The sequence below is a fragment of the Ambystoma mexicanum genome, chromosome 9, assembly GCF_040938575.1.
Source record: "Ambystoma mexicanum isolate Mex_15411 chromosome 9, UKY_AmexF1_1, whole genome shotgun sequence".
NCBI classification, from domain to species: domain Eukaryota; kingdom Metazoa; phylum Chordata; class Amphibia; order Caudata; family Ambystomatidae; genus Ambystoma; species Ambystoma mexicanum.
In genome coordinates, this window is record NC_090931.1 from 167,485,011 (window position 1) to 167,557,099 (window position 72,089).

The following is a 72,089-nucleotide window of genomic DNA, read 5'->3' on the forward strand; positions in this document are numbered from 1 at the left end:
TAAATTCAACTATCAAGAGAGGTTGTTGGGCACACCTCTAAATTTACAGAGAAGCTATTGGGGACATTTCTAAATGCAACTTTCACAGAGAGGCTATTGGGCACACTTCTAGTTCAAGTATCACAGAGAGGCTGTTGGGCAGACTTCTAAATTCATAGAGAGGCTTTCACAGAGAGGCCATTGGGCACACTTCTAATTCAACTATCATAGAGGTTGTTGGTGTACTTTTAAATTCACAGAGAGGCTATTGGGCACACTTCTAAATGCAACTTTCACAGAGAGGCTATTGGGCACACTTCTAATTCAAGTATCACAGAGAGGCTGTTGGGCAGACTTCTAAATTCATAGAGAGGCTTTCACAGAGAGGCCATTGGGCACACTTCTAATTCAACTATCATAGAGGTTGTTGGTGTACTTTTAAATTCACAGAGAGGCTATTGGGCACACTTCTAAATGCAACTTTCACAGAGAGGCTATTGGGCACACTTCTAATTCAAGTATCACAGAGAGGCTGTTGGGCACACTTCTAAATTCATAGAGAGGCTACTGGGCACACTTCTAAATGCAACTTTCAAAGAGAGGCTACTGGGCACACTTCAAAATGCACCTTTCAAAGAGAGGCTATTGGGCACACTTCTAAATGCAATTTTCAGATAGAGGCTATTGGGCGCACTTCTAAAATGCAGCTTTCAGAGAGAGGCTATTGGGAACATTTCTAATTCACAGTGAGGCTATTGGGCACACTTCCAAATGCAGCTTTCAAAGAGAGTCTAATGGGCACACTTCTAAATGTGTGACCAGTTATGTGAGAATGTGTCTCATATTACTGAAATTTAAGAGGCCATTGATGTCAGAGAATGCGTGAGGTGCCACTGAAGTATGGGAATTTGTGGGATGTTGTTGACATGTAAAAGGCCATCGATGTGGCAGAGTGTCTGAGATATTGATGAAATATAAGAGGCCAGTGATGTGGGAGAATGTGGCGGACATTGGTGAAATATAAGAGGCCAGTGATGTGGGAGAATGTGGTGGATATTGGTGAAATATAAGAGGCCAGTGATGTGGGAGAATGTGGGGGATATTGGTGAAATATAAGAGGCCAGTGCTGTGGGAGATTGTGGGGGATATTGGTGAAATATAAGAGGCCAGTGATGTGGGAGAATGTGGGAGATATTGGTGAAATATAAGAGGCCAGTGATGTGGGAGAATGTGGGGGATATTGGTGAAATATAAGAGGCCAGTGATGTGGGAGAATGTGGGGGATATTGGTGAAATATAAGAGGCCAGTGATGTGGGAGAATGTGGGGGATATTGGTGAAATATAAGAGGCCAGTGATGTGGGAGAATGTGGGGGATATTGGTGAAATATAAGAGGCCAGTGATGTGGGAGAATGTGGGGGATATTGGTGAAATATAAGAGGCCAGTGATGTGGGAGAATGTGGGGGATATTGGTGAAATATAAGAGGCCAGTGATGTGGGAGAATGTGGGGGATATTGGTGAAATATAAGAGGCCAGTGATGTGGGAGAATGTGGGGGATATTGGTGAAATATTAGAGGCCACTGATGTGGGAGAATGTGGGAGATGTTAGTGAAATGTAAGAGGGCAGACATGTCGGGCTGTGTGCGTTATTATTGAATCTGCACCAGTGTACGTGAGCCAGGGGTTGTGTTCCCATCCTGGGCACACGTTCTTGCTGCTGTTTCTAAGGAGAGCCCTTGAAGTTGCAGAAAGGAGGATTTTTTTCCAGATTAAATGAACACATATCAATCCTGGCCGTGTATTTTTCTATTCCTGCTGTAACAATTATGCTGAAGACAATGGCGAGAAATTGTCTGCTTAATTCAGTTTGATGCAAAAGGGGGGTCCCGGGGGGAACGCGAAGCGTTTCCCCCCGGGGAGTTTTTGGCGCTGCACATGGCCAGCGAGTGGCCGTGGGGCAGAGCGCCTACTGGGGGGATATTTAAGGGCTCAGGGAAGGTTCGGGAGGCAGGCGACGGTTAGGACTTGATGATTGTCAAGTCCTGTTGCCTGCTCCCGAGCCTTCCCTGTAGTGCCTGGGGCCTAGGTGCGAGTTAGAGCAGGTGAGGTAGGGGAGTTGTAGCAGGGGAGGGCGGTTAGGTTTTGATTAACTTTAAAAAAATATATATATATCGTTTACATTACGTTTAGGAGTTTTGTAGGAGGGGTGCAGTAGATAAGACACCCCTCGCGTCTTACCGTGGGTCTCCGTGCTTCTGTGTGCGCGCCAGGGGTACTCCGTGAGTGGGGGGCGTGAGGGCTCGGTGGTGTTGCGGCAGGGATTTGGGGAGGAATCCTTCCTCCGTTCGCGGGCCGGCTGTGCGTGGGGGTTTTAGGGGCAGGTTAAGGAGCATAGCGGCAGCGGCTTTTTCGCGGCTCCTCAGTGGGATTTCCCACGGATTGCGAGCGTTTGCCTCAGCGCTTGTGGGCGCGTTAGCAGCGCTCATTAGGAAGGGGGCAGGGCAGCGCCGTTAAAGGGACCGTGTCCCTCGTGTGAGGGAGAGGTGCGGTGCTGCTTGGGCACCGCTAGGTGGCAGTGTGCGCTGCCTTTAGTAAGCACTAATTTGTGCTTGTTTTCTAGTGTTTTTGGGGCTCCCTCCTCAGGGTTTTTTACTAGGTAGTAGGGAGGGGGTGGGGTCAAGGATAAAATAGTTTAATAGGGTATTTTTTTTTAAAAAAAAAAAAAAAAAGAACATTTTTTATAGATTACAAAATAGCATAAGGCAATAATAATAGTAATAATACCAGTAATAAAAGGTAATTAGGTAGGGATATTTTTGGGTTTAGTTTTTCTTTTATTAATTATCAATATTAGTGAGGTTATTTTACGGGTTATCACCCAAGGTGTGTTTTGGTTCTGTGGGCTTTTTATTTTCTTGTCAGGGTTGCTCAGGGCCAAGGGTGCTAGTCCACGGTAGGTCCCGGCTCAGGGGCTTAGAGTACATAGTTTGATTTTAAGGGGCATATTTTTGGGCACAGGCGGACTATTGTGCACAATGACAGGCCGGGGAGCAAGCAAGAAGGGGCTGGTGGATGCTGGGGCCTTGAAGAAGGCCCTGGAAATCATTAGCAGGGCAACTAAAGCCCAATTTGAAGGGGCGGTAGGGGAAGTTACGGGAGAAGAGGAGAGTAGTGGGGGCAGGCCGCAGCGTAGAGCGGCGGCAGACGGTGCGCTGGCAGCGGTGGTGGCTTGCACCCCTACGGCAGGGAGAGGGGAGGTTTGGGAATCCAGGGGTAGGAAGATGAGGAGGGAGATAGACAAGAGGGCAGATGGGGGTTTAAGGAGGTCGAGGGGGCAGCCAGGGAGGGAGGAAGGGTATGATAGCTCTAGGGAAGAGGGGAATGCTCAAGAAGGTGGGGCCCGAGGGAACATCAGTGGGGGCAGGGGTGGGGCACAGACGGGGGTGTCAGGGCAGAGGGGAAGAGGGGGTAAATACCTGCAGAAGAGCGCAGGCGGGAGAAGGAGGGAGAGGTCCCTGTCAATTGAGGAGGGTAGGGTGGGGTGCGGAACGGCCCCCCGGGTAGGAGGAGTGGGGGCGGAGGGCGCTGCGCAGCCCCCGCTGTCCAGGTGGAGGGTGAGGGTTTCGGTAAGGCCCCTCCTCGGTCAACGCAAGGAGAGCCTAGAGGGTGCAGCACAGCCCCTAGCAATGAGGATTCCAGGGTGGAGGTCGGAACGCCTCGCCCAAGAGAAGAGGACCAGGCAGAGGTTCCCACAACCCCGCCGAGAAGACGTCAAGGGAGTGGCGGGGCGGACACCCCGGGCTCGCAAGAAGATCAGCAAATCATCTCGGGCATGAGCTCGCATCCTCAATGGTATTTAAGGGGTGATGAAGTTGGTTGGGAGGAATACGGGGGGCAATGGGAATTTGAAGATTACAGGGCAGAAAGGGAAAGGGTTGAGGAGAGAAGAAGTTCAAGGTGGGATAAGGAAAGGGAAGTGCAGGGTGGTCGGGGTGAAAGGGGTCAAGGGAATTATTGGCTGGGTGATTGTGCTGACATGTTTTGTCCCCGCAGCAGGAGCCCTCTAAGAATGGAGAGGAGGAGCACCGGTGTGGACGCCAGGCCGCAGGTGGCAGGTGTGGAAAGAGGTGAGCGGGAAAGGGAATGGTCATCTGCATGGCAGAGAGGGGTTACAAATAGGTGGTTAGGGGATGAGCGGGCTGGTTTTCAAGGTGTAATGAAGGAAGTTGGTGTGCAGGCCATTGGAGCCGAGGGGGTTGAGAAGAGCATTTGCTCAGTGGAGGGCAAAAGGAAAAGGTGGTGGAGCCATTGGTGCTCGAAGTGCAAGCCGGAAAAGATAAGGAGGGTAAAGTGAAAAGAAAGGAGAAAAAATTGCCATACATGGGGATAACAAAACCATTGGGGGCGCACTTGATGGCAGCGACCAGGGAGAAGATTCAGGCGGGGGAGTTTGTGGAGGTCTTTAAATTGCTCCATAGGGAAGTGAGAGCAAAGGAGGGGTCTAAGGAGGAGGAGAGGGAACTGGCTTCACGCCCAAGGGTCCCGGTGACTATTGAGAATTGGACGTCAGCGTTTAGCATTTATGCCAGTGTGTACTGTGAAAAATTCCCAGAGCGTTGCGTGGCCCTGCTTAAATATATGGACGTAATTAGGAAGGCTTTCACGAGTTTTGGGGGTTTTGCCTGGGTACACTATGATGAGGAATTCAGAGCGAGAATGGCGGAGGACAGTCAGGCGGTCTGGGGGGAGATAGACATGGATCTTTGGCTGCAATGGATGGCTCCAACGAGGCCTGCCCCGACATTGCACACAGCAAGTGGGCTGCCTGTGCCTTACCGGCCCTTTCTTGGTCGCCCCGCCCATGAGGGGGCGGGGGGAAGAAGGCGGAGGACAGCCCTCGACAGCATGTTGGGGGTTCAATAAAGAAGGCTGCACGAGGTGGATGTGCAAATTTAAACACGAGTGCAGCAAGTGTGCGGGTCGGCATCCAGTTACAGATTGTTTTCAGGCAGGGGACAGTGGGGCAGGGCGAGGAGCGGGGCAAGGAGGTGGGGGGGAAGGACCGCATGCCAGGTAAATTGGGGTGGGCTGGTAGTTCGGGCTCAGTTTAACGGAAAAGGAGGGGGGGCACAAGGTTTGATGAAAGGTTTTTGGGGGTGACTTAAAGGGGGTAGGAGAAGGGTGAGGAGGAAGAAGCGTAGGTAGGGGAGGGCCGCAGGGGGGATATAACTGTGGAAATTGTTAAGGGGCAGTGGCCGTCGTTTGGAGGGCATGGACGACGGTGGCGAAGCTCTCACGCTTGCCGCACGACAAGGTGAGTAAGTTTCAGGCTGCATGGAGGTAGGTGCGGGAGCACCTCTGGTGCAGCTAGGGGAAGTGATGCGCTGGGTCTGCATGGACGGGGGTGCACTCGGGCTCCTGGTGCAGCTGGGGGAAAGAAGTGGAGCAACGAAGCAAGGTGCTGGAGGAGGAATTTATGTGGAATGGACTGCATGGACGGGGGAACAGGTTTGGCCCCTGGTGCAGCGGTGGAGAGGAGTAAGGAAGAAAAGGGGCCTGCATGGACGGGGGTGCACTAGGGCCCCTGGTGCAGGGGGAAACAGGTGGTAATGGACGCGAGGATCTTGGAAATGAGTGATAAGGAAGGGACTGCATGGACGGGGGTGCAGGTTTGGCCTCTGGTGCAGTGGCGGGAGGAGCAATAAAGCAAAGGGCCTGCATGGACGGGGGTGCACGTGGGCCCCCGGTGCAGGGGGGGGCAACGCAGGGCCAATACTAATAAGGTGATTGGAAGGTGGGGGGGCAAAGGGGGACCAGGGGGGTAATAGTTTAGAGGAAAGAGGGGGTCTAAGTGGGTTTAGGTGTATGGTATAAAGGTTAGGGAAAGGGGCGAAATATTGGGGGACGGTAGGAGAAGACCTGAGGTGTTTCCGGAGAAGGTTAAGGAGATGGCCAGAGGATAGGGTACTGAGGAGGTGTTACTAGTGGTGTGGGAAAGGTTAGGAGGTTGGAACTCATTCATTCAGGAGGGGTGCAGCATCTGAAAGTAGCAGGCTGGACTATTAAGAGTAGGTGAAAAGGTTGGGACGCTGGGAGTAAGAGAGATACAAAGGGTATGTCAGGGACCGGGGCTAACAGAAGGTCTTTATAGAATTTTTTCAGTAGGTAGCAAGAGTGTTGCATTTATTAGGATGTTGTTGATTTGTAAGTGATTTTGTAATTTCTTTTTCAGATGCTGCTAGGAGGTCCGGTCAGATGTCAAAAATCTGGTTTTTGGGACATTCTAGGGTTAAGTGGGCGGGGAAAGAAGCTGAGAAAAGGGTTGTTGGCAGGCAACTGGGGTGCAACTATAAAGATGTTGTGGTAAGATGTCCGGGTTTGGGGGGCTGGGCCGGGCTGGGATTAGTTGCTTCCTATGTTGGCTGGGGTGAGGGAAAGCTATGGGCCTACAGATGGGGGGGATTAGTTTTGCTGGGGAAAATGATCTGGTGAGGGATACAGGTGTGGCTCTTCTTAGGTTCTGGGCTGGGAGACTGGGTAAAAAGTTTGAGGTAGAAAAGTTTGGGGGGGTGGGGGCAGAAAGAACTCCTCGGGGGAGGGTTTTTCTGGTGCCGGGGGCATGGCCCCTTTTGATGTGGGGGGAGGGAAGCACAATGGGGGAATGACACGGGAAAGGATGGGGTGGCGCTGTTTGCACAAGCAGGTCACCCCGGGGGAACAGGTATTGAGCCTGGAGGGGCATGGCCCCTGGGAGAAAGCGGGATGCCTGGAAAAGGGGCAAGGAGACGGTAGGATCCAAGGGATCATTAGGGAGGAATTGGGTTATTTAATTATTTAATTGTTGGGGGAAAATGAAAATGTTTAATTTATTTAATTGGTGGTTAAAATATTTCTTTAGTTTGTTAGGCCATGGAGCCAGTTAAGCGTTTGATTGTAAGCTTTGGCCTGTCACATTAAAGCGACCTTTTCCACTTTTAAATGAGTCTGGGTTTTTGTGCAGTAAGCCAAAAGGGGGGCCCCGGGGGGGACGCGAAGCGTTTCCCCCCGGGGAGTTTTTGGCGCTGCACATGGCCAGCGAGTGGCCGTGGGGCAGAGCGCCTCCTGGGGGGGTATTTAAGGGCTCAGGGAAGGTTCGGGAGGCAGGCGACGTTTAGGACTTGATGATTGTCCCGCCCTCCCACCCCTTTCATTTTTGTTTAGGGTAGTGTCTGGTTATGTAATATGGGGGGGTCCATTGTTCATGGGATTATGTGGGGGGTTTTTTAGATGACATGGCGAGTTTATGAGTTTTGGGGTCTGTTAGGAGGGGAGGGTTTGGTAGTTTTGTGTGACAGGTCAGGGCATTGTGAAAGTGTGTGTAATATATGTTGCTGATGTGGCAGGTCAGGCTGGCTGCAGGTCATAGGAAGGGGGAGTTTGGTGTAGAGGGGAGTTTGAAGGGTGTTGAAGTGGGTCGGGGCGCCGGGGGCATGGCCCCTTTTGATGTGGGGGGAGGGAAGCACAATGGGGGAATGACACGGGAAAGGATGGGGTGGCGCTGTTTGCACAAGCAGGTCACCCCGGGGGAACAGGTATTGAGCCTGGAGGGGCATGGCCCCTGGGAGAAAGCGGGACGCCTGGAAAAGGGGCAAGGAGACGGTAGGATCCAAGGGATCATTAGGGAGGAATTGGGTTATTTAATTATTTAATTGTTGGGGGAAAATGAAAATGTTTAATTTATTTAATTGGCGGTTAAAATATTTCTTTAGTTTGTTAGGCCATGGAGCCAGTTAAGCGTTTGATTGTAAGCTTTGGCCTGTCACATTAAAGCGACCTTTTCCACTTTTAAATGAGTCTGGGTTTTTGTGCAGTAAGCCAAAAAGATAGTTCCTGTCAGGCTGGAGCTTACGAGACCATTGGCGGGTGTGCTCCCAAACCAAATAACGGATGAGCACGTGCACTTTACATAGGGATTAGCGCCGGTATTTTAGTGCCAGGGAAAGCTCACCGAGCTGAGGAGGTGATGCATATTTAATGGGAAATTGACGAATTTACACAGTAAGGCAAGAACTCTCCCAGGGTGCCATTCTTCAAGTGGGTGCATAATGTGGAAAATGGCCATGACATAACACGTTTAATGAGAAATGATGACATCGCAGGGCTACACTTACGATGGGGCCAATGGGAAACGTGGATATATATTCCCAGGATATGTTGATCTCAGACAGAGGATGATAAAAGGACAGTGCTGAGAAACACAACTTCAGGGAGATCTATTTAGGCGATATGCCCCGAGGTGGCGGGACCGCCTCCCAAGCCACGGGGGGGCATATCGCCATTAGCACCCCTGTAGCATGCTACGTGGGTGCTAATGTTTTTTTATTTTTTTTAAGTAGTTTCTTTCCGTGAAAGGTACACTGTGAGAGTGAAAATACTGTACAAACATGGCCACCATGGAATAGGATGGCGGGGCTCCGTATGCAGTCCCTCTTCCATTTCCAAGGCAGCCAGAGAGGGACAGGAGCAGCTGCAACAGGTAAGTGAAATTGGGGAGAGGGATGGAAAAAGAAAGTGGGGTCGGTGGGGGAAAGATGGCACTGGGGATCTCGCCATCAGGTGGCATAGAACGTGGGCTTTCACTTGTAGTGTCATGCTTCGTTTCCAGCCACCTGATTGGCTGGCTTCCCTAACCAGGGTGCCAATACAGTGTTATATGTCACTGTTGAAATGGGAATGAGCCATGCACCATTAAAGTGCACAAGGAGTGAAGTGCACAAGGACTGAAGTACACAAGGAGCATGACTGGTAGCGGGACTCAGATAAAGTGCTTGGTGGAAGAATTAGGAAATGGAGCCTGCTCAATGAAAGTGTAAGCAGTGTCTGTGGGGAACAAGTGACACTCAAACTCTATTAAAATGTGATGGACACGTACTACTGGAAATTCAAGTATATGAGTCTAGCATGGGGAAACGAGTGAGACCCCATATTAGTAAACAAGGCCAGCATCGAGAATGAGTGAGCCTCCAAAGAAGTGAATGAGGCCAGCATTGACAAAGAGTGAGCCTTCATAGAAGTGAATGAGGCCACTTCGAGAGTGAGACTCCATAGAAGTGAATGAGGCCAGCATCGGGAATAAATGAAGACTCCACAGAAGTGAAGGAGGCCAGCATTGAGAGTGAGACTCCATAGAAGTGAATAAGGTCAGCATTGAGAGTGAGTGAGACTCCATAGAGTTGAATAAGGTCAGCATCGAGAGTGAGACTCCATAGAAGTGAATAAGGTCAGCATTGAGAGTGAGTGAGACTCCATAGAGTTTAATAAGGTCAGCATCAGGAATGATTGAGATTCCATAGTAGTGATTGAGTCATGAATCAGGAATATGTGGCTATTCCATAGAAGTGAATTGGGCCATCATCGAAAATGAGTGAGACTCTATAGAAGTGGATGAGGCCAACATTGAGAAGAAATGAAGACGCCACAGAAGTGAATGAGGCCAGCATTGAGAGTGAGACTCCATAAAAGTGGATAAGTCCAGCATCAGAAAGGATTGAGACTCCATCGAAGTGAATGAAGCCTGCATCGGAAATAAGTGAAGACTTCACAAAAGTGAATAGGGCCTCCATCGAGAGTGAGTGAGACTCCACAGAAGTGAATGAGGCCAGCATCGGGAATGAGCGAGACTCCATAGAAGGGTATAATAACGTTGGTCGAAGACTGAGTAACACTTCTTCAACAAGCATGTAGGCAGTAACGTAGGAGTGAATGATACCCTAATGAAGGGAATCAGGGCTCTGATCAACGAATAAGTGTGGTGCTTTGAAGTGCATGCAGCCTGAAAGGGAGTATGAGTGACACTTTACTCTCTTGGCTCGGAGCACCCCCAAAACGTTCATATCAATCACTGATGGGGTCGGATCAATCTAATGTTCTTTATTTCCCCATTAATCGTCTGTCGCAGTCGGGTAGCAGTCACATATTGGTGTGTATCCCATTGACTCTTGCATCAAACCTACTAAAATTCAGAGTTTACCATCAAGCGTAAGACTGGAACAGCCTTGTAAAGATCAGAGGCCATCCCAGGGCTCTCTGAATACCAAGTGCACCTTGGTTCCTTTACAACCCTGCAAATCTGCCTAACTCTAAAGTGAAACCAGGGGCTCAGTGCACCCCTGTTTGCCAATGGGTAGCAAGGCTGAACAGTAAGGCTTAACTCTGCATGGGCAGGTGTTAAGGTACAACATGACAGTTTAATGTTAGCTAAATTAATCATGAATGAAATACTTTAAAATATATGCGTAAGTAACCACATAACAAAATACAGCAGATGGAGAATGTGCATACAAACCACAACTTCCTCTATGGAACCAGGAGTGTTCTCAAATTTAAGTAAGGGTGTATGAAAGCCTGTTTGTAAATAGTGCACCCACTTGCTATGGCCATCCATCCAATTTTGGGTGATAGGTATTCAGGCTCAGTCTGGTAATGGCTTGCTTACTTTCAGAGCTTGATCCTTGCGGGAACATGGGACGCAGGATATGAAATCCCTTCTCTGTATGGTTATAGACACAGGGCTTTCAAAGTGATGAAGTCCTAACACCTCTGATTTGAGGCGCTCTCACCACCATAGGAGCACTCAGGACTCAGCACTTTGCCCTCCATATGTAATGGGGCACTCGCCCACAGATTGAGCCCAGAAACAACATGGCGGGAATTGCACAAGCTCCCACCATTCCTGGAACAGGGGGCAGTGATTTCACTCTCTTGGTCTAGAAGAAGCCCTAACAGCAATGAGACAGGACACAGCCAACCAAAGGGCAGTAGATATCCGGGTACTCACATCTAGGCTAGGGAGTCACCTAGGTAGACTGAGGTGCACAGTCTCATCTGGTTGGCCACTATTCAGAAATTCCCATGTCCATGAAAGATGACACGGGTGGGGCTGAAACTCCGAAACAGAAGGGTTTTCTTTGCTGTTAAAGGGATATTTTGGGCAGAATTCTCAGAAACTGTGCCAAATCCTTGGCACCTCAGTGGTCCAAGATGGTGATATCTGTGGAACAGCTCTGCTGAGGCTATGAGCGGCAAAGCCTTTCTACTCAGATTACATCCTGAGTACACACTCAGCATCAAGGATTTCATTTTAAATGGTGCCGACAGAACCACTGTCCCTAAACCAATAAGAATGCTCAGTTCAAAACGTCCTACCAGCCCTGGATCCTAGCAACACAAGAACACTTGGAGGTGGGGGTGGCCCTTCGGTTGCTGCTCTCCATCCCCACTTCAAGACAGCTCTCCGTTTCCAGGGAAACCGTGACACCATGGAACTGGGGCAGTAAAAGTGGCCACGGAAGAGTCTGTAACGGTAAGGGCTGACATTTTCCTGGCGCGTTGGGCATAGGGAACGGTGGCGATGTCTGCTTTCATCGGCGATCGATCGCCATCCTCTGAATCCCTTTCTATGATCCTGAAATCTACAAGCCTGCCTGCAGGAGGATTAATGTGCAAGGATGCGCGCCGGACCCTGGTAGTGACTGGCTTTCTCCTTCTGCGAGAAGGACGTCAAGGTGAAACCTTTGCTACTGAGGGGAAGAAAGCTCAGTTGGATCTTTCCGTTTCGTGGGTTTACAGCACAGCTACAGCCAACAAATGTGCCTCGCTCACTGACGCTAAGCTTCTAGGTCATTCTTTAAAAGAAATGGCAAACTCCCTGAAAATGAGCAAAAGTGATGAGTTTTTTTGGCCGATTTGTTATTTTGTTTCCATGGTTTATTAATGCGGGCTCAACCCTGATACCTCTTTGCTCCCTCCCCTTATTTTCTTTGCCCCGTTTTTAAAACATGTTTTATTTTTTCCCTTTTTTGAACTTTAGTTACCGTTTCCTACGGTATATAGATGTATGGTTGGAATGGAAATTCATCATCCTAGGGTGGTCCAACTTGGATATTTCAGAATTGTTTTCATGTTTCTGTCTGAACCCCAGGGGTGTTGCTAGGTCTGCAAAAGATCAGGGGCTAAACTAATGTCAGGACTGGCGGGATTCAGGGCTAACTATAGCCATTTGGTTGTAGTCCCTGAGCTTCTATCCTTGGCTACAACTAAAAGACCCAGGGCTATGCCCCCATAAACCCCTCTAGCAACACCTCTGCTGAACCCCCATAATTCTGGAGGCCGTCTCTACATCTATTATTTGCAATACACCCTGACCTATGAATGACAAGCCCACTGGACATGAGCTAGTTACGTTCTGATAGAGCAGGAGAAAGACTGGGCCTCATTAAGAGTACGGTGGTGCGGTAAAAACAGCAATAATGTGGCAGTAATTCTGTTACTGACGCTTCACCACTGCATTACCATACTGCACGTTCCAGCAGAACGGTGGAAGGTGCACCTCCAGCAAGAAGCTTGTGGTAGATCATCCACCTTACCCAACGAGAATTCTCAGAAATATCTAAGGGGCAATATCGCTTATGGAAATTTTGAAAAATTCCCCATAGAGCCCTATTTACTACAAACCATGTCGCTACTCATACTATGGTAATTCCACCGGACCAAGTGGCGGTAACAGTCATAAAGTTTAACAGTAATTGCACAGATTTACGACCAATATATTTCAGATTCGGAATGATTCGGTTTTACGATAATTCCACAGATTTACGCCCACTATAACACAAGATTCGTAATGATCTAGTATGACGATAATTCCACAGGTTTACAACCGATATAACACAAGATTCGGAATGATTACGTTTTATGATAATTCCACAGATTTACGCCCGATATAACACCAGATTCGTAATGATCAAGTATGACGTAATTCCACAGATTTACGACCTATATATCACAAGATTCGTAATGATCATGTTGGATAATAATTCCACAGATTTACAGTGAATATATCACACGATTCGGAATGATTAGGTTTTACGATATTTACAACCGATATATCACAAGATTCGGAATGATTAGGTTTTACAATAATTCCACAGATTTACGTTCGATGTATCTATCACAAGATTCGTAATGATCAAGTATGACGATAATTCCATGGATTGACGACTGATGAATCACAAGATTTGTAATGAGGCCCATTATATGTTCCACAGGTGTGCACGTGGCACATCGGCTGGCCATCGGTTGTGCAGCAGGGTAGAGCCAGGACTGTATCGCATGTGTCTTCTGTCACAGTGTTCAGAACCGAAACAGGAAGGAGAAACCAGCTGAGGGCCACTTTCAACCTTACAGTCCTGTAGGATTTAGACAGGAAGCGAGTCCCTTTTCAAGGGTGAGAGGCTGGTGTTAGCAATGAGGCAGTGTATGGAAAGTGTATGGAAACAGATTGGGAATTAGACTAGTGACAGGTAGGGGTGAGGCTCCAATCAAATGTAGGGATCTAGAGGGTGCCATGATCGAGCGAGAGTCAATTTAAATAGTGTGTGAGGGTTGTGTAATCAAAAGGCTGATAAGTGCGAAAGACCTAATACTACAAAGTGCACAACTCCAGTGATGGGGGGCGGCCCCTAAACTGAAATGAAGGGTAAGGGGCCAGCAATGGGAGCAAGCCCCTGAAATGAAGGGTAGGGGCCAGTGATAGGCAGGCGCACGTGACTTCAGTACATGGGTGCAATCTACGGCAGCAGGAATCCTCCTGGCCCACCTTGGTTCATTGTGCCCTCTGCCGCGGCTGCAGTACACCACACGCTGCCTGTTCCCTGACCACAGGGATACAAAGTACTGCTCGCTTCCTCCATTATCAGCACAGCCAAACCACGCGTCGCTCCAGAGTGTGAAAAGCTAAAGCTGGCGTGACGCCCCCAGGGACAGGAGGCTGGCAGCGCCTCACCCACAGCACTTCACACATCCTGGATCGCGTGCTTCGGCAGCCTGACATCATCGCAAACAAAAGTGTTCCGAGTCCAAGGTCGCAAGCCAGAGAGAGTGCTGGAACTGGCAGCACTGAACAGGGCATGTCTGGGCAAGCTTGCCTCTAGACCCTAGAGTCAGAGGGACTCCCCTAGAATGAGGCAGTGAACCCCAGAGGGGACCCGAGGTACCCCTAAGGACACAAATGCCTCTAGGCAACAGCGAAACTATCTGGCATTTTCACGCTCCTCACCTCGCTCTCTTTCAGAGGCGTAGTAGTGCCTAGAGACGATGCAAATGGCAGTAAAGCGCTGTATAAATCCCAACAACGTAGCAGAGGGCACAGTGTACACTTGTGTGGCACCAGACGTGCCATCTAGACGTGTCCAGACCAGGGGAGCCGATTTATGAATTTCCCAAGGGGTTTGGGGGGGCGGGACACCACATACAGGAAGTGACATCACGGGCAGCTTTATGACCGCAAATTTGCATGTAGTCGCCAACTTGGTGCACTGGCGCGCGGTGGGGGCGGGTATTGGCGTGCTCAGCGCAGAACAGTGGAAACATTGACTAGCATGCACTGCATATGCTAAAGTCAAGAAAGAAGGAGATTTAAGCCTTCGAGTTGCATTCCAGTAAGACATCACTGCCCCTACTCCACCGCTCTATAATCGTCCAGCAACACAACTAGGATGGGAGAATGAAATGCTTGCTAAACAGAAGGTACAGCTGCAAGGTGGAGTGCCACCACCAAAAAAAAGTTCCCAATTCAGGGGAAACGAGAAGGAAAGATGATTCCTGATTAAAAAGTACCAAGCAAGACGTGTGTGGTGCCATAGTTCAGTAAAACATCAACAATTCAAACTTACAATAGTGCTGCTGTAGATTGGCCAGCCACAAGTGACATTTGCTAAGATGTTACCTCTGGGTAACCAGATAGAGTTAGGGATGTAGCTTAATCTTAAACCTTTCAGTGGACACATCAGATGTGCTGCTGAAGTATAATGCAATCCTGACTGAAGTATAATGCAATCCTGGCTGAAGCATAATGCAATCAAGTGTGGGTTCAGACTTGGGGGGGTAAGAGTGTTAACTGCTTTTAACATTGTAGTTTACCAGAAATTCTGGTAATGTAGTGTACAATGTTAAAAAGCAGTTACCGAGGCTCACCCTGAACCCAGGTGATGTTTGGGACTGATGGAAGCACTTGCGTCTAAATGTTGTAGCCATGGTTGTCTCCATGTTTTAAAAACTCCCACTTTCTTGGTTTTCAACGTTCATTTGAAACACCCCTTATTCAAAAAATGAAGCATTCAGTAAAAAAGCCAATGCTTAAAAGCCTATTTTGCACAAGTAGTAAGACCCAGAGGGTAAGAGCAACTGTATAGCAGACCATGCCAATGTAGGATACGCCAGGATTACCTTCAGTCAAAATTCACCCACTGCAATGTTCCTAAATTCAGATTGCAGAGTAGTGTCCGACTGAACCTCAATCAGCTCTTCCTGGGCATCAAATGGAAGATGCACCACCTCCTCTGCCAGAAAAGTCTGCATCACCCAGTCATTAATGCCAGCATTTACTTCAGGGAAGTATTCATCAAAGCTGGACCTTAATGTTGCTAGGTGGCTTGCACAGCTCCAACTGTTCTTTTGCAAAGGTCTAGCTTCCTCTTGAAGGCAAATACTTTTTTATTCATTCTTTCCTCTGTGTTCCCATGTCCACAGGAATGCCCCCAAAGGTGGGATTTGGAGTTTATGTGGTGGTGAGTTCTAGTGGTCTTAGTTTCCTTTATAAAATACACAAATCACATAGTATGTCAACCAGACACTGTATCATTGTGTACAGCTTAAAGGGGGCAACCTGACCCAAAGCAGCACACTAGGAGATGTATTTTGGAACAATCAACATTGTAAACACACCTCTAGTTTAGATTGTAAAGAGTGCTTGTGCTGCAATTACAAGCACCCAGTTAATAATGTCCAGACTTAAAACACTTGATCAGCATTCAGTGAGTAAAATAACCTTATAAAAATAAAATGCAGCTTTGCATAAAATTACAGAGAATTTTGGGATTATCAGGCACTGGCAAGCGGGCTCTGCTCTTGCTGTGGGAGAAGTGAGACTTGCAATGGCGACAAATTTAAGGTTAATAGCTGTGGTTTATCACAAGATGGCAGGCCAGCATTGATCTTAACCACTGAATGCCCACTGAACAGCTATAAACCTTTCTATGTCAGCAAGAGGCTGATGTAGAGGAACCAGTGTTAGAAAGCAATGAGGTAATTATACTGTACCATATCCCGTGGGAGGTGATGCCCCCCCAAGACTCAGTGAAGGCCCCTCGTGTCAAAAGGTTGAAAAGTCCTGCCATCTCAGTCCCCACAGTCCTAACTTCTCCCCCGCTTAGATTGGAAGCAGTCTGCGGCACACAGCTTGTAATGCAAATCGCACATTTTAAGCGTCAGGACAAAAAACAGAGAACTGAATACATTGCTGAGGTAAATGAGCTCTGACTGGCATCACTGGTAATACCGTATAGAGCCACATTATTGCACCGCCCAACTATGAGTTTGAGGGCAAAGGTGGAGGAAAATCCTCCAGCATGAAGCTGGAGGTATTTCCTCCACCATACCACCCAAAATAGAACAATTTGGCATATTACCACCAGCAAAATTACTACCAGCAGTAATACCGCTGAAATCCACCATGGAGTCCTATGGACTCCAGTTAATGGGGACTAACACTGCCTACCACCACTTGTAATCTGGCAGTAATACCGCCAGACCAAGTGGCAGTAATGGTAGTACAGTTTGGTGGTATCTCGACAGATTTACAGGCCACACAGAGACATCACCTCTCTCCATGTTGTCTTTTATTGTAAAGTGGATTACCAGGTGTCAGACCTGTAAAATACCCCTGTCTCCTCAGGTGACTCAGACCCCCACCATTTCATCCTACATAAACTTGATCCCCCAGGCTGTTGATCTTCTAGTCTACTTTTATTCTACCCATGTAGATCCAGGAACGTCATACTCCTGTTACTTTCATGGATTATTTGACTTCCTGTTCCTTAAAGCCAGGGGTCTTAAACATGTGGCTCTCCAGATGTTTTGGACTACGACTCCTATGATCCATCACCATTGACTATGCTTGCTGGGGCTGATGAGCATTGCAGTCCAACACATCTGTAGAGCTAAAGGTTGCAGAACCCGGCGTCCAAGCAGAGGCCTGGAACTCAATACTGCCACAACCACCTTATCATTTGACTCTGGCTCTGAAATAGAGACTTTATGCCGGCCCTTTACCCACAAACACTGGTTGTTAATATTATACCTTGGAGCAGCACACGTTAATAGCACTAGTGCAAGAAACAGACTTTCAGGACGGGCGGTAAAAAGACTTCTGTGGGTCGTATGCGGCCTATGAGTTCACAGGGTTTGGTTGACCAGGGAATAGCACACGAGGCATGGAGTTGGAACAGGATGGCAGGTTAGCTGCTGGAAACCTTTCAGGCTGCAACCGTAAACCCATGAAGAGGGAGCGGAGATGTGCAGAGCTTCTTTGCCCCTCTGATTCTCTGATTTGTCAGAGCTACATTTTCAAAGCCTCTCTCTGAATGGAGCATGAGTGCATTCATCTCTCAGTTGACTCACACAGTTATTGTTCTGTCTGCGTCTTTCATTTTTTATAAAACAGCACCCAAGGTTGGTGGCTCTCAGGGAGTAGGGAGCCTGGGACGCTCCAAGGACAATGAACTGGCAGCCAGTGGTTTTTAGCAATGCGCTACTTTTGTAAACAAAATGAACCTCCAAAAAATCTTTTTTTTGTGACTGCACCAGTAAATCATCAATAATCAATGACTGGGAGAGAGGCTGCAGGAGAGAGCGATTCACCCTTATTTGTATGGTACAGTAGCACAGATAGGAGAAAGAGGTTGGTTGGCTCTCGATTTACATCTACCTGTTCAGTAGCACACCTGGGAGTGGGTAGTTGAACTGGCTTTGGGGTCCCCGTATCTCTGTGATAGCATACTATTGAGGGCATACTTTTTTAATGAACATTTAATTGCAACTGCATGTGTATACCAAGTGCTTAATTTGTAAAACAGTAGGTGCCTGTGCCCAAATATGTTCTAGCACTTCTGTGACACTTGGGCAGTTCCACACCACTGCTGCCACCCAGGGTCGGACTGGGACAAGAAATAGGCCCGGTCACCCAAAAGAAAGTGGGCCACCCCTCGTCTTAAAAAAGTGGCCCACCCCTCGCCTCACGAGACTTGACCTCTGATGATATCACCGAAAGTGATGTAATTTGACCCCACACCAAAGTGACATCCCGGGAAGCGATGAAACACAACCTTTCACCCCTTGACAAAATAGGAAGTGGCATCAAATAGCATTGTTCCTAAGTAAACCACATTACGAAAAATATGGTTAAGATTTCACTAAGGTGATATACATTTCATACAACAATGGATCACCGTACGTATCATTAATAGCTGTGTGTATAGATCCATATTGTCAAATAACTGTGACTCCAAGCAGACGTCCAAGGCCACGTGATAATATGGTATTATATAGCACTTACCCTTAAGCTCTTTTTTATAGAACAAATATGCATACAATATCACCCAACCTGTGTTGGTACTGATATAGACCCAAGAAGGATGAAAGGTTTTTGAAGAATAAAAAATGAAAAAATAAATTTGAAAAAAATGAATTTTTCCCAAAAAATGTTTTCAAACCGGCCCAAGCATGGCCTGAAACTGGTCCTTACTCCCCTGGCTCGGTTTCAGCCCGGCCAGGGGGCAATCCGACCCTGCTGCCACCACCCATAGTGCGACAGAGGCTGGGCCTTTGTGGGGCCTCAGGCTCCATTAGGAGCCTATTCATGAAGACAAAAAAAGCACACACCTTCTTTTGCCGTGATAACCATCATCACGGCAAAAGAAGGTGTGTGCTTTTTCTTTTGTCTTTATAAATAGGCTCCTAATGGAGCCTGAGACCTCACAAAGACCCTGCCCCTGTCGCACTAAGCATTTGTGGCAGGGGCCGTGGATCGGGCTGCTGCTTGTTAATGAAGCAACAGCCCGACCCTTTGGTCATTTAACCTCTTTTTTTTTTTCTTTTCAAACTGTGGTTGCGCGCCCCCCTTGGGCATGAGGCTGCAGCCCACCAAAGGGGCATGCCCCACAGATTGAATACCGCTGCGCCTAAACCCTCCCCTCCAGGACCATACACCAATGAGTCCTAGAGGGGAGGGCTTAATCGCACATTTTCGCCATTATACCCGGCCGGAGAGAAGTGATGCAGTATCGATGGAAAGGGCCATCGATGCTGCATCACTTCTCTTCGGCGGGGGGGAGGGGGCTCGGCCCGACTTGATTTTGCGGGGGGGGGGGGCTCGGGCCCCGGAGCCCCCCCCCCGTACTCGGTGCCCCTGGTCCAGACTGCAACACGAGACGAGACTTGCTAGCCTGTGTACACCTTATCCTAGGCACTCCTACCATTACCACCCCACCACCTCAGATATCTGAAAATGCAAGTTAATGTTATGTACCATGCTATGAATGTAACTATACCATGTAACCTTTGCAAACAATGTCTGTAATATGTACAATAAACTAATGTAAGCAACCTTCTTAAACTAAAGCGCCCAGATGCCTCAGGATTAGGTGCGCTATACAAATATCATAAATAAATAAATAAATAAATAAAGTATAAATCAGAATGAGGATCCGGATCGATGGCCCAGATCAATATTATTATAGAAAAAGAAGGATTGCCATTAATACCAGCTGCATCGCACGCAAACAGCAGGGAAAGACGCACAGGGGTATCTGGAAAACAAGCTCAAAAGAGGCCCAGTCTAAAAAGAAACCCAAAGCTTCTAAAATCGGAGAATAGTAAAAGTGTCCTTACTGCAGAACTTGGATCCATGTCAATTAAAATAGAGGATGTGGGGCCGGACCTCTCTAATACCTACAGAAATCCATGGCTGGGACTTCCCCTAGAATTCATTGGACAATGTTGCTGTACCACAGCCAGGGGGCAACCTGGCTCAACGTGGTCAGTAGTTCTGCTATGGTGGCCAGACTGCAGGCCGCAGCAGACACATGTGCCCAGGTGAGTCGCAAACTGGGTGGCATTGGGCTTGGGTATACTGCCCCTATAGCCTCTGGGTTAGATGTCATTCTTTAGCTGAGCAGCGCTGGCTGACAGGAAAGGTATCCCCTCCCTCACCAGTGCTTGGTGGGAAGTGGGTTCCCCCTAAATGCCATCCTCTGCTAACCCCAGATGAGTGAACTCAGAGTGGTTCCCGCTGCTGGAGGTGAAAAGGGCCAGTGGGTGGCTTAGCTGACTGCAGACCGGAGGCATGGTGTCCAGTAGGGTTCCTGTCATGATCGCCCCCACAGAGGACCCACCCCCTTGGAAGAGGAGGCTCAGGGGCAATAGAGTGGAAGATGCATTCTCCGGTGCTGGCCCGGATAGCGCCACTGGGTTCACAGCTGGAGGGATCAGCACTCGTTGCAACAGGAGTCTTGCCAGAGGCGTTGCCAGGAGACGGCTTGGGCAGAGGGTTCTATGGCCCTGGGTCTTTTGGTTGTAGCCCCGGATAGAAGCACAGGGGCCACAAGGCTAGCTAATCCCGCGTCTTGACATTCCTGACATTAGCATAGCCCCGGATCCATGCCTAGGAGCACCCCTGAGTCTTGCACAGACTACTTCACAGGGTTGGTGTCCACTCACAGCGAAACTGTTGTCCTCTCCACCAGGTCACAGGGGCTGAGGCGTAGGCAAAGAGGAGGATACGTCCCTGGCAGCTTCTGTAGCAACAGGTGAGGAATCCCTTGGTCTGCTGGTCGTTCCCAGTGTTTCCCAACAGAAGCTGCACTCCACGGAAGGAGATGAGGTCTTTAAGGAACACTCCTCCTGGCCTAATCTTCAAGGCACCACGTCTAGAGGACCAAGATGCTATGCCATGTTAATATAGTGCACACATGCCACTGGTGTGGCTTTCAGAGTTTGCAGGCGGGACCTTGGGTTCATGGTTGGAATATATCCTCAATGGGAATAGTTACTCTCTCTGATTGTGGCATTGCATTCCTCTCACTGCGCCCCGGGCTAGATGTGAAAGATGTTAGGCACGTGATAGAAGCACACCACACATGCGCAGGCAGATGCATCCAGCCTGGGAATACAGGCTTCAAGGGTACCATGTCTCCCATATAACTTTAGTGCGGGTTGTGTACGATGACAAGAGATTTGCTCTGATAATGGTGCTTGGCTTTTGTCACTGCATCTGCAGTGTCGGCGCAAAAGATGTCAAGGTAAGGTAAGCTTAAGTGGTCTTGCATGGTGCCCTTCAACCAGTAACATTTGGTGGGGCACTTGCTAGTGGGATAGGGGGAAAGGCGAGGAGCGGAAAGGCTGTCATGTTGGTAGTGGTGCAGGTCGAGGCACGCATCACCTGAGTACTGGGTGTGGATTCTGCTGCGTTACCAGGTAAACATGCTCTGGGCTGTGTCCGCCATAAGGGCAGTCACAGAGTTTGGAGATAGTGGTGGATGCATTGGGGTGGGGTGAGGTGTTGATACGGAGAGTTTAGGGTATGGATCTGCATATTGCATACTAGGCCTAGCGGGCCGTCCATCTGAGTGGTGTAAAGGTTGGTGGATTTGGCAATGAGTAATTAGTAGGGGATGCACAGGTGGGACGGAGGAAGGGGTGCATGCTATGGGTTTTGTAGAGTATTTTTATAGCAAAAGTGCAATCTGAAGTAAATTTGAAATCACTTAAGGGACATATTGCAGGAAATATCAAAGTAGCAGAGGATATCACTCTAAAGAGACATCATAGAAATGCACGGTGGCAGTCTATCCAGAGGACCCGTCGGCAGCAGCCGTGATGCAAGGTCTGAGGTTGGCATGTCCCAGATCTGGGTAGGACTGTTTGAGTCCCATTCGTGATGACCATAGATGCCGAGTTATACTGACCCTGGACTACTCACGAAATACATTTTGGGAATTTCAGATATTTCATGTTACTCTACTTGTCACGAATCGACGGTGCATCAGAGGGATACACGGATCTCCTCTTTTTGATCCATATCCACTGATGATTTGGTTCAGTGAGGTACCATCAAACTATTAAAAAAAAAAAAAAACTTTAAACATTGTGCAAAAAGAAAAAGCAAGAATAACAGGATTCTTTCCTGATGACCCATTATAGAAAAATTGTGAAACTGTACTGCTCACCTTGTATCCACAGAGATGCCCCACTACCTGGCTGGATTACCTCCTACTTGGATCCAACTTCCTCGGGTACCCGTTCTACCAACGATCAATTCTGGAAGACAGGAGTTCAGTTTTAGCCTACAATCTCCTTGTTCTGGGGCCCACCTCCCTGATGTCCCCAGCGACCCACCAGAGCATTCCTCACCTTGAGTTTAGGTAAGATGTGCTCTCCATCCTGCAGATCTGTGCAGGGGTGCGTTGTGGCCGGGCACCTTGCTGCGTAGTTGCTTCACTGGCGCGGGCCCTGGAGTCCAGACCCGCTGCGACTCCGCTCTTGAGGTAAGTCTATAGTTCTTAAGTAGTATGTGTCCGTAATTGTATTTGCCCAGATTAATCTCCTCTTTCTCTCGTAGGTGCAGAAAGGATGGTGATGGCGTCGAGCTGATGGAAAGGGCAGTGCTCGAGATGGTAAGTGAATACGCAGAACGCGGCGCTATGTGCGTTTTTGTAGTTGGGCTAACCTGTATTGTTCTTCCCTTGCAGGTCGCTGCGATGTTACATATGAAGTGTGGTCGGAAGGACGTTGAAGGCAGGGTGGAAGGTGTCCAGACCGCCGTTGAGTACCAACAGCGCTACGCAAGGTAAGCGCGATTCCACAAGATGCTGGAAGCGGAAAGCGAACGATTACTAATGATGTCTTCTTCTCTCTTTTTCCCAGGATGTTGCTTCCGGGTGAAGATGAACTCCAGAGAAGACACTGGAACACTCGAGGAGCTGGATTGCCGAACAGGTAAGGATGGATAATGGTGTTTAAAAAAAATTCAAACACTGTGCAATAAGAAAAAGCAAGACTAACAGAATTCTCTCCTGATGACTCATTGTAGAAAAATGGTGAAACACATGTAGAGAGAAAGATAAGAGAAATGTATATATAATTTGAAAACAAATGAAAAAGTGAAAGATGTACAATGCCTAAAACGAGATGAAACATATGGAAAAAACCAATCTAAATAAATAAATAAAAAGAGAAAGCTGAGTGAAATTGTGATACTTGGAAAATCCTTACATGATACCATCCTGTGAAAACAATAAATAATACAATAAGCTTGCGCACTGAAAAAAAACACACAAGAAAACTTTGATTCATATATAATATTGGATGGTCACAATATTGGTATCTACCGTGCTGACAACTGAAATCAACAAAAAATTAGACAGACTCGCCGAGTTGGTAGCAAATTATTGACCGACAAGAAACTATGCACTATGAGAATTCAGACTCATGCTCAAATTAATTCAAATGCTTGATTGAATCGAGACAAATAACCCGTCACATAATCTCGAGTTCTTCAAACAAGATGTTAATATGTAACCAATTGATTTCATATAAAAATGGAACTTGATACATTTTGAACTAACCACTGATAGGAATATCTCTTTTTGTGTATGAGTTGAACTGACCGGCAGGGAGTTTTTCGACTCTGAGATTGCCTGCATGATGCTTGTTGGCACAGCTTAATGGAGGGCTTTAGGAATTTTAGAAATTTGATGTTCTCCATCCGCTTGATATTCAGCGCATTCGGTTGCGAGCTTTTGATTCCTGGCCACATGCCATTTGCTAGAGGTTCTTGATGTATTGGACGACTTCCAAGGTTTCAAATAAGTGATGAACAAGTTAATAAGGTGATTAGGACGTTTTGGAAATGAGTCAGCGTTTGGATTTAATTTTCCAAGTCCTGATGAAGACTTATCATCGTGATGATTTATTCATTAAATAGTCGAAACTAGCAGAGGAAGGTTGATGGTAAACAATAATCGATGGGCAGTGAGAATGAAAACCATGACCACACCTAGTATTTTGCTAGAAGGCTTTTGTACCTCTTGCATTTCTTGCACAGACACGTGTTCCATCATTTGCACAGATTTAAAATGTATGTATGAATGATTGTGTTTGGATGATGAGGGTTCAGATATCTGCGACTATATATAATTTGTCAGAGTGACGGAGAGTGACAGTCCTGCACCTGCTGGGAAGACTGCTCTATGTGATTCGAATCTTCTGTTTGAGCCTGCTTGAGTCTTTCAACTAGCTCTGTACTGGTGGGTGGACTCACAGTACAAACACTGCTTGCAACCGCCGAGCGGCCACGGAGTGACAGAGAGTGACAGTCCCGCACCTGCTGGGAAGACTGCTCACTGTGATTCGAATCAGCTGTTTGAGCCTGATTGAGTCTTTCTACTAGCTCTGTACTGGTGGGTGGACTCACAGTACAAACACTGCCTGCAACCGCGGAGCGGCCGCGGAGTGACGGAGAGTGACAGTCCTGCACCTGCTGGGAAGACTGCTCTCTGTGATTCGAATCTGCTGTTTGAGCCTGCTTGAGTCTTTCTACTAACTCTGTACTGATGGGTGGACCCACAGTACAAACACTGCCTGCAACCGTGGAGTGACAGAGAGTGACATTCCTGCACCTGCTGGGAAGACTGCTCTCTGTGATTCAAATCTGCTGTTTGAGCCTGCTTGAGTCTTTCTACTAGCACTTTACTGGTGGGTGGATCCACAGTACAAGCACTGCATGCAACTGCAGAGCGGCTGTGGAGTAACTGAGAGTGACAGTCCTTCACCTGCTGGGAAGACTGCTCTCTGTGATACGAATCTGCTGTTTGAGCCTGCTTGAGTCTTTCTACTAGCTCTTTACTGGTGGGTGGACCCACAGTACAAACACTGCCTGAAACCGCGGAGCGGCCGCGGAGTGACGGAGAGTGACAGTCCTGCAGTCCTGGCAGGCAGGGCGGCAATGTGCCTCACTCCCCTTTCTCCCCCTTAAGATGAGGACGAAGGACACCATCTGAGAAGTGCCCGCCCACGAATAACAACGGACAAAAAGATGCTGGATGAGTGAATAAAACCGAGGAATGGCCACCAACTAACATTAACGCAGAGGTAAAACTTTGATTCCTGCATTGGAATTAGAACTCAATTTGTCATTGCCACTAACCCGCATAGATGCGCATCCGACGCTGGGTGAAACCCTGTTTGATGTGGTAGCTGCGGAGGAATCAGAAGCGCATGCAGCCCGCGTCTGCCCGGTCTCGCTTGTTTCGAGTCCCCAGCCTCTGCATTCTCCTCCGTCGATCCCCGAAGGGGAGGCCGCCGTGTGGAGGAGCAGGCGGGCCTCTAAAAGCATAGAGCCGGGAGCGGGCCCGGGGCACAATGACGAGGCAGAGACTGTGCCCCTGGGGGGCCGGGGGAGGCACCACCAGGAAGGACTAGCCCTTGTGGGGTCCAGACACTAGAGACATTTGAGCATGCGAACGTCGAGAGGGACACCCAGCAAGCCAGATTGCTGCGAGCGCAGACCCCGGTGCTTCTGCGGGATGAGTACTTGGCCCCACCCCCTTTCCAATTCTTAACCATCAAGGCGCTGGTGCATAAAGAGCCTGTGATAGTGGCAGAACCTGAAAGGCAGCCACTACAGGCTACTCAACAACTGGGCAGGGTCTGAGGAACATAAAAAAAGATTGCCTCGACCTATCAAAGGGTTGTGCAGGAAAAACAAACTACAGATCCAGAGACTCAAAATAGGCATTCAAGCAACGTCAGAGAGCAAAAGATCAGCGCTCCAAACTGCAAGAAATGGTAATAGAGCCCTTGACAGGCCTAACAGCCTAAGATGTTTTTTCACCATTGGACCTTATGCAAACAATCTTCGTAGAGAGGAACTTACTGAGGCAGAAATCCATGAGGGGCTCAATGAATGTTTGCCGTTTTCAAAACAACGGCGAATTGAGGGCGACTCAATACATACCAACGCGCCATCAAAGAAAGACAGAGAAAAAATAACTGAGACTCCCAATACATCGGACCAACCTAGAGACAGTCTCCTTAGTCTCAACAACGCAATCAGGGCTGCTTTCATTGCTGCCTGGCACAAATCTAGTACCAAATGACTCAGTTGCCATAAAGATGCCTAAAGAAGTGGCCCTTACAACTGTGACGCCGCCCAATGTTACAAAGGAAATTCTTCTGGAACATGAGAAACCTGTTACATCAGAGGTTCCATTAGTGCCGGACGAAGTAATGAAAGATCAAGCTGAGATTCCTCAACCACATAGAGAACACAGTATGTTAGGGGGATCTGGAGTAAACGAGCCTTCGCAGAAAATTAGATTACAAAGAAGTGGAAGCCTGTCGCACGAGAAAGTGAACCCTCAGAGATCACACAGTGAATAAGTCCCTTGGGATCCCCTAAATGTGGCCGCAAATCAAAGAAACTCGCTGGAACCACAAAGAACATCCAGCTCTCAACGGCCAGCACTTTCTCCACTCTGGATTGATTCACCTTCGAAAGGAAGACACCATCTCCCTACAGATTCTAACTGGGGGCCACTCCGACAAAGAAACCAGATATGCTCTCGATAATGTCGACAGTAACGATTGCGCTGGCACCATTTATGAAGCTGTATAAAGCGGCCAGTGACACCTTGAAGGACCACACATCAACACAGGCCATGATGTATGGCAAGCTCATCTTTTTGGAGGCTTATATTATGGCTTTGGGCAATAAAGAAAAAAGACAGACTTTGACTCAGGAGACTCCATTAATGCCGATACCAGCCTCACAGGCGCAAACTGCACCCTCTGTGACCACTAAAGAGAAAATCTCCCCTCAGAAGTGAAAAGAAGAAGAAAAACCTGGAAAAACCAGAGAGGCTCATAAAGACCAACGTGCTGGAGCCAGTCTTTAGACTTAATCGGTCCCTTAAGGACCCTCTTAAAGAAACAAGAAAAATGACAAACCACACTCGTGTGGGGGGGTGTGACATTAGCTCAAGAAGAAACCATAACGGTGGAAACAGCTACAGTTTCTTCAAACTCGCCGAAAAAAATAGACACATTTTTGAAGAACGATGACCTGATGAACATGAGTTTACACCCGGATGACAAACCGACCTCGGAAGAGAGGGCAGTAAAGGAGCACAGGCCGCCCCAGAAACAAGTTAGGCAGACCAATACTCCCGTCCAAAATAAGGTGTACGGGGAAGAAAAAGCAAACCACTCTCAAGAAGATAAAGAAAGAAAACCAAAAGGGAGAGGGAATGGAAAGAACACGTTTGGACATCTTGCAGAACGATCTTGGAAACCAAGGGCTTTGAGGGAGAACGAATTCACACAAAAACCTAGTGACGACACGAGATATCAGCAGGAGAGATCTCCAATGCCATTCTCATCGCATAAAGATAATAAAAAGAGTACTAAATCTTACAGAGTACTAAATCGAATCGCCGGAACTTCCACAAAAGTCCCGCAAAGATTCACTATATATCGGAAACGGAAATCTACAATAAGGTCACTAAGAAAAAGGATGCCACTAGATGGATTCTAAAGTTGGAGCAAATTGAGGGAAATGACGACAAAGTCACCCTCAATCGAAGATCGGTGCTAGCCCTATTTAGCTACATTCCAAACTTGCAACATCTAAAATCAGAGGATCTACTCTTCGTTGACCTGAGCCAAAGAAACCAGAAAGCCTTAGCACATTTATACATCGCCTCATCAAAAGTAAAACGCTAACTAAGAGAGGAAACAAAAAGCCTATTAAAAATGGGCTACGATCTCACCAAATTCACCAGAGTGGTGAACACAAAGATAAGGCCAAACCTAGTTAACTTTACAGTTGGTGTGACACAAAGTCAAGAAAACCCTCAACATACACGCGACCGTAAAAGAATGTTGGAGGCCCAAAATGATCATCTCATAGTGAACAAGATAAATAGTGCTTCTGGGAAAACAAGAGAACGTTGCAGGACGAAACATTCAAAGTCCCCATCAAAAGAGCAAAGCAGACATGTCACTCCATTACCCAATAAAAACAGGGTTAGTACTGCAAAGAGCAACAAACGGGCCCTTTATCCTGTCCATCGAGATACTAAAAGAACAACTAGTCAAGTCACACTTGGAAAACAAGATACTGGCGAAAACCTTGGCAAGAAATGTTCTACACAAAGTCTGTGGTCCTGGCTACTGAAAGCTTTGTCAACGCAGCAAAAAAGATAGCAATTCCCGAATACTGAGCATAGCAAACAAGTGAACACAATCTCAAACAAATCAATGAAGCAAATTAGGCTATGCTCATGGAACACAAGGGGCCATGTAAATCTGACAGCCCCGAGCGACATAAAACTGGGTGATTATGACATCCTATGCCTACAAGAGACCTGGCTGGTAGAGCCTCCATCACTAGACGGTTATGAAATCTTCTTATCACCAGCAAAAAAGGGACCTTTGGGCCTCCCCTCATTGGGAATTTTGACGGCCATCCATCATGGATGTGGAATATCTTCAGCAGAAATGCTTATAAGAAACCAATCCCTATTGATGGTTAAGACAGCATGGACCCACACAGATAACAATAGAACAAAGGAAATAAAGACAACAATCATCATCATGAATACATATTGGAACCCAGCAGTGACCGACACCTGCCAATTTCTCGGGATGATCGAAAATGCCATAGATGAGGTGACAGCAGTACATCTGGCTCTGCACTTGCTGATATGTGAAGATATTAACTCGACATGTAAACTTAGAACTCGGGTAGTCCCTTAAACCAAGAAGGCTTCGGCAGCAGACCTGAGAGGGGCCGTGTGGACAAACCTAATGAAATCACAGGAGCTACATAATTTAGACTAGGTGCTACCAAATGAAAACACTCTGCCCACATGGGACCGGGACTCATCTAGAGCAACAATTGACTACATATTTGCAATGGGCCAGTTAGCACAAGTCATAACTTTGTTTGAGGTGATACGCACCGCTGCAAGTGACCATAATCGGCTGGCCAGTAAAACTTACTACAACCATGAAACCCATACTGCACTTGGAGACAAACAACCAATGCTCAAGACTAAAAATATTGGCTGTCGCAATAAGTGATTTGAAGACCAAATACTTAGCTCAAGCCTACACGGAAGTTTCAAGACAGATTGATTATTTACCTTTACTTTCGATCTACAAAAAGACAAAGCACAAACAAAATCGTGCAGTACCAAAAAGACATGTGTACGATAAAACCTTGGTGGATAAAAGAAAAGAACTAAGAAAAGTAAAGAGGGAAGCCAAACTCTTAGGGTTAGCAAGGGCAAACCTGGTAGTGACAGATGCCACGCGAAGATACAAAACATGGCTTAAAAACTAATGCATAGCGATGTATCAACAAGACGTGGAAAACATTCAGAGTCATAAGTGGCAACAAAAGTAGGGAATTTTTGTCTCTTTTGAACTCGACCAGACCAACAGAAGAATTGTCGATACGCACCAGCATAGGAGAACCAACCTGGGTCAACTTCTTTAAAACTTTGTTTCAACACCCAAAGAATAGCCCAAAGCCAAACCAGAGTTTGGAGTCATCAGAATGGGTCTGTTTAGATCATAAAGAAGAGATAACCTTGTTGATCAAGAAACTCAAGAATTCCAGAGCACCAGGGCCCAATGGAATTACGAACATTGACCAGAAGGCATATCCGGCGGAATGAGCAGACCGCTTGAGCTAAATATTCCGAAGATGTGCAGAGTTGAAATCGGTCCCTCCAGCGTGGAAATCGGCAATGGTGGTGCCAATCTTTAAAAAAGGAAACAAGAGTGATCCTGCTAACTACCGACCGATAGCCCTACTGGACCTCATTGGAAAGGTGTTTGGGTCCATGCTCCTAAGAAAATTCAAGGTATGGGCAAAAGAGGCCCCATGGGAGGACTACCTGCAAACAGGTTTTAAGAAAGACCTAGGAACAGCAGTTAACATCTTGACAATAAACGTCCTGAATAACAAGGTCTTGGAAGGGGGTCCGCGGATATTTATTGCCTTCATTGACCTCACCCAGGCATTTGACCACGTGGACAGGTCGCGCCTCTGGGAGAAATTAGCTTGTACACTGATATGAGAGTGCGATTTAACCATCACGGGCTACTCTCAGCAGAAATTCCAACTCTAAGAGGATAAAGCAGGGATGCCTGTTGGCACCGGCTGTATTCTTGGCCTTCATAGGAGACATCAAAGATTCAGACACAGAGATACATTGTTTCCCTTTGAAAATGGGAAAAACCCCCATAAACAGGCTTTTGTATGCGGACGATCTGATCCTTCTCGACTACACACCAATAGGTTTGCAAAATCAGCTCAGTAACCTACAGAAATACATGACAAACTACAACTTGGAGATCAACGAAAAAAACTAAATTCATGATTGTGTCCGCAGGAACAAAAAGAAGAGAAAAGATTCATCTGGGACTGGAAATCAGACTTATAGAAAAAGTATGGCAGTTCAGATACTTAGGAGTGATACTTGACAACTCTAAGAACGAGATAGCCATGCAACATTTTTTGAAAGAAAATACCAAAAAACTGGCGGCACAAGGATCCGCTATCGACAAAAAATGTGGCCGCTTTTCAGTTATCCCTGTGCTGAACTTTTTTAAAATGAAAGTGGTACCAGCGCTGACCTACGGAGCAGATGCAATGCCTAATATCCCAATGTCACTGTGGCCCAAACTAGAGGCTCTGCTCTGGAGAAAGGTGCTTGGTTTACCGAACTGCACTTCTATAGTCTGCATTAAGAAAGAACTCTACCTGCTATCCCTTGCAGCCATGGTAAAATGCAACACTTTGATGTTTTTTCGAAAATGCAGGATGTCAGAAAAACCTTCAATCTACAAACTTATCTTGCAAGAAAGTCTGGGTTCAAGCTGTAAGATGCTAAATTGCTGGACAAAACAGATCTTAGAAACATTCAATGATGTTGCCATGGATGAAGAGGTACTGCATACAAACCCGGTGAAAGTTTTGAACAGAGTAAAAGAGTTAGATTGGATCGCAACAGGTGAAGCAGCAGCTTAAGAAGTTTCCCTCGAAACAGACTCGAAACCTTCTACTGAGAGCAAGATTCAAGCTACTACATACAAATGAAATCTTAGCCATTCGGGGGCTGGCAATCACCGGTGAGTGTCGTTTTTGTGACTTGCCAGAAGTGGTAGAGTCTATTCGCCATCTACTTCTCTCTTGTACTGGTACATCAAGCATAAGAGCGCACTACCTGAAACACACATTTTCTGTCTTTGCACTGAGAGATGAGGACTTATGCTGGTCGAAAATGATGGTGGGAGACAAAACCTTGTGGTTATTGGTGACATACAAAATTCTTCAATATATAGACAATTCTCTCCTCTTAGCAAAATAGCCAGCAAACGCTCAATTGGAATAGACAATGTGACTCAGATGTTTTCTCTTTAGATACATTTCAAAGATTTACTTGCTACTTTTGTAAAAATCTATTTGATTAAATACTAATAAAAGAAAAAATAATAATTCGGCATGTGATTTTTTCACTTGCCTTTGGGTGCAAAAAATATATTGATATATTGAACCCTGAAGTTTTGAAATGTGTGTTATTACTGTGGATCCCGGGCTGCTAACTGCATGGGGATGGCTGAGATGTTGCCCTAATTACGTGAATTCGATGGAGAGAGCTTTAGTCAATCGATCTCGCGTGACACCCACCATCTGTGTGTTTTACTATTAGGCGTGTCATCTGATCATGGGGGTGCCATGTTGCTGTGCGTGAGCGACCTGCAGGACGGGGTCCACCTGTGACTCTGAGGGATGCAGGAGTTGATTACACTTACCTGCAAGTGTGTCTCTGGATCCTGCTGTGGCATTGCCTGCACCTGCAAACATTTAGCATCCAGGGCTCAACTCCCTGCAGCTCCGTTGCAACCAATCGTGGATTAACGAGTAGAATGTTCGGGATCAGCAGCATACGTGCCTGGGTGGGGGTTGGGACACAGTCGATCTGTGAGAGCATGTCTGTAAACCACTTTGTGTGTGTGTCGGAGTCGGGCGTACAGTAGGCGTTAGAGAAATGAACAGTGTGTGCATGTGTGTGTTTGTTAAGAGTGGAGTCAACCTTCGGGAGAACATACATTTGTATGCTAATTGTATTTGAGTGGCAACAAGTTCAAAGGGAGGGGGAGACTAAAACGTGTACAGTAGACCTAAGAAATCAGCACGTGCGCGCGTGTTTGTGCGTGTGCGCGTCCGCCCTCCTGCTTCATCCCCCCACCCCACCACGGATGGCCCTGCTCCAGTTCATTTGCTGAATCGCTCCTCTAAGGCACAGACGAAAAATTGCAGGTGCATTAACCCAGAGATTGCCCTCTCCCGAATAACAAAGGCTCCGGAGCTGCACAATGGACGCTTCCGAGTATTCCGCGAAAGCTCTCGTGCTCTTCGTTCTCATCCCTGCAGGGCAGAGCTTTAAGTTCACCACGGCACGTGCCTGGCCATGCACGCAGCCAGCTCCGTTTACGTGACACACTCCACAAAACCAGGCCTATCTGTGCACCAGGACGGCTGGCCTGTCCCTGCAATGTCCCTGCACCCTCTTTCATACTACACAGCATTAGGTCTGTCTGTGGGTCCCTGAGTCTTAGGCAATACCAGCTGGCACGAAACCATTGTGTCAGCGTCTGTCTCGCGCGGTGTCAGTAGCACCCATACCAATGCAGTGTCGGTGGATGAATGTCTGAAAGGGCCATGAAAAACTGATCGACTGTCCTTTGATAGGCTCTTCTCCTGAGTGCCCATGCCTGAGCATGGCGGGTCAATCATGCACAACTGGGCATCTCCGGGTACTTGACAATAAGGGCATTTCCAACCCCAGCACCGTGACTGGACCTGAGAGACAATCTACCCTTTGGGGTACATATGTGGCAATCAGGGCAATTGCATTCAGGAGGCGGGTTGGTCCTTGCTCATAACTGAACGATTGTGGTACTGAATGGGATTCACGAGACTGGACACTCTATGGTGGCCCTTCTACACCCTTAGTCAAGCATTTATCTCCAAACACGGCGTGAATGCCTTTGCAGCCACTCCACCATCCGCAGGGGGTGAGCTCGGAGATACAGTCTATGGGCACGTCCAGGGTCTTGCTCCAGCTTAACGGTGCATCTGGCCATCACAGGTCTGCCCACTTGGGGGCAGGTTTACAAGCTGTATAGGCCAGCTCCCCGACTTGACCACACTTACGCCTACTACGTAGGATTTAGCTGTGCACTACTAATTACCACACCAACAATTGTGGTGATGGCATCAATTGGCTATTTACTCTTATTCCAGAGTTGGTCATTGGATCAAGTTCTTACTTAGATGGTGGTCCTTGTCGTCTGTACTGGTTCAAAGATGCAACACTATAAGCTTCTTGGCATTTTCCCCAGGAGCATTGTGGATTTATTTCAGAGTTTGCGCCACCCCCATTAACCAGTATTGTAGAGTGAATATCGGAAGACATCTTCCACCAGATTGTTTTGAATGTGAGGGAAGATTCACACATGTCCTGAAGAAGGTCGGAACTGTGCCAAGCTGCAATTGAAAGCCCCTTTCGACCGACCAAAACATATGTAGACATTGTGCCTCATTACAACCCAGGCGGTGGACCATGGTGCTATTAGCACCATGGTCCATGCCGGAATCCGCCATGGTGAATGGCGGAATTACCGCCCCATTCCAAGGTTGGCGGGGCGGTAATTTCCCATTCACCATGGCCCCTTCCCCATTCCCATTTTTGGCCCATAGGGCTCAATGGGAATGGGGAAGGCGCTAATTACGGCACCGTAAATTACGGTGCCGTATTTAGCTCCTAGGTACCTTTGTGGGTTGGTTTTTTAAAAGTGCAACCCGCAAAGGGACCTCGTAATCAGGCATTAAGGGTTTAACGGCGCCAACACCTTTAACGGCGCCGTTAACCCCTTAACGCCTGGGTTGTGTCAATAAGCCTTGTCTGCTATTGTACATATATACACACTAATAGGAGACATGGGTGCAATGAAAACAATAAATTGTATGTAGAAATACAAAAAGGGTTGGAAATATAGGTTGACCCTTGGTTGTGTTTAACGTTATCATTGGTTGTGTGAGTGAGAATATGGGTATGAAAGGTGGAATGAATTTGATGTCAAAATAGTGATTTGTCTTTATAACTTGTATGGTTTTTTAACACTGTCTTATCTTGTGAAGTAGATTTATTGTTTGTACTAGAATCAACTGTTAACTGTATCTGTCCAAATTCATTACCAAGTTCTATTTTTTGAATATTATTATGCTCAGCAGAGAGCAAGAAACCAAGAGGAACATAAGGAACAGGCTCAGCAGGAAGCAAGAAACCAGGAGGAACATCAACAACAGGCTCAGCTGGAAACAAGAAACAGAGAGGAAAATCAAGAACATGCTCAGCAGGGAGATAGAAACCAACAGGAACTTATGGCACAGGCTCAGCAGAAAGCAATACACCTAAAGGAACATAAGCAACAGGCTCAGCAGAAAGCAAGAAACCAAGAGGAACATCAAGACATGCTCAGCAGAGAGCAAGAAACCAAGAGGAACAAAAGGAACAAGCTCAGCAGGAAGCAAGGAACGAAGAGGAACATCAATGACGGGCTCATCAGAAAACAAGAAACCAACAGGAACACAATGGACAGACTCAACAGACAGCAATAAACCAAGAAGAAAAACAGGGACAAGCGCAGCAGAGACCAAGAAACCAAGAGCAAATTCCAAAACATGATCAGCAGGGTGCAAGAAACCAAGAGGAACATAAGGGACAAGCTCAGCAGGAAGCAAGAAACCCAGAGGAACATCAACAATATGCTCAGCAGGCAGCAAGAAACCAACAGGAACATAAGCAACAGGCAATAGGAACATAAGAGACAGGCTCAGCAGGATGCAAGCAACCAAGAGGAACATAAAGGATACACTCAGCCAGAAGAGAAAACCCAAGAATAACAAGACGGACAAGCTCATAAGGGAGAAAAAACAAGAAGACCATAAGGGAAAAGCTCAGCAATTAGCAAGGGGCCAACATTAAGGACAAACTCACCAGGGAGAAAGAAATCAAGAGGAGAATCAGGCAGCTGTGCTAGAAGCAGCAAATCGAGAGGAACATGAAGCACAATTTAAGCACTCAGCACTAAACAAAGACAAACATCAGGGTCAGGTTCAGCAGGAAGCAAGTAAACAAGAGGAGCATCACAGACAAGGTAATCAGGGAGCAAAAAACAAGAGGACCATAATGGACAAGCTCATCAGGATGCACAAAACCAAATGGAACATCAGGGACACGGTCAATAGGAAGAAAGAAACCAAAATGAACATCAATGACAAGCTCACCAGGAAGCAATAAGCCAAAGGAAGTATCAGAGACAGGCCCAGTAGGAAGCATAACGCCAAGAGGATCATAAGGGACAAGCTGACCAGGAAGCAAAAAATCAAGAGAAACACCAGGGACAGGCTCATCAGAAAGCGAGAGCTAAGAGGAACATAAGGCACAAGCTCATCAGGAAGCAAGAAACCAAGAGAAACAGCAGGGACAGGCTCACCACTAAGCAGGAAACCAAGGGGAACATCAGGGTCAAGTGCAGCATGAAACAAGGAACAACGTGAAATATCAGGAACAGTCTCAGCATTCAGCAAAGAACCAAGGGGAACATCAGGGACAAGGTCATCAGGAAGCAAAAGGTCAAGAGGATCATAAGGAACAAGCTCAACAGGAAGCAAAGAATCAAGAAAAACACCAGACAGGCCCAGCAGGAGGCAAAAAGCCAAAAGCAAAATAAGGCACCAGGTCATCAGGAAGCAACAAGAAAAACATCAGGGAAAGGGCAAGCACCGGGCAAAAAAACAGAAGTAACTTAAGGGGCAAGCTAAGCAGGAAGAAAGAAACCAAGAGGACAATCAGGGACGCACACAGCAGGAAGCAAGTCACCAAGAGAAACATCAGGGACAAGCTCAACAGGTGGCATGAAACCAAAAGGAACAGGAGGGACAAACAAAGCACTCAGCAAGAAACCAAGAGGATCATCAGAGACAAGGTCAGTAGGAAGCAGGAATTCAAGAAGAACATCAGGGACAAGCTCAGCAGAAAGCATGGAACCAAGAAAAACCTCAGGGTCATGCCAAGCACTCAGCAAATTACCAAGGGGAACATCAGGGACAAGCTCAGCAGGAAGCAAGAAACCAAGAGGTATATCAGGGGCAAGCTCAGCTGGAAGCAAGACATTAAGAGGATTATTAGGGACACGCTCAGCAGGAAGCATGAAACAAAGACGAACATAAGGGACAGGCTCTGCATGATGCTCAAAACCAAGAAGAACATAAGGGACAAGATCAGTAGAAAGCAAGAAACCAAAAGGAATATCATGAACAAGCTCAGCAATCAGCAAGAAACCAAGAGGAACATCAGGGTAGAGTGCAGCAGGAAACAAGGAACAAAGTGAAACCTTAGGAACAGTCCCGGCACTCAGCAAAGAACCAAGGGGAACATCAGGGACCAGGTCATCCGGAAACAAAAAGTCAAAAGGATCAAAAGGGACAAGCTCAACAGGAAGCAAGGAACCAAGAAAAACACCAGGGACAGGCCCAGCAGGAGGCAAAAAGCCAAGAGCAACATAAGGGGCAAGGTCACCAGGAAGCAACAAGAGAAACATCATGGACAGGGCAAGCACTCAGCAAAAAAACAGAAGTAACATAAGGGGCAAGCTAAGCAGGAAGAAAGGAACCAAGAGAACAATCGGGAAAACACACAGCAGGAAACATGAAACCAAGAGAAACATCAGGGACTAGTTCAACAGGAAGCATGAAACCAACGAAAACAGGAGGGACAAACACAGCACTCAACAAAAAAACAAGAGGAACATCAGAGACAAGCTCATCACTCAGAATAAAACCAAGAGCAACATCAGGGACAAGGTCAGCAGGAAGCAGGATATCAAGAATAACATCAGGTACAAGTTCAGCAGGAAGCAGGAAACCAAAAGTAACATCAAGCACAATTTCAGAAGGAAGCAAGGAATTAAGAGAAACATCAGGGAAAATCTCAACAGGAAGCAACAAACCAAGATGAACATCAGGGTCAAGTTCTGCAGAAAGCAAGGAACCATGAAAAACCGCAGGGTCAAGCTGAGCACTCAGCAAATTACCAAGGGGAACATCAGGGAAAAGCTCAGCAGGAAGCAAGATACCAAGAGGAACCTCAGGAACAAGCTCAACAGGAAGCAAGAAACCAAGAGGAATATCTGGGACAAGCTCATCAGGAAACAAGAAACCAAGAGGAAAACCATGGAGAAGTTCAGCAGGAAACCAAGAGGAACATCAGGGACAAGCTCACATGAAGCAAAAGGCAGAGAGGAACATAAGGGACAAGCTAACCAGGAAGCAAGGAAAATCAGGGACACACTCAGCCGTAATCAAGAGACCCAGAGGAATATCAGGGGCAGGCTCAGCAGGAAGCAGGAAACCAAGCGGATAATCAGGGACAAGCTCAGCATTAAGCAAGAAACACAGAGGAAAATCAGGGACAAGCTCACATGAAGCAAAAAGCAGAGAGGAACATAAGGGATGAGCTAACCAGGAAGCAAGAAACCAAGAGGACCCTCAGAAACAAGCTCAGCAGAAAGCAAGAAACCAGGAGGAACATAAGGGACAGGCTCAGCAGAAAGCAGGAAACCAATAGGAACATCAAGACATGCTCAGCAGAAATCAAGAAACCAAGAGGTACATAAGGAACAAGCTCAATAGGAAGCAAGAAACCAAGAGGACCATCAAAGACAGGCTCATCAGAAAGCAAGAAACCAACAGGAACATAATGGACAGGCTCAGCAGGGAGCAAGAATCCAACAGGAACATAAAGGACAGGCTCAGCAGAAAGTCTCGGGAGGCTAGCTCAGGGGCAACATGCTCACCTTGGAAGCAAGATGACATGGAACACCACAGTTTCGATGCCCGGGTCTGCGCTTAGAAACCTCTGGGTGTTAAGTGCGTTATAAATAACATGTCATATCATAAGTGATTTACCAAGAAACCAAGAGGAAAAACAGGGTCAAGCGTAGCAGGAAGCAAGAAACCTAGAGCAACATCAACAACATGCTCAGCAGGGAGAAGGCAACCAAGAGGAACATGAGAGACAAGTTCAGCAGGAAGCAAGAAACAAAGAGGAACACAAGGGACAAGCTCATCAGAAAGCAAGAAAAAAAGAGGAACATCAAAATGTGCTCAGCAGTGAGCAAGAAACCAACAGGAACACAAGGGACAGGCTCAGCAGAAAGCAAGAAAACAAAAGAAACATCAAGACATGCTGGGCAGGGAGCACAAAACCAAGAGGAACATAAGGAACAAGCTCAGCAGGAAGCAAAAACCAAGAGGAACATCAATGACATGCTCAGCAGGGAGCAAGAAACCAACAGGAACATAAGCGACAGGCAATAGGAACATAAGAGACAGGCTCAGCAGAAAGCAATCAACCAAGAGGAACAGCAGGGACAAGCTCAGCACTCTGCAAGGAGCCAAGATCAACATCAAGGACAAGCTCAGTACAAAGCAAGAAACAAAGAGGAACATTGGGGACAAGCTCTGCAGGATGCAAGAAACCAAGATGAAAATAAGAGACAAGCTCAGCCAGAAGCGAAAAGCCAAGAATAACCACATGGACAAGCTCATAAGGGAGAAAAAAAACAAGAAGACTATAAGGGACAGGCTCAGCACTTCACAAGGGACCAAGATGAACATCAAGCACAAGCTCACCAGATAACAAGAAATCAAGAGGAGAATCAGGCAGCTCAGCAGGAAGCAGCAAATAAAGAGGAACATCAAGCACAATTCTACCACTCAGCAATAAACCAAGACGAACATCAGGGTCATGTTCAGCAGGAAGCAAGTAAACAAGAGGAACATCACAGACAAGCTCATCAAAGAGCAAAAAACAAGAGGACCATAACGGACAAGCTCATCAGGATGCAAGAAACTAAATGGAACATCAGGGACAAGTATAGTAGAAAGAAACCAAAAGGAACATCAGGGACATGCTCACCAGGAAGCAAGAAACCAAACGAAGTATCAGAGACAGGCCCAGTAGGAAGCAAAAAGCCAGGAGGATCATTAGGGACAAGCTCACCAGAAAGCAAGACACCAAGGGAAACACCAGGGACAGGCCCACCACTCAGCATGAAACCAAGAGAGACAACAGGGGCAAGCTCAGCTGGGAGCAAGAAATCAAGAGGATTATCAGGGACACTCTCAGCAGGAAGCATGAAATAAAGAGGAACATAAGGGACAGGCTCCACATGATGCTATAACCAAGAGTAACATCAGGGACAAGGTCAGAAGGAAGCAAGAAACCAAAAGGAATATCATGGACAAGCTCAGCAATCAGCAAGAGACCAAAGGAACATCAGGGTCAAGTGCAACAGGAAGCAAGGAACAAAGTGAAACATCAGGAACAGTCCCAGCACTCAGCAAAGAACCAAGGGTAACATCAGGGACAAGGTCATCAGGAAGCAAAAGGTCAATAGGATCATTAGGAACAAGTTCAACAGGAAGCAAGCAACCAAGAGAAACATAACGGATGGGCCCAGCAGGAAGAAAAAAGCCAAGAACAACATAAGGGGCCAGGTCATCAGGAATCAACAAGAGAAATATCAGGGACAGGCACTCCGCAAAAAACAGAAGTTACATAAAGGGCAAGATAAGCAGGAAGAAAGAAACCAAGAGGACAATCAGGGACGCACACAGCAGGAAACAAGAAACCAAGAGAAACATCAGGGACAAGCTCAACAGGCAGCATTAAACCAATAGGAACAGGAGGAACAAACACAGGACTCAACAAAAAACCAAGCGGATCATCAGAGACAAGCTCATCACTCAGGGTGAAACCAAGAGGAACATCAGGGACAAGCTCAGCAGGAAATCAAGAAGAACGTCAGGAACAAGCTAAGCAGGAATCAGGAAACCAAAAGAACATCAAGCACAATTTCAGAAGGCTGCTAGAAATTAAGAGGAACATAAGGGACAATCTCAACAGGAAGCAACAAACCAGGATGAACATCAGGGTCAAGTTCTGCAGAAAGCAAGGAACCAAGAAAACCCTCAAGGTCAGGCCGATCACTCAGCAAATTACCAAGGGGAACATCAGGGACAAGCTCAGCAGGAAGCAAGAAACCAAGAGGAACCTCAGTGACAAGCTCAACAGGAAGCAAAAGGCAGAGAGGAACATAAGGGACAAGCTAACCAGGAAGCAAGAAACCAAGAGGAACCTCAGGAACAAGCTCAGCAGCAAGCAAGAAACCAAGAAGAATATCAGGGACAGGCTCAGCAGGAAGCAAGAAAACAAGAGGAAAATCAGGGACAAGCTCAGCAGGAATCAAGACACCAAGCGGGATATCAGGAACAGGCTCAGCAGGAAGCAAGAAACAAGAGGAAAATCAGGGACAAGCTCAGGTGGAAGCAAGAAACCAAGGGGAACATCAAGGACAAGCTCCCATGAAGCAAAAAGCCGTGAGGAAATAGGGCACATGCTAACCAGGAAGCAAGAAACCAAGAGGAAACGCAAGAACAAATTCATCAGGAAGCAAGAAACCAGAGGAAAATCAGGGGCAAGCTCCACAGGAATCAAGAAACTAAGAGCAATATCAGGGACAGGCTCAGCATGAAGCAAGAAACTAAGAGGAGAAGGAAGAGTCTGCAGTTACCGGCAGAGCAGTGCAGTGAGAGTGTGAAGCAGGATTCTTTGGTAGCCTGACTACAATTTCTGACATGCTAACGTGTCAAAATCCCATTTTGGTTGCAGAGCACCGCAGAGTCTGTTAGTCTACAGTTACTGGCAGAGCAGTGCAGTGTGAGTGTGAAGCAGGATCCTGTGGTAGTCTGTCTACCATTTCTGACGTGCTAACGAGTCAAAATCCCTTTTCGGGTGCAGAGCGCCGCAGATTCTGCAATTCTGCTGTTAACGGCAGTTTGCGGGAGGGAGTGGTTTGTGGAGTGTGACCAAGTTCTTCTTGTGCCCTTGTCGTGAGTACATCTATGTGGAGGTGAGAGCTCATGTCTCCACGAATTGTGTTAGTGAAACCACTATCTGTTTGAACCACCCCACCCCTGAAATGGCAACCTATGATTTACGCACATGCTTGGTGGCACTCTCTCTCCCGAGTCTAGCCCAGTCTCTGACATTGCCATGTTTATCTCCCTCACGCCCTCCAGGCCCTTTTCTGTGAGCCGAAAACTCAGGCTTTCGCATGTAACTGTGAAAGCAACTCTCCCCTTATGGGGGGAGAAATCTACACTCTCTTACCTGAGCCAGTGTCGGCATCTGCTGCGAACCCTGTGTTATTGTCAGACTTACCTTTAAACACATCTATCCCGGATTTGGTTGGAGAATCCCTGAAAACTGAAGCTTTTGGGAATTTAACCTTGATGACTGTGGCAAGGACTGGAAGGGGTGAAGGAATTCTGTTACCCCCGGCTCAATTGAGGCCTTTGTTTTTTGAGACAGTTCCCTCATTTTGCTATCCGGCCTTGAAGCAAGTCTGCTTCCACCCCGCCCTCCAAGTCTCAACTCCATCTGTGATACACCCCTTGGAGTCCCCCAAGTAAGTTCCTCCTGGGATTGCGAGGCATGCAGTAGGGGATAGGGTTTTCCACTTTGGTAAATCTCACTGTCAAACTTTCTCCTTTTGTAATATAAATAATTGGGGGGCCATGCTCATCCACTGGCCATCTCATTAATCCGGGTTCCATTTCAGAGGTGATCCCGGTGGATAATGACTCCTTTCTGGCTCTTCTTACCAAAAATAAGGACATCTTAAAAGAGATTACGGATCTAAGACTTGGTTCCTACTTCGAATGGAGATATGTTTGGTCACCGATTGCCGTGCCCGGTCCTGCTGCAACGGAAAATCTTATCCCTCACAATGTGAACGCCTCCTTCTATGACCTCTCCGATCTTGACCAGAGGAAAACTGCCTCTTTGAATTCAGGTCCTTCGGATGCTTTGTTGATCGCTGCAAAATCTTCTCAGGTGATCCAGGAGGTCGAGCTCCCAGTAATCGCTTGCTAACTATCAGCTGTCAATGTTTTACCAATGGGAAACAGCATCCAGCTGTCGGAGAGTGTGGGAGTATGTTCAACAGAATAACCATTGGCACCATGTAATGTGCGTGGAGATGCACGATTGGACTTAAAGGCATTATATGACCAACAGGATCTGGTCTCGACGGCAGCGTGAGCAAATACTCATTTACTGCCTGTCTTGATGGATAAAGTGTCTTATCTGGAGTCTTTTTTAAAAGACCTGCACTGGTCTCTGTTGTTTGACTCTATGAGACGAGTCTTCCCCACTGAACTAGTGAGGACGCAGGCCCTGACAGGCGTGCCATGAATCCCTCAAGTGAGCTGTGCCTCTGAAGACGAGGAGGTAGCTGGATGCTGTTTCCAGCCTTTGGATGCAGCTGCGGACAACTTTTTTGAAGGCTCAAAAGGGTTTATGGTGGAGTCATCAGTACATATTGATCTGGCCTATATGCAAACGGCTGAGGCCTTCCTCTTTGAAGGGGGGGGCGTGACTGGTAGTACTCCCTCGGTGTTGGAGGTAGAGACATCACCCCAGAGATTTCAAATAACTTTTGCAATCTTTGGAGCCCCAAAAGGGAGGACAAAGAAGCTACCTGTAATCTTTCATGCAAAACAGTCGGAACTCCAAGTGGCATCCTCAAGCAGATTACCGCCTACCAAGAAATCAAAGATCAGGAAGGGTGCTCATAGGAATGCTGGTAGGGGTTCAAGAAAATTCTTCAGGAATCTGTCATTACCTTGCCTTCCCTTTGGACCTCCTGGCACAAGAATATGTCAAGCAATACCTCAGACCTCGCCAGTGGCTTTGGATGTGCAACTTATCACCCTTCCAGAAATGCTACCATCTGGTTTCAGGATTAATGTGGGGGGCTATGCCCCCCATTGAAGCGCTTCAACTGGATATTGATGAAGCCAGAGGGGGCGAAAGGAGCCCTTTAACCAACGGCCCTGTCCTGGAGGGGAGCAACTTTAGATCTCTGGCGTTGCAGTCTGTGCCCCCTCCTCCCCCCAGTTCATTCAATGACTGCCCATTGCCCGTTAGGTATGGACATTCATTTGAATGCACCCATTGCTCAGGAAGAAAGGAGATGGAGTCCTCAGGAGTCCCTTGGTGAGCATGTGGGCAATAGAAGAACGTCCTCCTTTTTAACATTGGAGGAACGTCATTCCAAACTTGTTAATAAGGATCCAATTGTGCTATCAGTCCCCGCCCAAATGGGATTCCTCGAATTTGCAGCTTCTCTTATCTTGGGAGTTGAAGGAGAGTGTCCAACTGATATGATATGATATGGCATTTATAACGCACCTATACACAAGTGTTTCAACTGATCCTGAATAGAACAGCGGTACTAAAACTGCTCACCAGAGTGCATACATTATCCCATCTGAGTTCAGGTTATATTAAGCAGGTGGAGTTTTGGAACAATCTGAGACTAGATAAAGTCATCTTCCACTTTGCTTCCCTGCTGGTTGTGGACTCGGATTTTGACAGCTTTGGCCCAACTGGAGGCTTGGGGCTTTTCTATTTCTCCTTATCAAAGTACTGTCCAAAGCTCCAATTCCCCTATTTTGTCAGTCAATTCTGAGCCCAATATTCAACCAGAGGTTATAAGAGCCTCCCAAGCAATCCGAAATATAAGTTGTTCAGGGGATAAACCATTTAATGGGCAATGTGGAGTAAATGGATGGTATGGACTGAAATAGGGTAGCGGCTTGCTTCTATGCGTGTAGTCATTAGCAACTCGAATCTAGTAGGGCTGCTTATTTTACAATGATCAAGTGCCTCCCGTGGAACTCTAGGGGATAAGTTAATTTACTGAATGCAAGTGTTGCTCCGATTCCCGAAGCCGATATGTTTTATGTACAGGAGGGCTGGCTCCTGGAGCCCCTGGGTGTGAATGGATATCACTGCTTGTTGAATCCGGCATACAAAGGGGCTAAAGGAAGACCAGCATCCGGATTACTGTTTGGCATTCAGAGTGATACTGGAATAACTGCTACTATTTATGCTGTCCTAAATGCCTTTATTCAGGCAGTGGAATTGGTTTGGGAAAATGCTCTGTATAATGAAATGTCTTGGACCCTGATAACGAATTTATATTGGAATCCCAACGCAACAATCAAAGAAATATTTTTTGGGGTGATTGAAGATTTAATGTATGAGTGGCAAGCTGCTAAAAATGGTAATTCAATTTTGTTATGTGGTGGGCTTAATACCATATGTCTGGATTCAAGCGATCAGAGTATGTCAGGTAGTAACTTTACACCAAGGAACTGTGGAAATTCCTGGTTGGAGCTAGCTAGTGCGTGGGATTTGAATGTGTTGAATGGCATGGTGGCAGGGGACATTCCCCCTAATCCTACCTGGCATTGAGGTCCGTCCAATAGTATTCTGGACTACTTCTTTGTCTCAGGTGAAATACAGCGGAATGTGGAATTAATGACAATAATAAAATCTGACTTTAGCGCCCACCATCCCCTGGTACTGGGGTTGAAGGTGGCAAAAAGGGAACTCTTTACCCACTATTACGATCAGGAACTAGTGGCTACTCAGGGTAAGAAAAGGGTCTGTTGGAATAAGTTGAATGTGGTGAAGTTTCATGACATCCTACATCGTCTTTATCCTCCTGCTAAATTGGACTGGGCAGACTCTGATATTCCCTATAAAGACATCCTGGAGCAGGTTTACAAAGTGATGCATTCCCCTAGTACTAGAGGGAACATTTTAAGAAATCATGCCTTTGACCCTACCATACAGTTGAAAAAAAGGGATTTGAGACAGGCCCAAATTTGTCAGCCACTAGAAAGGGCTCAAAGAAAAATATTGAAGTTGAACTATAAGGAATGGCTCAGATTCTATAAATATGAAATTTTGCTAAACGATGCCCAAAAGATGCTGCAACTGGTCAGTGTGAGACACGTGCCCTCCTTTTGGCAATCAATTAATAACCTTGTGTCGCCACGATCTAGCTCTCTGATTAACCCTATTGCGGAAAAAGGATGGATTGACCATTTCACAAAAATATCTAAAGGGGACAAGGGGGAGGAAGGTTGCTACACTGAACCAGGAGCAGGCTCATGGCATCTGTTTTTACTGGAGCAGATAGTTGCTTTAATCAACCGCATTAAGAACTCTCGTGCACCCGGCCCAATGGCCTGTCGAATGCAGTTTTGAAACTTAATCCCAATGTGTGGCCACATATGGTGGGTGTAACTTTTAAAACCATTACCTTGGCAGCTACCATGCTGGAAACAAGGACTCAATCCATTATTGTCCCGATTTTTAAGGGGCCACGATGGCTCCCTGCTAATTATAGGCCCATTAAACTATTAGATATCCCGGCTAAAATCTATGCAAGCATAGTGTTGAGCGAGTTATCAGACTGGGCTTCTAGTGCAGGAAGATTAGACCTGCGTCAAACAGGCTTCAGAAAGGGGAAAGGCATGAATGCCAACATCTTTATCCTGGGGATGCTTAAAAAAGAAGCAATGACGAAATCGAGACCTGTATATTTGGCATTTATCGACTTCAGCGTGGTCTTTGATAGCAGAAAGCAATCTTGTTTATAGTAAAAACTCAGGAAATGGAGTTGTCCGGCCCATCTATTAGCGATTCTTATTGCTTTACACTCTAATACTACTATTAGAGTACGCCTTAATGCCCAGGGTAAATTGTCAGTACCGAATATGACTAGTTGTGGACTGAAAGAAGGCTGTGCACTGGCCCCTCTACTCTTTAGCCTCTGTATCTCAGATATGGCTGAGATCTTTCAAGGTATATGTAGCTTCTCGCCAAGCTTGGCGAATACTAGTTTTGACTACTTTATGCAGACAATCTAGTTCTGTTTGAATGTACCCCATTAGGGTTGCAACACAAGCTTGATGCCCTGGCTAAGTATGCTGATCTGAACCATCTAAGTATCAATATAAAAAAATCAGAACTATTGACATTTAGACCAGGGATGAAGATGAAATATAACAACTTTCGTTGGAGTATCAGCAATACCCCCTTAGAAAAATTGTTGAACTTCTGTTATCTGGGTTGCAGAATACAGGAGCTACAGAACAAAATGAACTTCCAAATATACCATTGTTGCAAAATGCTGATGCTGGCTGCTCAAGCTTGTGCGGTGAACCAGAAGTTTGGTTATTTCTCCCTGAGCCCAGCATTGACATTTTATAAAGCTAAGGCTTTTCCATCCATTAGATATGGGGGTGAGAATTGGGGTCTTCCAACTATACTGGATTGTGATGCGGTGGAGGGTAAGTTCTGGAGGAAGGTACTACGCCTGCCTGATGGTGTTCCTGCAGCAGTCATAAGATATGTGTTAGGCCTTTCTTCCATGCAATTCCATCTCGTTTGGAAGAATCTGTCTCTATTTGGAAATGTACTCTGCACTAGAGAAGGCTCTATGCAGTGGCTGTTAAAGCAATTGCTGCACAACAAGTCCTGGCCTGCTCTAAATTCCTGGGAAATGGAATGCTACTTGATTTGCGAAAGCTAAGGAATATTGAAAGACACAGTTTGCTAGAATCCGACTAGACTAAAAAGGAGACTCAGAATGGGGCTGGATTGACACACTCGGTAAGGTCAGAACATATTGTCTATATGCTGACCTGCTGGTTGATGTCAGACCACTCAGAATCTTCCTAGAATATCTGATTAAGTCAACTAGGAGATTATGGCAGTCTAGGGTAACGAGGCTGCGGTTAAACCTGATTCATAGAAAATAAATTCTGGGTGCCAGGAATAAAGTCCCCAGATCCTCGAGATTGTGTCGCTATTGCAGAGGCTGAAACTCTGCGTCACATTGTTTAACCTTAGAGGAAAGGTGTATGCTTTATTTTGGCAAACTTATCCATCCTTATTCCTAGATCCATACAGAAAGAGTGTGGCAGTTGATTATGAATTCTGATGGTCATAATAAATGGATGCTCACACTTTTAACTTTTTAAAGGAAATTCTGGACCCTGGTGAACTAGTAACTTGATTTGTTGACATTTCACTCAAATGTTTACATTGCTGTTTAGTCCAGTTTTTAGTTTTTGTTGTATTTTTGTCTGTCCTTCTTGTGATGTAATGAATTAAGGTATTAATGCAATCTTATGTAATGCAATCATGTTATGCTTTTATCTGTATGCTTTTCTTAAAGGATATTTTGTTAACTAAATAACTATTAAAAAAAAGAAGAAACAAAAAGAAACCAAGAGGGACAAGCTCAGCAGGAAAGCAAAAAGCAGAGAGAAACATAAGGGACAAGCTAACCAGGAAGAAAGGGCAATTACCGGGTCTGGCTGGGCCGGAATAGCCTGGTAATTGCCCATACGTGGGTGCTGGACCCGAATATGAGTTTGGAGGTAGCCTTACAGGTTTTACCTCCAACCTCGTACAGAGGCCCATTGTCTGTCACCGAGCCGTTGAAGTTCAGTGGAATGGGCTGCAAAAGAAGAGAAGAAAAGAGTCATGAATAGCGAACAGTCCAATGCTGTGTGAACAGAGGAAAGCTGAGTTGAAGTGCTGGCTGATACTGAAAGTCACGCTTTGACGCTATGCTGCATAACCAGAGCTCAGTTTCAAGTAAAGTAGACACCAGAAGACGCATGTTTTTTTATTATGGATTAGAGCAAGTGTACGAGAAATGGACCTGCAATGGAATCATGTTAAGCATGTCTTGGAATGTACAGAGCTACCTGTAAACCCTTTTGTGCTTTGAGAGCAATTGAAGCCTTATTTCCTGTGTAGGCACTACATACCAAGAATGACCAGAGGAACCATTTCCTTACATGTAGAGGTACTCTGCTGCAGAGGTGAAACCTTTTTCCTAGTGGAACAGCCCCCTCCCCTTTCACCTTGCACCGTGCAGTAGTACTATTTTACTAAGGATGTCTGTATGAAGGTGGAAAGACATTACTTAGCAATGCTACCTTTTTCTAGTTAGGGCCAACACTCCGGCTTTTTGGAGTGGTGAGAGTTTTAACGTTTTTATGGAACATCCTTCGGCCGAAAAGTCATTTAGTGCATCAGAATTATAAACAACAGAACTTAAAACCATAAAAACAAATGCTGGCTAAAGACATACATCATGAACACATTCAACATAAGAATAGATGCTATAGTTTGTGTCCCTTCATTATTTACACTCTTTGCAACAGAGCGCGGCCACCTTCTGAGCCTTAGGACGTTAAGGAAAAAAGTTTAATAATATACATGAAAAGCGAAGCAGTTTAGCTGCGTTCATAACAAAATTAATGAATGGCCTCCAGATTTAAACATGCATTGGCTTGATGCGATCTTATGCTCCTGTGCCCTGCTTTCTGGACTAGCCAATCTAGAATTATGTTACTTAAAGCTTCTGTGATGAATCAACTTCCAGGGTACCGGAGGACATGGGGTGAATATCTGTTTCTAAACCATCAATCAGCTCCAAACCTCTAGTACACCAGAAGCGATCCAAACAGATTGGAATAACAAGCAGATTATAAACCTCCCTGTCCAATTTTGGTAACGGGACGGAACGGCAGGCTTATCTCTGAAAGTTGTGGTTCATTGGTTTGTTGCAGTACAGCAAACATAAATCATTACCCAATGATAAAAGGGAATGTCCAGTAAAGGTTGTATCAAAAATATCTACTTCATTTATATCACGACAGTCTAACAATGATACAAATACAACACACCCTGTAAAGGAATGCAGAGGACATACAGTTCCAAAGCAGGACAAAATATGCACTCTGGATACTGACGGGAGGGTAGTCGATTTAGTTAATAACCTCATTAGGTTAAGTTTACTTGGCTTCAGCACAAAGGGAACAATAGGTCTTAGTATGTCTCTAGGGGCCTTCTAGGAAAAACCAGGGGGGCACAACCACAACATACCTTGTGCAGTAGGTGTTTTTGTTGCTCGACATGGTTGAGTCGGCATCAGTGTGCTTTGCAGTCTTCTGGGACAGAGTTCGAGATGGGAGTCAGTTGAGGGTATCTGGCGGCAAGACGGTACAGCAAGCAAAGCTTGACGAACAGCTGCAGGCTGGCCTACACAGAGGCTCAGGGTTAGGAATCGTCCCAGTGCTAACTGACATTTCGGAAGTACTGGTTGAATGTCTTTAAGCAACTGCGGCTCGACAACTGTCAGCATTGCAGTTGGTTGCAGCTCGAGGAACTTGGCTGGCTCGAAAATGTCCTTTCAGAATGACATCGGTAGATGCTCTTTGAGGCACTTCTCTCAGCTTCTTCAATGGGTTTATGTCATTCTTTAAGGCGGACGGCCCAAAGCTGAGGAGTGTGTTGCAGGCAGCTGCCTTGTCCTTGGTTGTAGGTTCAGAGACCTCTGGCCCTTCCTACCTAGGAAGCGTGCTGCGAAACCCAGTACGGCACACTGTGTGCTGGCTGGGAACTGGTTCTAGAGTGGCCAGTGGGTCCAATGCATTCTAGATCTCCATCATTTCCCTTGGAGATGTTTAGGGGAGGGATCTTGCTTCCTTCTTGGCAATCCTGGCCTTCCTTCACTGGCGGAAGATGTAAGGCATACTATACCTTCAGCCAGCATCCAATGTTGAATTCTTCTTTGTTGTTTCTCATGAAGTCATCTGATGATCTTCAAAAAGAGGGGCTCAGCCCTCTTTTAAAGCCAAGTGGGCTACAGTGATTGGTGTAGGCTAAGCCTACCATAATGAACCAATCCTGTGGTCTCTACCAACAATCTCCTGTATGCTTGAGGTCATAACCGGAGTGTTTAGCAACAGGAAAGGTAAAGGGATCTTTTGTTGATCAAAGAGTCTCTCTGGTCAATGGATCTCTCTGAGGTTCCTGATGAAATTGACAGGTCTTGGTTGAAGCTGTGGCAAGACCAGACTCTCTGTCTCCTGAAAACCTCATTCTCATACCTTATGAATGGGGTCCCCCTACACACAGTACCAGACATGACAGCTCACTGGCATTAATACAGAGGACAGGAGGACGGGAGCTGGCTTCAGGTTAACACAGTTACATATGAAAGGTTGTTGTGTTTCCTGTCTACTTTATTCATCTCTGCAGCCAGGACCCCTTTGGTCCACACAAAAGCAGACTTCAGTCTTCCCATTACTGGTCTTTTTAGGGACCAGTACCACTGGGCTAGCCCAGGGGCTGTGGGATGGCTAGATCACTCATATGGACAATATCTTTGAAACTTCCTCCTTAATGGTGTCCCTGACCTTATCTGACATCTGGTGAATCCTGCTCTTCGCCGGCTTACTGTCTCCATTGTCCATATCATGGGTGCAAGAGTCTGCGAGACCTGGAGTAAGAGAAAACAGCATGGCAAACAGTCCCAGTAAACAGCGACAGTCTGTCAGTTGCTTTTCTGACAGGTCCTTTGCATGGTTGACACCTTCAACTGACCCATCCGTGTCTTCAGTGAGCAGGAAATCTGGGAGGGGATCGGTCTCCTTTTCAGTCTCCCTATCTGTTACTAACATCATCTTCATGTCATCCCGGCTATAATGGGGTTTTAGCAGTTTGACGTGAAAGACCCTGCACATCTGTTTAACACCTTTCATGTCAATGGGATCATTTACCTCACTGACTTTTTCAAGCACACAGTAAGCCCCATTCAACTTGTATTGAAGGGCACTGGGTTCGACAGGTTACATAATGCACACCCACTGGCCTGGAGAATAAAGTATCAATGTGGCCTTCTGGTCGTGGCAGTGCTTGATCAGATCCTGCCTGGATTTTAGATTCTTTATTCGACTGTTCCATGTACTTTGACCATCTAGACCGAAGGCTAAGTACATAGTCCACTACATCTCATGTGGGGGATTAGGAGTTGACCTCCTATCCCTCTCTCACTAGACAGAGGGGACCTCGTACAGGGTGTCCAACCAGAAGCTCAAATGTGCTAAACACTACTCCCTTCTGTGGCACCGCCCTGTTGGCAAACAGTAGGCATGGCAGGATAATATCCCATTTTCTCCTCAGGTGATCTTCCAAGCCACCTTTCATGCCTTTCAGGGTCTTGTTGAACCGCTTAACAAGCCCATTCCTTTGTGGATAGAAGGATGTGGAGAACCGGTAGGTGAATCCACACTCTACCCACATAGCCTTCAAATCTGCTGATTTGAAGTGTGTTTCCCTGTCAGAAATGACTTCCTTGGGGAAACCACCATTGGGGTATCTAGTGTTGTGGTCGACGACCAGCACGATGTATCTGTTCCCTGAGCTGGTTTGGGGATCCAAAGGACCCACAATGTCCATGTCTATTCTCTCGACAAGGCCGCCCAACCATGGGTACTGGGATTAAGGGGGCCTTTGTGGCAGCATCTGACTTGTCAGAGGCCTGAGAAGTCGGGCAGGACTGGAGAAACGCATTGACCTTTACACCAAACTAGGCCCAGTAAAAGTGCAAAGTCAACTGGTCTGACAACTTAATCACTCCCAAGTGACCCGCTAAAGGAATCTGGTGAGCCAAATACGAAAGGAACTTTCTGTGGCATTACAGAATCAACAAACCTTTGCTGTCCTCACCCTCAGAGTCTTTTCACTCACTGCACATGAGCCTATTCCCCAGTACACTTTGAACAGTCCAGGAGCCTCACCCATAGCCTGCTCCTCCACCTGCATCCACAGGCCCACCAGAGTGGGACACTCTTTCTGGGCTTTAAAGAAGTCAGTCTGATCTGGCCCCCAGCTGATGAAAACTCATCCAACTTGGGCAAGTCCTTCAGATCTGAACTCACCTGTTCCTCCACCTCAGCTTCCTGTGCTGCACCAGGCAACTCTGAAGTCACTGAGTCCCCTGCTACCAAAGTAGGATCTTCAGTGGCTACTGGAACCTCGCCCGTAGTAGAAGGCAACTCATCAGTCTGTGGAGCTGGACCAGGGGCTACTGTTCATGGCGGTCCCTCCAACAAGCCCTCTGGAAGTACTTCAGGCCCTAAGGTGCTGAGAGCCTTCAATCTGGCAGCCTCTTTGGCCTTTGGCCTTGTAGCCACTACGACTATCTCAGGGTCAGGAAGATCATTACCCAACAGACATTGGACAGGGATTGAGATTTTCACTGTACATGGTGCTGGGTCATTTCACCTTGCTAAATTAACTCTACTATCACGAAGGGACACTTACTTTGTCCGTTAAACCCACAAACCGTACAATCAGGCTCAGTGATATACTGTCCTGGCTGCACCCACTGCCATGTGATCACAGTGAGGCTAGCCACAGTGTCTCTGACCACAGGAGTTGTGTGTCCATTGATGTACACATGTTCTAAGAACAGTTGAGTATTATTCAGAACTGGGATTTCTTCCGGAGACACGGTACCATTCCCTCTTAGTGTAACCAATCCACATTCAGCCACTCCTTGGCCTAGTGGGAGGTCCTCCTCTTGGAGGCCCACACTAACGATGGCCTCTTCCATGAGTCGAACACTCACTATGGCTTGCTTGGGTAAGCCCTTACAAGCATCATCCCCTTTCCTATGGTCTGGCTCCTTGCACCAAACCAACTTTTAGGTTGTCAGACGTAGGTGTAACAGTGTTAGGGGTTCCTGTGCTCTGCTTTTCGGAGTGCATGGCTAAACTATAGTTGTGCAATTTCCCGTCATGCTTTTGGGGACCTTGAAATTGAAGATGAGTGGGTTGGACCTTTGTCCATCCCATCCTTGTTACTTTTTTTGTCTGAAATTTCTCTTTTGGTTTGGGTGTGCTTTCCTGAGCCTTTTTCTGGACTCGTGTAATGACAAGCTGTCATGATTCCTGCCCCTCATGTCCCCAGCCCTCCAAGATGTCAGGCTGGAGCCAGGCCACGATCACCTACATGGCCCTCAAGGGCCTCTCCATCCCTCCAAAGACCCACTTGGAGTCAGACTTGGCGCTTGTGTCACCAGACTCACTCACTCCCTTAGGATAACATTGGGGATTGGACTTGTAGTGCATTGATGGGGAAAAGATGGATGCCCCACATATTTCGGTTCCCAGAACTGCATGTGCGGTCTAGTCTTTTGGGTGTGGTTCTGCCCAGAGACACCTGGGATAACCAGAGACTATTTAAGCCACACCCAGGCTGAGAAACATGCTTTGCGTTTTCTGCATCTGCAGCGTGACACTCACCGTGTTCGGATCGGTCTCCAGTAGGCCTGCATCTTTCTTCTGTGCTCAGATCCTGCAAGAACAAGAACACAGTTAGGAACAGCCTTACCTTGCGGCGCTTCTGCCCATCATTCATCGCTCCTTCTGTTCTGCGGGCATCTTCGGCGGTGTCATTCCCATCCCGGCACGCCGCTTTCTAAGGAAAAGGGAAAAGAACAGAAAAAAGGTATTAGTAAGCATTCTGCAAATCTTTGCTTATTTTTAAATACTGTACGAGCTTCAAACGCTTACCTGAATCCCAGCCGCTCTGAGGGAACTCTGTCTCCGGAACTTCTCATCCATCTGCAAGAGGGAAAAGACACCCCAGGTTAGCGTGGAAACATCTAGAGGCGCCGCTAACCACACTTACCCACCGCATTTGTTCTTCATAACCGGCATCCATGCTGAAAACGTCGCGGCACCTAAAAGACACAGAAAAAGAACTCAGTTCAATGCAAATATGAAAGGGGTGCATCGCACATCGCGCTCTCACTCACCTTCAGCGCTACTCATCTCAGCAGCACGCCGCCATCCCCGGACGCCGGCCATCATCTAAGGAAGGAAAGGAACGAAGTTAGAGAACTGTTCAAAAGACTCATTATACTTACCTGTCAGACGCTTGCTAGTGAAGTAACTAGACAGCAACGAGCCCGCATCAATCAATGCGCCCCTGCACTGAAAGCAGGACGAAGAGCACACTATCCAAGAAAACAAGGTGAGCTGTGGATCAAAGGGAAGGGTTGGACCCCGGGGAAGAAGATGTTCAAGCACACAGAGACAAAAGGGAGTTAAACTCTACCAATCCTGTGTTTCAGGCCCAGTCTCCAGTCAAACAGCCTCCAGGGAAGGGTTTGAGGTCGTAAGAGGTCATAACAGGCTGAGTGATGTCCTCGTGGATACCAGGTGAGTGTTACACAAACCTTTGGCAGCCTCCGCAAGCTCCGTAGGGTCTGTAATAGTCTTGTCCACAAGATGCTGGTGTAGGTCAATCTCACAATTCCTCAAGACATGCTCACACGCAATCAAATTGAACATCCCTTTAATTCTGTCAACTTTGTTACCAGCCACCCACACACTCAGATATTTCGACAGCAAGCGTATGAACGCTGCAATGTATTCCCACTTTCACTTCCAAGCTCTCTGAAGCTCTTGATATACTGTTCCGGAGTCTTACAGAACTTCATGAGAAGGGCCATCATGCTCTCATGAATGGGCCTTTCCTCAGAATTGCATCAGTCCCCTGGGTCAGTAATGACTCATAAGGGCTGCACCCCAACAGTACCTCCTCCACCTCCTGAAAGTTAAAAGCCAGCTTTAGTGCTTCATGACAATCAAAAATATCGTTCCCCACTTCATAAGCCTGCACTAAATATGTGGGGATGTGGTCCTGGGGCTTATCTCGGCCATCTTTGTTTGAGCCACTACTGCTGCCCTCACTGGAGTTGGATCTGTTGGCCTCCTTCTTCTCTTCGAGTGCCCTCCTGCGTAGCTCTATGGCGATCCTATCCCGCTGTATGGTGGCCTTGTCTCGTTGTTTTTGTTCTTACAGCACTAGTCTCTCATCCAATAGAAGCATGCTAGCCGCTACATCATTAACAGCTGGAACAATTACAGGGCCACTTAGAGGTTGTGCCAAGGCCTGGGTCCTGCAGGATGCTGACTAGTCCCTGACCTCCCTGAGTCTCTGGAATGTTGAGGAACCACACTTGTCCCCCACAGGGATGGTTGGCGAGATACACTACTCATGCTGTCTTCCTCGTCATCTTCCAATACCCCTTATTGGGAAGGGGAGACAACCATCCCACACCTGCAAGCAGGTTAGAATGATGCACAGGCTGTGAGTCGTAATATAAAACACCAGGGATGAGGGGGGTGTTCTTAAAGTCCTTTACACAACTATATTATTGCATGCTTCATTGACATAGTGCACATGCGGGAACAAACACCATCTGAGATATTAGCAGCAATATTGGAACATAAGGTGCAAATGCGGGGCAGCAGCCATTATCAGGTCTAGTCCACAAACACGGGGAAAGGAATAGGTTGTATCCCGGGCACTGATGAGAAAGGTCAGAGCCAGAGAGATCCATAAACCCTTCATTGTTCTAAAAGTTGCCAGCCTTGGTGCTCTGGGAAGAATGTGCCCTGCAAGTCCACGGGAAGAGGTCTGAGCGTCTTTGTATGACGCAATCCCACGAGAAGGAGGGCATGGGCCTCTGATCTCCACCAGTCCCAACTCTAAGTTATAGCACCCAAATGCCCTAGCCTTAAGACTCCTGAATTTCAAGATATTAGCCAGCGCCAGACCACTGATCATAAAACTGTTAGGCACCCGATCGATGAAGAAAGATCAGAAAGTAGGGCTTTCTTGCCTTCACTTCTGGGCCACGTAATTTGTGCTGCGAGGTGCAGGGAGTGAGACAATTATATCCCAGAAAATGGGTTGGAGACCTTGGAGAGATGCAGGCCTGTCTGGGATCGAGTGAAGTTTGTGAATTAGTATGACCTCTGCTTTTCCCTCGGGCCCCTGTCTGCTTGTACCAGGTACACTGCGACATAGATAGAAAGGTATTGTTTATATTCCCCAAAATTGACAATTGTTAGTCACCTCATGACCATGGACATCTGCAGTTTCACCCACGTGGAAGAAGATGGGTAGAAGGGGCTGGGTCCAATGGTTTGGCATCCCTTAGGGAGAAGGCAGCCTATTTATAGGATCTCACCAACCAGTTGCGTGGGTTTGTACTGTATGTAATGATGTCACTGAGGATGCAATGTATGATGTGATATGATATGATATGGCATTTATAACGCGCCTATACACAAGTGTTTCAAGGCACAAAAGAGTACCTTTTTAAAGTGTTGTTTATGCCGATTTTGGAAGAATGTTTCAGTGGAAATAAACAGTGCTATCCATGCAAGAGGTGTCTTAGGACTTTTTACCTAGTGAGTTAAATTTTTTCTGGTGTGAGCGTTCAGGTGCTTTCCTACATTTGGTGACCCCGATGTGTTCCCAACGACCCCCTGATAATTGAAGATAACAGACCGATTCTCTGAAGGGGCTGTGCCCACCTGCAGGGACAATTCCCAAGCGTGCAACTGCAGAGGTGTGCAGCAGCCATTTTAACAGAATTCCTGTCTGCTCTTTGGAGCGGGGCGTGCCTCCTGGGAGAGTGCAGGCCGTTATTGGGAAACTGTGATGGAGTAGATCGGGTGAACATGCAGACGTGTGTACCCCTTTGCAAGGAATAACAGCAATGAATATGGTGTGTGGGGGAGTGTTGTGTGTAGGAGTGAAGGGGGAGTGGGGTAAGGCCATTTGACAAGAGTTATTTTTTATTGTTATTTTTGGTAATTTATGAGGATTTTATGGAGGAAAAACAGGAGTGTGGGCGCCTTTCTGAATGAGGGAAGATGATGGTGCCATTTATTTTGTGAAAAAAGGAGATAAATGAAAGTAGGTTCTCTGTAAAATTAGTGGGCTCAGTGGAAGTTGTGGTTGCGGTTTTAGCATGCTATTTAACTTGATATTTTAGTGTATTGTGATTTCTTTTGCAAAAGGTGGAGGTCAGAGGTGGACCAGTATCTTTAACTTGTTTTGGAGTGTGTTGTATGACAGTGTGCGTGTGTGTGTGTGTATGCATGTGAAAAGGGGGGGAGAAGGGAGAGTTGATAGGGGGTGACAGAGAGGCAAGGGCGGTGGACTGATAGTCACTTTGTTGATAAAAAAATGTGCACCGCGCATAATTACAAAGGTTGGGGTTTTTGAGCAGGCAAATTGTAAGGAAATCAGAAACAGTGGCTTGTAGAGACACAAGTGGGAATGCCCCACTCTTGGCCAGAGCAAGACACCCACCATAGGGAGATACTAGACCACATGTGCACGTTTCTGGCTGGAAATATGAAGGTAAACAACTTCAAAAGGGAAAAGAGATATCAGACTTGTGGAAGATGGTGGAGGATGTGGAGGACCCTGATGGGGGTGGGATCCAGAACACTGAAGGGGCCACCCCAGATGCAATATCCGTGACAAGACAGGGGAATGGGATTGAGCCCCAGCACACAGGGCTTTAGCCACTCGCCACTTGCCCAGTCACTGGGTATACAAACCCGACATGCGTGCCCACCACGGCGACTGCCCCACCTCACTACAGACTGAGTGCCATCCCACTCCAGCATAGTAAGGTTCAGAAGGAATTAGAAGAGGCACTGGAGGTCACATGAGTAGAATTGGCTCAATTGAGTGTGACACAGGAGGTGGGAGGAAAGAAGGGGAGTGGGAAGTACGCGGTACGGGAAGGTGAGGTCTGACAGGGACTCAAACAGAGAACCGAGGGAAGACGAATGGGACACAGTGGATGAGATTGAAGATGATGAAGGGGATGTGCAGCAGGCGCCAGAGGTTACGCCATGATTGGAAAGTGTATGGGGACCAAGACTGAGGAATTGGTTTGGTCGGGGGGCAGTGGCAAGGAAAAAGGTAAGTGCTGGATGGAAAGAAGTAAGGAGTAAAGGTAGCCAGATGCCGTTGATGCATTAAGGTGTAGGCAGGATGCATTGGGTGCCATGGGTGCAAATAGATAAGAATAATTTGATTAACCCCTTAAGTGCCATGGGTATTTCTGCCCAGTGCCAGGGCCTTTTTTGGTGATTACAGTATGTGGCCATTCAATGGCTTGTAACTTTTTTGTTACATGAGGTATCTCTGCCAAATTTGGCTCCTTTTTTTTCCACATGTAGGCGGTCGTAATGCCACCCAGGAATCCTAGGTTGCTGTAAGCGGGTGAGAGAAAATAAGCAAAAAGGGCGAACATTTTGGGTTTTTTCAAAAAATGGCAATAAAATGATGTACAAAGAAGCCTGTGGTTTTTTTCTTGTAAGAGCTAGGAACGACTGGTTTGCTGCGCTGAATTCCCCAATTCCCTGGCTTTCAAGAACGAAACGTGGAAACGAAAAAAAATATTTTGATTTGGTTATCAACCGTTGTTTGAGAGGTAGGCGATTTTGGCCATTTTTGCCAATTGGACATGCATGGACGGAATGGAAGAAAAGGGTAGGAAAGCCGAATTGGAGGACTGAAAGGGAAGTATTTCTGAAAAGTAGACAAAATTCCAAGTTTTGGAAGGGGTGACTTGCGAAGGTCAGGCAACAACTAGGTAGGGGAAACTGCCATAGATTGGGGGAAAAGCAGGAAAATGAGCGAAAAAAAGGTATGTGTTGGACATGGTTGGCTTGGTACGGCAATGGCTTCTATGAATTTTGAGAAAAGCAATGCTCCACTACATTTCTCCGACTCTTCCAGTTAGGATAGCACACATTTTCTGCAGTGTTTTACAAAACAAACAATACCACAACCCAAACACTGAGCCATGGTACACAGGAGATTTACGCTCACAGCCTGAACAGACGCATTTAGCATGTGTAAATTGGGAAAACCAATGTGGTGAGGAACGGCAAGCATACATTTTTTGAAAGAGCACAGGTAGACCTTTTCAATGGTAGGTCACTTGTGCAGGTTACAAAAGTGTATGGTGCCTAAAGCAGTGACTAAATGGAGGTCACATTTGGGAAATGAAAGGGTTGTGTGACAAAGGCCACCAGATAATGGGTCAAAACGTTATGAAAACCACACAAACACAACACATGGCCTACTATCCCGCTCAACATACAGATATGGGCCTCGGGTGTCCAACCCACCGGGGAAAACAGGGAACCTCATGCATTTCCGAAAAGAGGACACCCATGGGAGGTATGATATGCCCAAATCACCCCAGAATTTATTACCCAGACACCCCCGCAAAGTCCGAAATGTGGGAAAACAAATGCATTTTCCACACATTTCGCTGGGCTCACCCATCGAAACAAGCCCCCAACAACACATGGCCTACCGTCCCACGTTCCCACAGGTGTCACGATGAAAATGGTACCTCACATGTGTGGGTGCACCTACCTGGCCGCCAAGGGGAAAGCCTAAAACACAAGTAACCCCAAGTCTGTTTTCAGACCAGAATTTGAGACGCTCTGCCGACCGGCACAACATACAGAAATGGGCCTCGGGTGTCCAAGCCACCGGGGAAAACAGGGAACCCATGCATTTCCGAAAAGAGGACACCCGTGGGAATCCGCAGAGGTATGATATGCCCAAATCGCCCCAGAATGTATTACCCAGACACCCCCACAAAGTCCGAAATGTGGGAAGAAAAAGCATTTTCCGCAAATTTCGCTTGGCTCACCCATCGAAACACGCCCCGAACAATACATGGCCTACCGTCCCGCGTTCCCACAGGTGTCCCGATGAAAACGGTACCTCACATGTGTGGGTGCACCTACCTGGACCCAAGGGGAAAGCCTAAAACACAAGTAACCCCAAGTCTGTTTTCAGACCGGAATTTGAGACGCTCTGGCGACCAGCACAACATACAGATATGGGCCTCGGGTGTCCAAGCCACCAGGGAAAAGAGGGAACCCCATGCATTTCCGAAAAGAGGACACCCATGGGAATCCGCAGAGGTATGATATGACCAAATCGCCCCAGAATTTATTACCCAGGCACCCCCGCAAAGTCCGAAATGTGGGGAAAAAAACGCATTTTCTGCACATTTCGCTCAGCTCACCCATCGAAACACGCCCCCAACAACACATGGCCTACCATCACGCGTTCCCACAGGTGTCCCGATGGAAACGGTACCTCAAATGTCCAGGTGCACCTACCTGGCCGCCAAGGGGAAAGCCTAAAACACAAGTAACCCCAAGTCTGTTTTCAGACCGGAATTTGAGACGCTCTGCCGATCGGCACAACATACAGATATGGGCCTCGGGTGTCCAAGCTACCGGAGAAAACAGGGAACCCCATACATTTCCGAAAAAAGGAAACCCGTGGGAATCCGCAGAGGTATGATATGCCCAAATTGCCCCAGAATGTATTACCCAGACACCCCCGCAAAGTCCGAAATGTGGGGAAAAAAATGCATTTTCCGCACATTTCACTCGGCTCACCCATCGAAAGACGCCCCCAACAACACATGGCTTACCGTCCCGCGTTCCCACAGGTGTCCTGATGAAAACGGTACCTCACATGTGTGGGTCCACCTACCTAGCCGCCAAGGGGAAAGCTTGTCTGTTTTCAGACCAGAATTTGAGACGCTCTGCCGATCGGCACAACATACAGATATAGGCCTCAGATGTCCAAGCCACCAGGGAAAACAGGGAAACCCATGCATTTCCGAAAAGAGGACACGCATGGGTATCCGCAGAGGTATGATATGCCCAAATCGCCCCAGAATTTATTACCGAGACACCCCTGCAAAGTCTGAAATGTAGGGGAAAAAACGCATTTTCTGCACATTTTGCTTGGCTCATCCATTAAAACACACCCCCAACAACACATGGCCTACCTTCCCGCGTTCAGACAGGTGTCCCGATGAAAACAGTACCTCACATGTGTGGGTGCACCTACCTGGCCGCCAAGGGGAAAGCCTAAAACACAAGTAACCCCAAGTCTGTTTTCAACCGGAATTTGAGACGCTCTGCCGACCGGCACAACATACAGATATGGGCCTTGGTTGTCCAAGCCACCAGGGAAAACAGGGAACCCCATGCATTTCCAAAAAGAACACACCCGTGGGAATCCATAGAGGTATGATATGCCCAAATCGCCCCAGAATTTATTGCCCAGACACCCCTGCATAGTCCGAAATGTGGGGGGAGAAACGCATTTTCCGCACATTTTGCTCAGTTTACCCATCGAAACACGCCCCCAACAACACATGGCCTACCTTCCCGCATTCCCACAGGTGTCCCGATGAAAACTGTACCTCACATGTGTGGGTGCACCTACCTGGCCGCCAAGGGGAAAGCCTAAAATACAAGTAACCCCAAGTCTGTTTTCAACCGGAATTTGAGACGCTTTGCCGACCGGCACAACATACAGATATGGGCCTCGGGTGTCCAAGCCACCGGGGAAAACAGGGAACCCCATGCATTTCCGAAAAGAAGACACCCGTGGGAATATGCAGAGGTATGATATGCCCAAATGGCCCCAGAATTTATTACCCAGACAGCCCCGCAAATTCCAAAATGTGGGGGAAAAAACGCATTTTCCGCACATTTTGCTCGTCTCACCCATCGAAACACACCCCCAACAACACATGGCCTACCGTCCCGCATTCCCACAGGTGTCTCGATGAAAACGGTACCTCACATTTATGGGTGCACCGACATGGCCACCAAGGGGAAAGCCTAAAACACAAGAACCACCAAGTCTGTTTTCAGACCGGAATTTGAGACGCTCTGCCGACCGGCACAACATACAGATATGGGCCTCGGGTGTCCAAGCCACCGGGGAAAACAGCGAACCCCATGCATTTCCGAAAAGAGGACACCAGTGGGAATCCGCAGAGGTATGATATGCCCAAATCGTCCCAGAATTTATTACCCAGAAACCCCCGCAAATTCTGAAATATGGGGAAAAAAATGCATTTGCCCCACATTTAATTTGTCTCACCCATCGTAACACACCCCCAACAACACATGGCCTACTGTCCCGCGTTCCCACAGGTGTCTCAATGAAAACGGTACCTCACATGTGTGGGTGCACCTACCTGGCCGCCAAAGGGAAAGCCTAAAACACAAGTAACCCCAAGTCTGTTTTCAGACCGGAATTTGAGACGCTCTACCGACCGGCTCAAATACAGATATGGGCCTCGGGTGTCCAAGCCACCGGGGAAAACAAGGAACCCCATGCATTTCCGAAAAGAGGACACCCGTGGGAATCCGCAGAGGTATGATATGCCCAAAACGTCCCAGAATTTATTACCCAGATACCCCCGCAATTTCGGAAATGTGGGGAAAAAAATGCATTTTCCGCACATTTCACTCATCTCACCCATCGAAACACACCCCCAACAACACATGGCCTACCGTCCCGCGTTCCCAGAGGTGTCGCGATGAAAACGGTACCTCACATGTGTGGGTGCACCTACCTGGCCGCCAAAGGGAAAGCCTAAAGCACAAGTAACCCCAAGTCTGTTTTCAGACCGGAATTTGAGACGCTCTGCCGACCGGCTCAACATACAGATATGGGCCTCGGGTGTCCAAGCCACCTCGGAAAACAGGGAACCCCATGCATTTCCGAAAAGAGGACACCCGTGGGAATCCGCAGAGGTATGATATGCCCAAAGCGTCCCAGAATTTATTACCCAGACACCCCCGCAAATTCCGAAAAGTGGGGAAAAAATGCATTTTCCGCACATTTCACTCGTCTCACCCATCGAAACACACCCCCAACAACACATGGCCTACCGTCCCGCGTTCCCAGAGGTGTCCCGGTGAAAACGGTGCCTCACATGTGTGGGTGCACCTACCTGCCCGCCAAGGGGAAAGCCTAAAACACAAGTAAGCCCAAGTCTGTTTTCAGACCGGAATTTGAGACGCTCTGCTGACCAGCACAACTTCCAGATATGGGCCCCGATGTCCAAGCCACCGGGGAAAACAGGGAACCCCATGCATTTCCAAAAAGAACACACCCGTGGGAATCCATAGAGGTATGATATGCCCAAATCGCCCCAGAATTTATTGCCCAGACACCCCTGCATAGTCCGAAATGTGGGGGGAGAAACGCATTTTCCGCACATTTTGCTCAGTTTACCCATCGAAACACGCCCCCAACAACACATGGCCTACCTTCCCGCATTCCCACAGGTGTCCCGATGAAAACTGTACCTCACATGTGTGGGTGCACCTACCTGGCCGCCAAGGGGAAAGCCTAAAATACAAGTAACCCCAAGTCTGTTTTCAACCGGAATTTGAGACGCTTTGCCGACCGGCACAACATACAGATATGGGCCTCGGGTGTCCAAGCCACTGGGGAAAACAGGGAACCCCATGCATTTCCGAAAAGAAGACACCCGTGGGAATATGCAGAGGTATGATATGCCCAAATGGCCCCAGAATTTATTACCCAGACAGCCCCGCAAATTCCAAAATGTGGGGGAAAAAACGCATTTTCCGCACATTTTGCTCGTCTCACCCATCGAAACACACCCCCAACAACACATGGCCTACCGTCCCGCATTCCCACAGGTGTCTCGATGAAAACGGTACCTCACATTTATGGGTGCACCGACATGGCCACCAAGGGGAAAGCCTAAAACACAAGAACCACCAAGTCTGTTTTCAGACCGGAATTTGAGACGCTCTGCCGACCGGCACAACATACAGATATGGGCCTCGGGTGTCCAAGCCACCGGGGAAAACAGCGAACCCCATGCATTTCCGAAAAGAGGACACCAGTGGGAATCCGCAGAGGTATGATATGCCCAAATCGTCCCAGAATTTATTACCCAGAAACCCCCGCAAATTCTGAAATATGGGGAAAAAAATGCATTTGCCCCACATTTAATTTGTCTCACCCATCGTAACACACCCCCAACAACACATGGCCTACTGTCCCGCGTTCCCACAGGTGTCTCAATGAAAACGGTACCTCACATGTGTGGGTGCACCTACCTGGCCGCCAAAGGGAAAGCCTAAAACACAAGTAACCCCAAGTCTGTTTTCAGACCGGAATTTGAGACGCTCTACCGACCGGCTCAAATACAGATATGGGCCTCGGGTGTCCAAGCCACCGGGGAAAACAAGGAACCCCATGCATTTCCGAAAAGAGGACACCCGTGGGAATCCGCAGAGGTATGATATGCCCAAAACGTCCCAGAATTTATTACCCAGATACCCCCGCAATTTCGGAAATGTGGGGAAAAAATGCATTTTCCGCACATTTCACTCATCTCACCCATCGAAACACACCCCCAACAACACATGGCCTACCGTCCCGCGTTCCCAGAGGTGTCGCGATGAAAACGGTACCTCACATGTGTGGGTGCACCTACCTGGCCGCCAAAGGGAAAGCCTAAAGCACAAGTAACCCCAAGTCTGTTTTCAGACCGGAATTTGAGACGCTCTGCCGACCGGCTCAACATACAGATATGGGCCTCGGGTGTCCAAGCCACCTCGGAAAACAGGGAACCCCATGCATTTCCGAAAAGAGGACACCCGTGGGAATCCGCAGAGGTATGATATGCCCAAAGCGTCCCAGAATTTATTACCCAGACACCCCCGCAAATTCCGAAAAGTGGGGAAAAAATGCATTTTCCGCACATTTCACTCGTCTCACCCATCGAAACACACCCCCAACAACACATGGCCTACCGTCCCGCGTTCCCAGAGGTGTCCCGGTGAAAACGGTGCCTCACATGTGTGGGTGCACCTACCTGCCCGCCAAGGGGAAAGCCTAAAACACAAGTAAGCCCAAGTCTGTTTTCAGACCGGAATTTGAGACGCTCTGCTGACCAGCACAACTTCCAGATATGGGCCCCGATGTCCAAGCCACAGGGGAAAACAGGGAACACCATGCATTTCCGAAAAGAGGACACCCGTGGGAATCCGCAGAGGTATGATATGCCCAAAGTGTCCCAGAATGTATTACCCAGACACCCCCGCAAATTCCGAAATGTGGGAAAAAAATGCATTTTCCGCACATTTCACTTGCCTCACCCATTGAAACACACCCCCAACAACACATGGCCTACGGTCCCGCGTTCCCATAGGTGTCTCGATGAAATGGTACCTCACATGTGTGGGTGCACCTATCTGTCCGCCAAGGGGAAAGCCTAAAACACAAGTAACCCTAAGTCTGGTTTCAGACCGGAATTTGAGAAGCTCTGCCGACCGGTAAAACGTACAGATATGGGCCTCGGGTGTCCAAGCCACCGGGGAAAACAGGGAACCCCATGTATTTTCCAAAAGAGGACACCCAGCCACAATCCCCGACAAAGTGTGATATTTGGTGGGGAAAAAACATAATGTTCACTTTTTCTGGTCTTCTGGGTAATAAATTCTGGGCCGCTTTGCGCAAGTCAGACCTCTGCGCATTCCCACGGGTGGCCTCTTTTCGGAAATGCATGGGGTTCCCTGTTTTCCTTACTGGCTTCGACACCCTAGGCCCAAATCTGTAGGTTGCCCACATGAACAAATTGTGCTGTGGCGAAAGGCTTGGGGTTACCAGCGGGTTACCCTTTTCCTTTTGCGCCCCCGGTAGGTACAGCCACACATGTGAGGTACCTTTTTCGTCAGGACACCTGTAGGAACGCGAGAAGGTATGACATCTGTTGGAGACGTGTTTCGATGGGTGAGCCGAGCGAAATGTGCGGAAAATACATTTTCTTCCCCACACAGGGAAATGTCTCTGAAATTGACTGGAAATGAAGACAATTCTCAGACATTTCGCTCTGGCCACTCACCAAAACACACCGGGGGGCCTGTCCCACCATTTATGGTGGCCCTCTCCTCACCCACACCGAACGGAGGGGGGGGCACATCATGCAGCCCTTCCTAGGAGGCTCAGGGAGGACTGCATGAGGTGTCCCCTCCAGCCATTTGGGGTGGGGGGAGAGGGCCACCACAAAAGGTGGGGCAGGACCCCCAATAGATGGGGCAGCAGGGTTTGGGCACCCTGGGGCCAGTTGGCACACTAATGTGGCCATCTGCACCAAGCGAAGTTGGGTAAACAAAGAAAATAATACAAAATCGTAGGCTGCTTTTTAGGGGAGGCTGAGGGGCATCCTAAATTGGCAGCGAATGTTGTACTGCAACGGGGGGTGGCACTCTCCCCCTCCACCCCAAATGGAGGTCATGCTTTGGGGCCACGGGGGGAAGGGAGCCGCTTACCTAGTAAGCAGCCCCCCTCCCCCCACTTCACAAAAGGATCTGTATTGATCCGGTGGCATTGCTGCCCGTGGATCGCGCGCCCTGCGCCTGATCCGCTGGCAGCAATGCCACACAATGGGTATCATTGGAAAGGGGAGGATCTCCCCTTTCCAACAATACCCGCCTCGATCTCCGGCTTGAAATACAGCCGGAGATCGAGGCGGAACAAGAAGGTCTCTTACCTTCTCTCTTCCCCGTAGCAGCTTAAAATGGCTGCTGCGGGGAATTTACTTTCAGTTTCATGCCGACGTGCGTTACGCACGCAGACGTGAAACTGAAGGTAATCCAGTCCCCTGGCAGTGAGGGGGAACCTCCCCCTCACATAGCCCGGGGGTTGGATTACAGTTTTGCTCGATCCCTGCATCGCAGGGATCGAGCAAAACAGAGTGCCTAAACTGACGAGCCGGCTCGTCGGTGGCAACCTGGAGCGCTTGCCACCGACGAGGTGGCTTGACGGTGCCACTTAAGGGGTTAAGCTGTTCCCGCCCCTTACTGCCAGGGCTGCCAAGTGGAACTATGTCTTTGAAAAACAGACAGCTGGGATTCACTTGGCCGTGGGGGATATGAAAAGCCTGCTTGTTCCGATTGTGGGTGGACCAAGCTGGAGATGTATGGGTCAAAGCAGGGTATCCGGGAATAAATCTAGATTATGAATCACATGATGGTGTGCCCTTTAACAATATCAGAATGCAGGTGTGGGATGCACTGCAGTGAACGTACCCCAACACACCAAACCTGCAGTCTATCATGCAGTAAACCATGGGGGACAGTGAAAACCCCATGCAATACATTAGTAAGGTTCAGGAGATGTGGCGTGCAGAGATGGGGGACTAGTGAGACCGGTCAGTTCCTCTTTTTTATTTTGTTATTAAAAGGGGTTTATCCAAGGAAGTTCAGAAGGTGCTTGACATAATAGTGGGATTTTAAATGAAAGGGTGGGCTGAAATTCAAACGGTAATCATACACCATTGTAAGAGAATAAAGAAAATGGCCCAAAGGCTGAGGAAGTGAAACTTACAGAAAAAGTTAACAAAAATAGCAATCGAAAGGGTAGTATCATGAAGTGCATAAACAGATGTGGTGGAGCAGTCCTCGGCACCTCCAGAGGTGAGAATCACATGGTCTGGCCAGGAGGAGGTCAAGGACAGTGTGGGAGGTGGACCTCAGTACCCCTACCCGGAGTGGCAGCAAGGAGGTCAGCAGTGCAGGAGGGGAGGGTTCAGATGGGGAAGAGGGATATTTGGAGGTATGTGACCTCAAGGAGCAGGTATGGGTCCCTCGCAATGCTGAAGCTATGTGAAGTGGGGACATTTTGCAAGTGAGTGTAGGAGCAGGCAGGGGGCAGGATGCAATCTTTATTGCAATTGTTGCCCACCGCCCCAGCCCAAAGCACAGGTAAAGCTTCCAAGGCCAACCTCCATTGCCTATGATATACCTCAGGCCTACCCTCAGTTACCTCCACAACCCCAAGGTTCGCAAGAGCAGAACCCGCAGATGACACAACCACCAATGCCCAACAGAACACCATGTACGGAAGTAACTTCCCAACAAACGAGCACTGTTGTACCCTACCAAGGAGTGGGTCTAGTGGGGAACAACCCTTTTACATTTCCGCGCACCAACACATACCCTGACTAGGACAGCCCACATAGAACTCTTCCGTGCCCAGTCCTGTTTGTGACAGTCCATCCTGATGAAGAACCCTTGGTGGCCCCTGAGATAGGTAACAAGCAATTTATCTTCATGGCTGTGAGAGAAAGGCATGGTATCAAGTGATGACACAGCCAGAAGTGATATACTTTCAAAACCTTTATTTTGCTGGTCAGGATGGTGTAATGCCTAACTTGCCCTAAGGTGGAAATGTTCCCTAAACGAAAGTAAGCTAAGGAAAATCTAAGCCTGTTAGTCCAAAATAAAATGCTGTCTGTGTCAAAAACCTATCCTTGCCCTCACTTCTATATGAAGACAATGTGTAGGAGGCTGGATACACTCAATAGTGTTCAAAGCAACATCAGGATTGCACTGGAGTCCTTCTGTAGATCCGTTCCCTAACTCCAAAGCACTCAGGATCTCAAAGTTCAAAAGGCTTTTCTGGATTCAAAAGTTCTAGGTACCTTATTTCTGACAATGGGTCTCTCAGGCTTCCCTTGTCTAAGCTCAGACCCTTCTTGGCATCACAAAGTTATTTTCACACAAAGTTCCTTGGGTTTCTACAGGTTCCCATTTCCTGGATTCAATAATTTCTGGACCAAACACTTCAACAGGCTTCTTAGACTTCCCTTGTCTAAGTTTGAAGCCCCTCTTTGATATCACAAAGTTCCACGCTCTTTAACCCACATGGTCAACTTGTAAAACACAAAGGTTCCATAACAGTTCAATTAGCTTCTTTTGGTGTCCCCTTCCCCATTTTTCAACTTCCTCTCAGGTCAGGATCTCACCACCTGCCCCTTTATATTTGTTACCAACTAGTCCCTAAATTCACACATGTCTTTTGCATATCTCTTCATGCTGGGGTCACTGTGGCTTTTCTGGATTAATCTCCCACCTGGAGGCCACCCCAGTGCCTATTTCTTATGGTGGGTTCTCTGTGGCCCTCCTGGATCAATCTCCTGCCTGGAGGATACCCCAAAGATTTTCCAACAATGCTTGCATTATGTCAATACGTTTCCATTATTTTGTGGAATTTTGCCCCCCCTTCATTTCTTGCACAGCTCCCCTCTTTAGGATCTCTATGTCGCCTACACTTCCTGTCTGCACACAGTTCCCCTCTTTGCAGACACTTCCTTTCTTTACACAGAGTCTTTCGAGAACGTGTAATCATACACTCAACCACTCTTCCCCTTTGTATCTTTTTCAATACACACACTGGGCTCTCAATGTGCTTCACTCACCGGTTTTGTTTTCTTTATCATTGTCTTTGCCTTCAAAAGTCAGGGTCTCACCGCCTGCCCCTCAGACACTCCTCGGCTCCTTTCCTGGCCCAGGGTAATGAGTATTGCTGGTTACCAATTTCAAAAGGGATTAGCAAGCCTCCTGGACTCTCCTGGCTCCTTAGAGACACGGCTCCCTTGCCATGCTTTCCACTCCTGCTTCACCTTGCAGACCTTCAGCATATCAGCATCCCGCTCTCCTCCAGCAGGACCTGGGCATCCACACCTTCTCAGCTCCTCTTCCTATTCACTCATCTTGTCTTATGAGCTTGCTGCTTTTATACTCCCTGGGAGTGGCAATAGGCTGCAGGTGAGTGTAGTCAACGTCAATTGCCTGACGTTGCCTGACCTTGTTAGTGGGACAATTCCACGGGGCATGTTGTTGTACCTCTGTTGGCATCTTCTTCTTCCCAGTAGCAGGGTGGTGTTTCCCATAGGAAATCTGCACTCCTCTCTACATAATCACAGGACCTTAGGGGTGTTTTCCATGGAAATGTTCACACCTCTTGACTCCCTCTTCCTCATCACAGTACTTGAGTGATACTTGGGGACAGGAAGGTTGGGTGTCTTAACAGGTCCTATAAATGCTGAGGATCTCTTGGGTAGGTCATTGTCGAGGAAGGGGGAATAGATATGTTGTTGAGGAGACGTGTATAATGTATTTAATCCTTTTCTTCTTTTATCATTCTCAGATAAGGATAGCAAGAAATTAAACTGCTGGTTTTCACAACAACCCGGGAAAGTAGATGGAGGGGAGGATAAGCCATTGTTGGCTTCAAGGAAAGGTTTTGCCAAATCTTGTATTTAGATTTTCTTGTTCTCTACCTTTTCCTTTTCTCTGGATTTTGATATGGTTTCGGAATGTTCCCATAGTTTAAGGGGTAGATATCAGAATATCCCATAAATACTCCAGGGATATAGTCATCCACTTCTCTAGGAAAGGTGGAATACCTTGTCTCACCTAAGGGCTCCCCAAGTCCATCCCCAAAGATCCTCTACCCAGGTGATTAAATGGGAGAAAACCCTCAGGTTTCTCACAGTTGACCCAGGTGCCACTAAATCATGCATCAGTAAGGGAAACTTCCCACTATTAGGTGGAACACTTGCCACACAGGGGCTGTCACCACGGTTCACTACACAAAAGAAGTGGATATCAAAATAGGAGGAAAGTTGATACGTTCACCCCTGTTGTATTCTGAGAGCTCCCCAATACATTTCTTGGGGTGAGATGTGTTAAGAAAATTGAATATGACCATCTCCTTCACAGACTAAGGAGTAGTGTGTGCCACCCTGTGTATGTGTACTATAAGAGCAATAATCATAATACATGCAAGGGGCAGAAAGGCAGTGGCTCGCGGTATCCCTGTGGACCTAGATATATTTTGGTATGGTATAACAGTGCTTCTCGAGGGAGTGCCCCAATTGGTACAGCTTGTTGGTGAGTTTCATCTGACTTCATTTTCTTACCTGTGGTAACACCTGAATTGGTTGCAGGAACAATACTGTCCCTGGATTTACAGGGCCTGGTGGTGTCAGCTAAGAGGATTGTAATAAAGGGTGCAAATGCTGCACAATCTTGTGTATTGACCCTACAGTGCCTCTTAGAGAAGTAACTGATGCAAACTTGTTTGAGGATTGACCAGGTGATGGCGAGATTGTACTAGCAATTTCTACCCCTTGTGACATTATGGAGCAGTATCAAAAAGTATAATGCCCTTTAATGGCTCTCGTAGCGCCGCCCCCCTACACGGACACAGACTTAGAGCAGGTCCCTGAAAGGCTCTGGACAACAAATGCCCATGATGTGGGGCCCCAGGAGTGACCCCAGTCCAAATAACACTCAAGCATGGCGCTGTGCTGCCCCAGATGAGGCAGTACCCTTTATCAAGAGACGCAGAGAAGTGGATACAAGACACTATCATTGCCCTACTAAATCAGGGGATAATTGTACCATCCACCTCCCCATGAAACACAGCTATATACCTGAAAAAGAAAGCAAAGGGGGGGGGAGCTGGAGAATGATTCAGGATTTGCGCCCTTCAAATGACTTTGTTCAGGAAGAATTTCCAGTGTTCCCGAACCATGTGACAATACTAACATCCCTAAAGAGGCGACCCACTTTACTGTGGTAGATCTTAAAAATGCCTTCTTTTCTGTTCCCTTGCACTCAGACTCACAATAGCTCACTGCGTTTACACATGGGGTGATGCGCGTTGATCACACAAGACAGCCCCAAGTGTACCATGAGTCCCCCAGCATTTTTAACAGGATGCTACATACTGATTTAGACAATATTCGGGTACCCGGTACAATTATTCAATATTTTGATGATTTACTGGTGTGCAGAGTCAGTGAGCACCAGTGCCAGAAGGACTCTGTAACACTCCTACAGCTCTTGGCCCGCACGGGATACTGGGCTGATAAGGCTAAATTGCAGTACTGCCTCCAGGAGGTACTGTTTTTGGGTCAATTGATCTCTGTAAATGCCAAACATATAAGCCCAGACCACGCTGCTTCTGTTCGCGCCACACTGTAACCAAAAACAGTGAAGGAGATGCAAATGTTATTGGGACTATGCAGTAACTGTAGGATGTGGATAATTGACTGTGCAGCATACACCGGGACCCTTTTAAAGGGTCTAAAGGAAGCTCAGAAAGATGACAACTAAATATGATGGACAGAGGACATGCACACAAATGTTAATGACCTCAAGGAGGTCATATCTACAGCACCAGTGTTAGAAACTCCAGACTATATGCAAGAGTTACATTTATTTTCATACTCCAATGGGCAATTGATGACTGTGGTGCTGACAGAGAAAAGCACCATGGGCCATAAGCCATTGACCTATTGCAGTGGCATTTTAGACTCAGTAATGCAGGGCCAGTTTTCATGCAAACAAGCACTTGCTGCAATGACATTTGCCATTGAGAAGAGCTACACTATTTTTATGGGATGCTCTGTAACATTTTTGCATCGAGCATGCAGTTTTTGCCATTTTAGTAACCTCCAAATCTACACTGACCATGCAGCGAGCTTCTGCATACAAGGTTATTTGATCAAGCCCAAGCAATCACACAATGCACTGCAAAACCATCAACCCTGCTACCTTTTTGATAGAACTGTGTTCTGACAAAGATTTGGCCAACCATGACTGTGTAAAGTTTGAGGGAGAGGAAGATGATATACTGCTCAAAGAGGTGGGTGCTCTTCATTGATGGCTCGTCCACAATTGACTAGGATACAGATTTACGGCACACTCGTGCGGCACTGGTTCACCTGATGGA